Raw genomic sequence first — 72,089 nt, 5'->3', positions numbered from 1 at the left:
TCCACTTTGCAGTTACTGTAAAATGCTGCGATTTTTCCCACGGCATTTCCACCGCAGGCAAATCGCACTGTTTCTGGCCCGTGCGGCCCCGGCCTAAAGCTGCAATGGTAGCATAAAATGTTACTGGTTGCAGTCTTGTCAAGCACATGAAATGGTTAATGGTGTCAATTTTACCGTCTGCATTTGAAAGATAATACACCAAAATCTGCACAACTATGTAAATATGAAATAACGTATGTACATACATACATAAGCATGTGTACAAATAGTGAGAGTGTATGGACGTTTATCTTATGTGACAATGTGACAAATAATCACAGAAAGCTTACAGGTGCCTATTTATTAAACTGCCTAAAATACTCCTATAGGTGCTGACAGGGCACGGCTGGACAAGGGAGAATGTGTGGTCCTCTTCTATTTATCGCAGCCAAACATGTTTATTGGGCACAAAATGGATGATTTCCTAAGTGTTGGTCTTCTATAAGATCTTGAAAAAATAGTTGGTTTTGCTGGAGTAGGAAGTGTAAGGGGGTGATGTAGTAAACTATCAGAAACTAACTTTGGTCAGTAGGTGGCAGCAAATTGATAAATGCCCTTAGGGAAATAATGCAATTAATTCATGAGAATGTAAATATTGTTCTACATTGCAAAGTCTGATTAGAGGTAATTACTGGGACATTTTGGACTCCTACAAGCCTGGCAGTGTGCTGGGATTGCAGTTTTGATGCCTTGCACTGGAGATAGGCAATTACATCATAGGGTCATGTGCTGTGGCAGCCAGAGGTGTGCTGTGCAGAGAATGGAGGTCTGAGCTCTACTGAATGGAGGCATGAGCTGGATGAACTGCTGGAGAAGCTGACATGCTGGCTGTGGACTGAGTCTGGACATCCCTGGAGCTCAGAATGTAAAGAAGACCACATGAGAGAAAGGCCTGAAGGACTTGTAAGTACGGCTTGGCCGCGTCTACGTGTTCCACATGGTGATATATAAGATATAAGGGACTCTTACGCTAACACCTTATCATCAGAGAAATTGACCTGTCTGTTAAGTGGAGAGCTGGAGCAAAGGATATAACTGTACTCTTAAGTGAAGACAGCATTTTCCTGTGGATTACAAATAATATTGTGCAATACTTAGGGTACACCCCAACGAGGGACCGATCCAGGAGAACTGTGTTCTTAAAGGACATGTACCTGTTACCTGATAAGTAACTTGAGAGGAAAGAGTTAACCAAAGATGAAGAACTCAAGGAGAACATTTTTGTCTTATCTGCTTTTTGCTATAGAAGAAGGTCACCCACGTAGGGCAAGGACTGATTAATAGGTTTTTGGCTTTGAACCACCAAGTGCAGATGGCTCGTTACCTTGAATATATTTTTGTATAATCAATCACTTATTGCATATTTTAGATAACGCTTAAGAAACTGTGTATAAATAAAGCATGAACCTTTTCTTAGGCGCGCACACGCCATCTTATGTGCAGATACAGTTGTCTGTGTCTTCATTTTAAGTATATGGTGAGGGAGTAGGGATCCGGACCCTAGACTCCAACTAATTTGGAAACAGTCAACAACAGCTGGCCTTCTTTAGGAAAGCCAACTTATCATTACTGGCGCCCGAACAGGGACCTGCATAACGGGGACCGCTCTGAACCGACGTGGCGATCAACTGAGCCAGAGGGACTGCGGATACGGCAACACAAAACCTGGCCAGGTAAGGAGCTGAACTTACACTCTTCTGTGCTCCTTTCTGTCTTGCTGTCTCCTCTCTCTCGCTGTCTCAAGATCGGCGCGGAGGTAAGGACATAAGCGTGCCCCCCCGCAGGTCAATTTGAACTCTGTTTTTTTCTCTTGTTGACTGTTTTTTGTTTGTATGTCCTAACCTGAAAGGGATAGAGTACAGAGGCGAAGTATTGTTCGTTCGGGCTAAAACTGTTACCCAGAGCCTGGCCGTGGCTTCACAGACACGGAGCGTTGTGCAGTGGGAACAGTGCCAGTGCTAAAACCACTTTGGAACGAGCCTAGTAGCCTGCCTGTACAAGGACGCCGGACCGTAGTCTGGTTGTTTCCTAGGGAATAGCAGTGACATGCTAACCATCCTCTGTATTGCTGGTGTGATCTGTTTTGGAGCATATATAGCAGTTAGGATTTATCTTAACGTAAAGAAAGGAAGCCCTGAACCGTGGAGCATTCTCGGTCCCGATTTTTGGTAGTAATCCGTAGTTACAGGTTAAGGAACGCAGGAAAGGAGATCACAATTGATCCTCCGGGCGCTTCCGGGTAACTACGAAGTAAAAAATGGGACACACAGAATCAAAAGGGGTTACGGCAACACACATAGTAATCTGCCAATATGGCAAGGAACAAGGAAAAAGGGCTAAAGCAATGCTAAAATGCTTCAAGATCCAACATGAAGATGTTTTTGACCCCAGTACCTGGACAAAAGTCCAGGAAACAAGGGGAGGGATAGTTACAGACAATGGATGGGACGCAACAGTAACTAACATGAGAAATCTATCCCAAAAAGCAAAAGATCAAGGATGGACATACGATAGAAACAAAAAGATATGGGATATCACTGATACCCGACCAACACCTGGGGGCCAGATCCCGGTCCCAAGTGCGCCCCCTTCGTATGCTAAGACAGTTAGTGACCCTCAAGTATGGACTTGCTCCAACTGCGGTCAACAAAATCCAGGCTGGAGAAACAATTGCCTAGCCTGTGGCACTCCTAAGCCCCACACTGAGTCCTTGTACCCAGTGGTGGAGAGAAGAACTCTCATTAGACCACCACAAGACCCGGCTAACCCAAATGCCCCAAGAGAAGCGGTAACGAGGACATATGACGAATACAAGCCCTGGCAACCTGGGGATCAGATGTCCCTGCTACAAAACGCCCCAAATCCTGGGACGGCTCCTGTCAGTTTCTGTAGATACTTACAACAGATTCAAGGGACATACAGAGCCACCTGGATTGATATGATGGACCTTTGTAGAATGAAGATGAGCCCGGTGCAATTCTCTCAACTTCAAACTCATATTACTCCCCATTTACCTAATGGCGGGGAAATCAGATCCGTTGCATCAGGAGCTCAATTCATGGAGCATTTGGATACCTTCTGCCAAAACCAACAAAGGCAGAAGGGAGCCTCAGGACCAGTAATCCAGGGTTCCCAAGAGCCAGTGACAGATTACCACCACAGATTAACCCAATCGTACCAAGATGAAGGACTCGACTTAGGAGAACCAGCAGTCAGACGACTGCTAACCAGGGCATTCATGGATGGACTGAGATCACAGATCTCAGATAAACTAAAGCTATGTTGTCCTGATTGGAGACAGGCAGAGAATGTGGATGAGATGGTAACCAAAGCATGTGGAATACAGTTGGATTTACAAGAGGGGAAACAAAAGAAGGTCATGGTAGCAGTGGCTACTGAAAAGCCCAACCAGAGACCGCGAAAGGGTCCCACCTGCTACTATTGTGGAAAAATAGGACACGTTATCAAAGAGTGTCGGAAGAAAAAGAAAGAGGAAAAAGAGGGTGATAAAGAGATAGAAAAAAAAAGATTGACTATGCCCGGTTAGGAGCCAAGACGCCAGGGGTCCATTCATTCAGGTCCCCATACAAGTCTCTGGACTCCAAACCCAAGCTCTAGTGGATACCGGGGCTTCAAGATCTATGATACCCTCTGATCAATTGTCCCTCGAAGAAATATCAAGTGACAGAGTTAATGTATCAGGCTTCGATGGCCGCCTTCAACAAATCTCTCTTACCCATCCTCTTAAAACAAAGATAGGCCCACATATACTTGTATCCAGATTCCTAGTGGGAGGCTCAGGAACAATGGCCCTCCTGGGTGCGGATTTGCTATCCCGTTTACAGGGGAGCATACAGTATATGGAAGATGGTAGTGCCATCTTACGGGTCCCTTCGGATCTAGAACCAGAAGCTTTGTGTCAGATACTCAGCTTGGAGACAGAGGATGAGACAGTGCCTATCTCCCCCCTTTCTACTCTTCTTGACTCTCTGCCCACTCAACTCTGGGCAAAGGATAAAACTGATATAGGCAACATGTCAGTTGCCCCAGTGAAAGTACTATGGAAAAAGGACATTAAACTGCCTCAACTTCAACAGTATCCTCTTAACCCATCTCAGGAGAAATCCTTATCTGAACAAATCGACCCGCTACTGGAAAGAGGTGTACTTATTCGACTTAAGTCACCCGCGAACACCCCTTTATTCCCAGTCAAGAAGAAGACCGGTAAAGGACAACCGACAACGTATCGCATGGTTCATGATCTTCGAGCAATAAACTCGATATTAGAACCCCTTACTCCGGTTGTGCCGAATCCGCATACTCTATTGAACCAAGTACCACCAGAGACAGAGTTCTACACGGCTATAGATATAGCGAACGCATTTTTTTCTGTACCATTACACCCTGACTGTTATCACCTTTTTGCGTTCACGCACAAAGGTGTTCAATATGCGTGGACAAGACTGCCACAGGGAATGGTCCATTCTCCTACCCTGTATTCTTCAGCAATGGCGTCTGTCCTCTCAGCCTTTCAATTACCTCATGGGTGTGTACTTTTGCAATATGTTGATGACCTCCTTCTTTGTTGTCCGAACAAGGAAGTCTGCATACAAGCCAGCTTGGAGCTGTTACATTTTCTGGCCGCAGCACACTGTAAAGTTTCTAAAGACAAACTACAGTTTGTACAAAGAAAAGTTATCTTTCTGGGTCACTGCCTATCAGCTGGGCAAAAACACCTGAGCCCATCACGGATCCAAACCATTCAACAGGCAAAACTCCCAACTAACGTGAAACAACTCCGAGCCTTCTTGGGCCTTGTCTCCTATTGCAGACAATGGATCCCAAACGCAGCAAAACTGATGCAGCCACTCTATGATTGTACTAAGGAAATTCCTTTCTCCCTCTCATCAGAAGGCGTCGCTGCATTCCAAACTTTGAAACAGGAGTTGTTGAGGGCTCCTGCCCTCAGTTTGCCTAATTACCAACATCCTTTTTTTCTCTTCATTAGAGAACTGAATGGATTTGCTCTTGGCATACTCACTCAAAAATTTGATGGCAAGCACAGACCTCTAGGATATTATTCAGCGCAGCTGGACCCAGTTGTGAAAGCTGCCCCCACCTGTCTAAGAACTGTTGCTTCAGTTCAAGCCATCCTTGACAAAGCATCCGACGTGTCTCTGGATTATCCTACCACTATCTTGACTACCCATGATGTCTATGCCATACTGTCACAAGTACAGACCAAACATCTGTCTATGGCCAGACAGGTGCGCATGCAATGCGCGCTCCTCCTCCCTCCCAACCTCACTTTTCAAAAACTCACAAGTCTAAATCTAGCAGAACTCCTAATCTTCGCAGATTTAGAAGGGGGGAGTGATGTGGGAGACACTGAGACTGAGAGTGATGAGGCAACAGAATCACCTATGATTTTTGAGCATGACTGCACCGAACTGATAGAAGCAGAATCACAACCTTTTCATACCATCTCGAGGACCCCATTGCCCAATCCAGTACATGAATTTTTTATCGATGGCAGTAGATATGCTGATGAAAAAGGAAAATTCCATACTGGATATGCTGTGGTCACCCTGCATGAGACAGTGACATGTGGTCCTCTGCCACCAAGCCAGTCTGCCCAAGTTGCAGAACTAACGGCACTAAAAGAGGCCATAGAAAGAGCAGGTGATGCCACAACCAACATCTATACCGATTCAGCATATGCACATGGCGTTATACATGACTCAGGTCATATTTGGGCAGTAAGGGGATTCCTTACAGCAGCAGGAAATCCCATCAAGCATGGAGATTTGATTAAACAACTTGTGGAGGCGGCTGCAAAAAGCAAGGATCTTGCAGTGGTGAAAGTAGCCGCTCACACACGTGCAGGTACCAAGGAAGCAAGAGGAAATGACTTGGCTGACAAAGCAGCCAAAAGGGCTGCACTCCTCCCATTACCGCTTGACGAGGAGGTAAAAGCAGTCACAGACCTGTCTTCCAAGGAACTGTTAAAACAAGCCACTCAGGCTTTAACTGAGGAAGAACTTGATGAATGCACTAGAAAAGGGATCTTGATGGAAGAAACATGGCATGTTAATGGACTACCAGTCCTACCAAGAGTTTGGTTCCCAGCCATTTATTCTGCTTTACATCTTCCCAGTCATACTAGTGCAAATGTGATGGTGCAACAAGCTAAACAAACCTGGCATGCACCAGGATTCAGACAGTACACAAACGATCGGATCAGGGCCTGCCACATCTGTCAGGCCAATAATCCTGGACAGACTGTTAAAGTTCCACCAAAGCACTTACCTAAGGCCCACTATCCGTTCCAGAGGCTTCAGATTGATTATATACAGATGCCAAAAAGTGGCCAATACGAGTACGTGCTTGTCTGTGTGGACTTATTCTCGGGGTGGCCGGAAGGGTACCCCGTAAAAGCGGCTACCGCAAAGAGTACTGCGGCAAAAATTGCCACAGAACTAGTCCCGAGATTTGGTCTGCCCGAAGTCATTGAGTCAGACCGAGGAACTCATTTTACTGGTCAGGTGTTCCAAAACATATGCTTGGCCCTAGGCATTGACTCGGCTCTGCATACCCCTTACAGGCCACAAGCCTCAGGCAAGGTGGAAAGGCTAAATGGTACTCTCAAACTGAAAATCCAAAAGGCAATGCAAGAAACACGTAAACCTTGGACACAATGTTTACCAATTGCTTTATACTCTGTGAGAACCGCGCCCTCGGGCAGAACCAGGTTATCACCATATGAGATATTGTTTGGGAGGGCGCCACAGCTGGGATGTTACTTTCCACAACAGCTAGAACTAAATTGTGACAGCCTGACCGCATATGTCATAAGTCTGCAGAAATTGCTGAATGTTAACCATTCTCGAGTATTCTCTTCCCTCCCAGACTCTGAAGCTGATGCAGGAGCACATAAACTGCAGCCTGGTGACCTGGTCTACGTCAAGAAGCACACCCGAAAGAGTCTTGAACCAAGATTTGATGGTCCATTCCAAGTCCTTCTGACGACTCCCACATCTGTAAAGCTAGAAGGAAGAGAAACATGGATCCATGCCAGCCACTGCAAACTTGCCTCTTGATCCTGATCATGATCGGATCAAGCATATCCTTTTTGAAAGAATCTGATTCTAGAGAAAACATGTTACTAACACATCACAGAATACTAAACCAATATTTGAATGTGTCTGATTGTTGGATATGCACCCATTCCCCGGTAACTGCCTCCTCCATGGCATATCTAGCTATACCTGTCCCATTTGAAGAGTTTTTCAATTCAGGCTCATGTTGGGATCAAAGGGCTAACAGTAATGCACAATTTAGCAGCCAATGGAATGTTAGTGTACCAATCCCATTAGCAGGATGGACGTCCCCTCCATGGTGGGCGGGGGTCATGGCATCAACATCGAAAGATCACAACCAGTATCTAGCATTCAAGGGAGGCAATTGGGTGAGGAGGAACTATACACAAGTTGTACAGTTGGGGGATGTGCCCCTAGAAGAACTAAAAATAATGTTTAACAGAACTGTAAACAGTATAGGAACTCCCGATGCATGGAAACCTTCCCTGCTTGAAAGAAAGATCATAGACCCTAACTGGGAGTGGGCATTCCTATTTAAAAATGGTCCTAGCCGAACAAGACACCTGGTGGTCAGGAGTACTTTCTAGCCTTAACCCAGCCAATTGGTTTAAAGGCGTAGGCGGATGGTTGGTTGGGATACTCCAAGGTTTTTTGCAAATTATACTAATCCTCTTTGCTATATATGTAGTATGGAAATGTTTAAGATGTATCTGTCAGCAGGTGTGTAGAAGTCCAAGATCAACTCCTATCTAACTCTTTGTGTCTTATTCCCTCTAGTGTTGGCGCTCAAATGAAGAAGTCTCTTGGTGGGGGATATGCCTGTGTGTCCTCGGAGGATGGTTGTAGGACCCAGAAGCATCCACAGCCCTGGACAACCCGCGGTTCAGATAGTATCTGAGGTTCACATCGGCTGTCAATCCTTTGCCAGGATCCAGACTTCTCCATCAGCGCCAAAGGGGGGACTGAGAGGAAAGAGTTAACCAAAGATGAAGAACTCAAGGAGAACATTTTTGTCTTATCTGCTTTTTGCTATAGAAGAAGGTCACCCACGTAGGGCAAGGACTGATTAATAGGTTTTTGGCTTTGAACCACCAAGTGCAGATGGCTCGTTACCTTGAATATATTTTTGTATAATCAATCACTTATTGCATATTTTAGATAACGCTTAAGAAACTGTGTATAAATAAAGCATGAACCTTTTCTTAGGCGCGCACACGCCATCTTATGTGCAGATACAGTTGTCTGTGTCTTCATTTTAAGTATATGGTGAGGGAGTAGGGATCCGGACCCTAGACTCCAACTAATTTGGAAACAGTCAACAACAGCTGGCCTTCTTTAGGAAAGCCAACTTATCAAACTGTGGCTACTAGGAGTATAGCGTTAGTTTGCTGCAATACTCTAGTCTATTATTTTGTATTTCCGGCTCCTATAAAGTGTCTGGCCGAAGGGGCAATTTTTAGTCAACTGGTACGATTTGATGGTCAGAATAAGTCACTAGAAGACTGGGTTGCACATCTTAAAAGCACCCTCCGGTTGTATAAATTGGCTCCTGATCTACAATCAGATGTGGCACTGAGCTCCTTGGAGGGAGACGGCTGACCTACTGTAATGCTGCGGCCTGAGGTGGAAAGAAAGATATTGGAATCTATAATCTCGATCCTTAACTCCATTTATGGAAAAACTTTCAGTACCAGTAGCCTTAGATCCTGCTTCTTCACTCGCTTCCAGCATGAAGATGAGACTATTCCCCAATTTGCCAATGCCCTCCAGAAGATTTGGTCACATGTACGAAAGAGAGAGGCCAGGGGTGCTAATGACCTTGGAAATGGAGAAGAAATCCTCCGGGATCAGTTCATCCTTGGTTTGCGAAGCCCTCCTCTTCTCCAGGCCCTCAAGGACCATATCCGGGTGGATGCTACTTCACAATTCAAGAAGATACAAGCAGAAGCAGTGGCTCGAGATAAAGAAGAAGAGTATGGAGCGTACACCGTGAGAATGCAGTCTGCAGCAAATCAGAGGACTTCTTCCAATGAAGAAGATTTGCGAGAGGTGGTGAAGGTACTTAGCACATCGGTGGGAGAAATTCAGACAGTTGGCAAGGTTACAGGCCCCAGTTCCGCCTGAACACTGAGAAAGGGGTTCTTCTCTGATGGCTTCTGCACCAAGCTCCTCTGGAGGAGGGAACAAGAAACGTCACCATGCATTGCCCCAGTCTGTCCCCACTTACAGCTGGATAGACTTGGGGTTCTGCTAGTTATTTGAGGGCAAGGGGCCCCCTAGTGTTGGAATTGCCACGAAAGAGGACATATCAGCCGGCAATGCCCAAGAAAGAACACAAATCCAGGACATCTTCCGTTAAACGGGAACCCCCTGCAGCAGTGGGGCATGCCATGGGGGAATTAAGGTGCCAGGGTGCCCCTAATGACCCTCGGGACCTTGTGGCCGAAAGCCCTTACTTGGAAGTGCTGATTGAAGGACAATGGGTGAGATGTCTTTTAGACACAGGATTAGAAGTAACCATGATGCCCTTGAAAGTCTTTGAGATTAACTTCGGCCATCTGATGAAACCTGACAAAGGACATTTTGATTAAGTTGACGGCAGTGAACCAGACTGCTATACCTGTGTTCGGAGTGTCTTGGATGAGAATAGAGCTATGCGGACAAGACGTTGGAAAGAAGGGAGTGGTGTTGGTGGAGAAGCCATCTCGAGATGAAACCCCAGTTGTATTGGGAATGAATATCCTGCGAGAACTAGATCAACTCATGTTTTCAAAAGAGGGCCCCAGTTATTGGAAGAAAACAACTTCCCATAAGCCCACCCGGAGAGCATTCCAGTGCTTGATCCATATGTAACTATATTCTCCATATGGAACTACCTGCACATCTCTCTGCATTTTGTGGTGATGACTATTACTTATGTATTTACTGAAATGGTATGCAGAGCCCTGTATACTGCCAATATCATTCACTAAATAGTCATTGTATGGTGGTAATCTTGGGGGCCCCCTGGAATATGTTTGTCCTTTGTGTGCTAAGCCCCTAGCTACACCTCTGGTTGTGGCTTTTTCTCTCAGTGGTCTTTTGGTTGTCATGTATGGATACATATTAGGTCCAACCAGAGACAGGACAGGAACTAGTAAAATGTCCAGAATACTGCAATACAGAAGTATTGTGTATTCTGTATATTAATTCTGCCATAACAGTTTTTAAAAAATATGAAAAAATGTCAGATTTTCAAATTTGTGGTGCCAGATACCACAGGAGACCTTCAGAGGTCTTATAGAATTAATTCTCTTCTTACAAGAACATACACTATGTGATCAAAAGTATCCGGACACCTGGCTGAAAACGACTTACAAGTTTGTGGCGCCCTCCATTGGTAATGCTGGAATTCAGTATGGTGCTGGCCCACCCTTAGCCTTGATGACAGCTTCCATTCTCGCAGGCATATGTTCAATCAGGTGCTGGAAGGTTTCTTGGGGAATGGTAGCCCATTCTTCACGGAGTGCTGTACTGAGGAGAGGTATCGATGTAGGTCGGTGAGGCCTGGCACGAAGTCAGCGTTCCAAAACATCCCAAAGGTGTTCTATAGGAGTCAAGTCAGGACTCTGTGCAGGCCAGTCCATTACAGAGATGTTATTGTCGTGCAACCACTCCGCCACAGGCTGTGCAGTATGAACAGGTGCTTGATCGTGTTGAAAGATGCAATCGCCATCCCCGAATTGCTCTTCAACAGTGGGAAGCAAGAAGGTGTTTAAAACATCAATGTAGGCCTGTAATGTGATAGAGTGCCATGCAAAATAACAAGGGGTACAAGCCCCCTCCATGAAAAACATGACAACTCCATAACACCACCGCCTCCAAATTTTACTGTTGGCACTACACACGCTGACAGATGACGTTCACCGGGAATTTGCCATACCCACACCCTACCATCGGATCGCCACATTGTGTACTGTGATTCATCACTCCACACAACATTTTTCCACTGTTCAATCGTCCAATGTTTACGCTCCTTACACCAAGCGAGCCGTTGTTTGGCATTGACCTGCGTGATGTGTGGCACCCAATCACTTGACCACGTTCGAAGTCCATGGGTTCTGCGGAGCGCCCCAGTCTGCTCTCTCAAGATGTCTAATGTATACTGCGGTCGCTGATATGGAGTACCTGGCAGTAGGTGGCAGCACAATGCACCTAATATGAAAAACATATGTTTTTGGGGGTGTCTGGATACTTTTGATCACATAGTGTACATTCTATGTGGTAGATGAGTGTGAAACAAAAGGTAGAAGTGCATATACAGTGGACTTGCGATTTTTATGAAAAAAGTTACTATATTCATACAAATAAATAAAGTTGCATGACTCAGTCAGTGTCCTTTCATGAACAAATCCAAATGCCAGGGAATACAGTGTGTGGGAAACTAGCTCAGTAGCAGCAGCAGTGCGGACCCAAGCAGTCAGACATAGGGACACAATGCAACATCTCAGAGTGCTACTGCTTCAAGTTTGCGTCTATTGTGCCTCTGAGTTATGCTGGTATTTTCTGTCCTTCATGTTATATGTCATTATTTGCAGCTTTCCCTTCTTATTTTCCCCTTTCACTGTTCAAACCCTTGCCTTGGTTCAGGCCCTGGCCTATCACAGGCCACTGGGCGAAGTTATCAGAGACCTCTCTACATGGCAACCCTTAGTGCAGGATTCAGTTAGTTCCAGTTTAGACTTTGTGCAGTGCACAGTCTTCCTGCAACATGGCTACTGGACTGTGGACTAACGGTAGCATGGCAGCCCGAAGGAGGACCACTTTATGTCCCAGGCTCAATTTGAGACAGCCCTGAGAAAGGAATTGCTTCTATCTATTCTGCTAGACTTTATTGGTGCCATGCCAGGAGAAGTGGAGGACTCTGACAGGAGGAACTTAGTTAGGCCTAACCAGAAGGTAACCAGATCCCTGTCAGGACTCCCTGCTCGCTACTACCCCCAATATCCTCGATTGGGATTGAAACGAGAGGAGGAGTAGTTGTGAACTTTATCACAGAGCCTGTAACATCCTTGGGCAACCTCCTATGACCAAGGCAGGGGATTTAGACAGTGTACTGCAACCCCCATCTGCAAGTTGCTGTTTTCTTTGCTCCTGTTGAGTTAATAAACTGTTACCTGGTTTCACTGCTCATCTGGATTCCTGAGTTGTGTCTGCATTACCATCAGGGTCCTTCTAACTGACATCACACTGGCTCAGAGAGGAGAGTCCCCCTCTCCAACTGGAAGCACCCTGGGGAAACTACTACTACCACCACCATTTGGTAGAGCTTCAGGACCCCCCCTTTGACTGTGTCCGGCTCTAAAGTGGGACTGTAATGGTTGATGGAGTGTGCTCAGCCTAGCAGGTGGCACAGCATTGACCACTACAACTCCCATCCTCCGGTTTCCTTAATATGGGTTGCAGCACACAAAGCCTGGTGAAAACAGGTTTTTAGCCTGTTCTGTTTATTTAAAAAAAACGCAGCAAAATAAAAAAAAAACCTTCAGGTACAAAAGGCAAACAAAAATCCTGTTCAGCTGAGCTTCTAACTAAATAGAATTCCAGTCCTAACTATATGTGTGGCTTGCTTCAGCCATACATACAAACAAAACAAAATATCACACGTATCTCAACAGACTCTAGCACTCCAGGACAGACCCAGGCATCTCCTCTTACTCCCAATATCTGCCCAGAAGTGCAGGTTATCCACTCTTGAATAGCTCAGTGATGAGCTGACCTATCTCACCTGGGCTGAGGCATACTGAATACCTGCATCAGACTGAGTGATTGCCAAACATAGATGAGGAACCTGGGGGAAACATAGCAACATTCCAGCACCATGCCTATCATTTTCTCACTAGTGTTACACTCAGATAAAGGCATCATGTTCGGTGGGATAATGTGGAGATGATTGGGGCCATGAACATATAAAGTGTTTAGATTGGCAAATATGCTAGAACTTCCTGAAGAGATGTCTGTTTAGGATGCATTTGAAGCTGTATAAATTGGCAGTTTGCTCATGAGGCAGCGATGGAGCCAGCAATTTGGTAGCGTGACCGGGAGTTAGCAGGGTGGCATCAGTGGGAGGTCAGGAGCAAAACGTGCCCAGCGTAGACCACCTGCTATGCAGGAGCCTACCTGCCTGGAAAGCAGTGATGCAAAGGTTCATGGAGGCAGTGGTGGCAGCAATCAGTCAGTGACAGGTGGTGGGTGACAGAAGGATACAGTCTGTGGTGAGCTCCCTGCTGGAGAATAAATCCCACCCCATGTATGAGACATTGGCAGCACTTGACAGCACTGTCAGTGACCAACTGCTTCACCCCAAGTGTGAGAAGGAGCATTATTGGAGGTCCTTCCTCCCAACCGCAGTCAGGCTGTACAATCAACATCAGACTCAAAATCAAGCAAAGATCACTCTGCACAGAGAACTAAATGATCCTGAAGTCTATTCTTTTTAGTTGCTATGACTCTTAGTATCTTTTCTATCTGCTATTCTGCACTTGTATATGTTATTATTGTACTATTGTTGTATTATCCATGCTGCTGTACCACACTTAATTTCCAGATAGTGGTACTATTAAAGGATTATTGTATCTAATCTGACCAGAGAAGTGGTGCAATTTAGAAGAAATCTTGGAGACAAGAGTGGGAGGTTCTGATAATAGAGCATATTAGTCTTAGGTCATTGGCTTAACGGAAAGCACAGGTTGGATGGCAGATAGAGATAAGGGAGGAAATGTAGTGAGGTGCAGCATCATGGAGAGATTTGTGGTTAAGTGTGAAAAAATATATTTTATTTTATAGTGAATATTAGAGTGAGTGCATCGAAACTGATGAAGTGGAATTCAACATGAATTTTAGGAAAATTTTGATTTTCATCAAATCCAGATTTCCTTATGGTTCGTGTTAATGAATCAAATTTTTTCTCAAATGGTTGATGTACATGTTAGGACATGAGGCAAGGAACTCTGAGAACACGGGATTGCCCACAGTGCCATGCATGCAGCCAATCAGCAGCCATCAAGCCCTGTGATGTCACAGCTCTATATACACCCTCCGCCACTTGGATTCAGCTACTTAGAAGAGAAGACATGAGATTATAGACAGCAAAGAGACAAGCACTACAGTTCTGTAGTAATGCAGAGTTGATGTCATGACAGAAAGTATATAGTTGGTTGTCATCAGCATAAAGATGGTACACAAAGCCAAATCTGCTATTGAGGAGTTTGGAGATGGATCAGTATTTAGCAGCACATGACAGGTCAAGTTAGGGTTTATTTAGTAGTGGTGTAATAACAGCATGTTTGAAAGAGGAGAGAAAGATTCTTTAAGAAAGAGAAAAGTTTAATATTTTAGAAAGTTAAGTAGTGATAGCCAGAGACTGGAGAAGGTGTAAGTGGAAAGGGTCATTAATGCATGTAGTAGGGTGTGAAGAGAATGGAGCTGGAAGACTTCCTCCGCTGTAAGTGGATCCAAAGATAGGGTAGTCCATGGTTAACAGGGTAGTGCTAATGTGCTTGTGGGCTCATTTAAAAATCTTTAATATGAATTTTTGAATAAATACATTGCTCCCTAGAAAATGATTGTGTTATGTTTTAGTTGCCCTTGGTTCCATGTTACTGGACTTCCATGCTTCGACACATGCTTCCATTGCTTGTGAATGCACCCTCAAAGCTACACCATCCTATACTTTCTATCAGCACATACAAAAATTCACCTTTTACTATCGTCAAGCTCCCTAAGTGGCCCCAAATAGTACTATGTTCCACAGTGGCCCAACACACAGTACATCCTTCTTAGTGGTCCCCAGACACATAGTAATGCTTCCCACTGGCACCCAGACACCAAATAATGCTCTCAGTGGCTCACAGACAACTAATAATTCTCCCAATGCCCCCCAGACACTTAATAATACCCCCACTGGCCCCCAGACACTTAATAATGCTTCCCAGTGGTCCACAGACACCTAGTACTGCTCCCCACTGGCACCTGACACCAAATAATGTTCCCCAGTAGCTCCCAGGCAAGTAGTAATATTCTCCAGAAGCCCCCAGGCAAGTAATAATGTCTCTTTTGACCCTCAGACAAGTAATAATGTCCCCAGTGCAAACCAGACAAGTAATGTTCTCCAATGGTCCCCAGGAGGACAAGAATGTCCTCCAATGACCCTCATACAAGTAATAATGTCCGCCAGTGGCCTCTGAGCAAGGAATATTGCTCCTCACTGGCCCCCAGACAAGTAATAATGTCTCCTGTGACCCTCAAATAATACCTAGGGACCTTGAACCCTAGGGGCAGTGGCGTAACTAGGAACGGTAGGGCCCCGTGGCGAACTTTTGACATGGGGCCCCCCCGACCAACACTCACCGAAGACCCCGACCGAATCTTACCCCCACATTCCTGCACTCTCTAGTATGCCCCATAGTGGCCCCGTCACACAGTATTATGCCCCATAGTGGCCCCTGTACACACTATTATGCCCCATAGTGGCCCCTGTACACAGTATAATGCCCCATGGCGGCCCCTGCACACAGTATTATGCCCCATAGTGCCCCCTACACGCAGTATTATGCCCCATAGTGGCCCCTACACACACTATTATGCCCCACTGTGGACACCCATGAACAATTATTATACTCTGAGGTCTTTTCAGACCCCAGAGTATATCAGAGACCGAAGGGGGGGGATAACTACATATAAAACAATGTTACTTTCTTATCCCCAGCTCCCCTGCAGTCCTCGGTGTTGTTGGCCATCTTCAATGACGTCACATGACCCAGGACGTCACATGACCCTGGACGCAGGCGCAGGTCATGTGACCTCAGGGACAGAAGTAAGCCCAAACCTGCCCGGAGAGGTAAGTAACACGTTTTTATTATGTTACCTCACCTCCCCTGGACCTCCGATCATTATACTCAGAGGTCTGAAAAGACCCTTGAGTATAATAATGATGTTTGTGGGGCCTGTGGCGTCACTTACCGATCCCGGCCACTGCCAGGATTGGTAAGTAAATAGGGCCCGCTACTGGCTGGAGTAACTCCAGAACTGCAACATGAGCTTCCAGATGGACAACATGCTCACACCTGACACAGCAGTAATAATCCGAGAACTCATGCTCCAATTGTGCAGGCTGTGCAGCTTTAGGCTAAGACCCCATGGGACGTCCCACAGCAATAAAGCGCTGGGGGTAAAATTGCAGCGAGAACGCATCACGGTTCTTCATGCAGCACATTAAACAGAAAGTTTGCTGAGTTTTCCTCCGCGGACTTTCTGTTGCAATTTTACCTATGGGGAAACCGCCGGTGTTTCCATAGGTATAATTGACATACTGCGATTTCCAAAACCGCATCGGCTATGGAAATTACGATGTTTCCGCACGGCGGTTTTTACCGCAAAGTGGACTTGGCATTTGGTAGAATCCCATCCACTTTGCCTGTACTGTAAAATGCCTCGATTTTTCCCAGGGCATTTCCACCTCGGGCCAATGGCGGCGTTTTCCGTTCAGTGAGGCCCCAGCCTTAATCTTGCTAGCCATTATCCCAGGAACAACAAACAGTAATGTGGAAAAGTAAAGCGCTTACATGACCATTAACTCCTCTTATTCAGAAATTGTGTAGTGCAGCAAGCCCAACAAGTGAGCAAGAATAAATTTGCCAAAAAAACTTATGTTCAAAACTTATGTTCAGTGTTGGACTTGAGTGCCTAGAGTCCACAGTAAAATTAAGTACAGTTACATGATAATTTTATCTGGTAATCATAACTCCTAAAATGTTGCCACCATGAAATTATTTTCCAGTAGTAACTTGCAGCCTCTCCCTTGATTGTTTCTTTCCTGGGTTCTGGTAAGTAGCCTGCTGTCTGGCTCTTGCTTTGAACTAGCATTTTGAGCCAGGTACAGTCCTATGAAAAAGTTTGGGCACCCCTATTAATCTTAATCATTTTTAGTTCTAAATATTTTGGTGTTTGCAACAGCCATTTCAGTTTGATATATCTAATAACTGATGGACACAGTAATATTTCAGGATTGAAATGAGGTTTATTGTACTAACAGAAAATGCGCAATATGCATTAAACCAAAATTTGACTAGTGCAAAAGTATGGGCACCCTTATCATTTTATTGATTTGAATACTCCTAACTACTTTTTACTGACTTACTGAAGCACAAAATTGGTTTTGTAACCTCAGTGAGCTTTGAACTTCATAGCCAGGTGTATCCAATCATGAGAAAAGGTATTTAAGGTGGCCAATTGCAAGTTGTTCTACTATTTGAATCTCCTCTGAAGAGTGGCATCATGGGCTACTCAAAACAACTCTCAAATGATCTGAAAACAAAGATTTTTCAACATAGTTGTTCAGCGGAAGGATACAAAAAGCTGTCTCAGAGATTTAACCTGTCAGTTTCCACTGTGAGGAACATAGTAAGGAAATGGAAGACCACAGGGACAGTTCTTGTTAAGCCCAGAAGTGACAGGCCAAGAAAAATATCAGAAAGGCAGAGAAGAAGAATGGTGAGAACAGTCAAGGACAATCCACAGACCACCTCCAAAGAGCTGCAGCATCATCTTGCTGCAGATGGTGTCACTGTGCATCGGTCAACTATACAGCGCACTTTGCACAAATAGAAGCTGTATGGGAGAGTGATGAGAAAGAAGCCGTTTCTGCACGTACGCCACAAATAGAGTTGCCTGAGGTATGAAAAAGCACATTTGGACAAGGCAGCTTCATTTTGGAAACAAAAATTGAGTTGTTTGGTTATAAAAAAAGGCGTTATGCATGGCGTCCAAAAAGAAACAGCATTCCAAGAAAAACACTTGCTACCTACTGTAAAATTTGGTGGAGGTTCCATCATGCTTTGGGGCTGTGTGGCCAATGCCGGCATCGGGAATCTTGTTAAAGTTGAGGGTCGCATGGATTCCACTCAGTATCAGCAGATTCTTGAGAATAATGTTCAAGAATCAGTGACGAAGTTGAAGTTACGCCGGGGATGGATATTTCAGCAAGACAATGATCCAAAACACCGCTCCAAATCCTCAGGCATTCATGCAGAGGAACAATTACAATGTTCTGGAATGGCCATCCCAGTCCCCAGACCTGAATATCATTGACCATCTGTGGAATGATTGGAAGCGGGCTGTCCATGCTCGGCGACCATCTAACTTAACTGAACTTGAATTGTTTGTCCAAAATACCTTCATCCAGGATCCAGGAACTGATTAAAAGCTACAGGAAGCGACTAGAGACTGTTATCTTTGCAAAAGGAGGATGTACTAAATATTAATGTCACTTTTCTGTTGAGGTGCCCATACTTTTGCACCGGTCAAATTTTGGTTTAATGCATATTGCACATTTTCTGTTAGTACAATAAACCTCATTTCAATCCTGAAATATTACTGTGTCCATCAGTTATTAGATATATCAAACTGAAATGGCTGTTGCAAATACCAAAATATTTAGAACTAAAAATGATTAAGATTAATAGGGGTGCCCAAACTTTTTCATAGGACTGTATGTGTTCCTACACAGTAGCAGGCCTCGAGTAGCAGCAAGATTCTGCAGATGACTGGTTATTGGGTACTTGCAATGTGATTGAGAGGGTGGGAGTCTATGGAGGAAGGGTACCAATTGGCCTGACTCAAAAATAAACTCATAAATACTGGCTACATTTGGATCAGCATACATCAGTCCACTAAGCTAACCACTGTTATTCTCCCATTTATTTTTCATAAATGTACTACGTGGCAAAGAAATTTAAAAATATTTTCGCAAATAAGCCCAAAAAGTCTTGATAAAGCTTGATATGTTATGCCCCATAGTGTGCACCATAATATAGCGTAGTCACAAGGTGTCCTCTATAATGGCAAAATATCCAAATGATTTCCAAATAAAATGAGTCAGCAGAGCACCCTCAAAGTAGCATGGCTGTGTAACGGAATCATTTTACTTTACACAATTTCATTTCTTCCACATACAAGTCACTATTTTCTAATATTATGGTCTAGAAATCTGAAATTTAAAGACATTTTTAAGGATTGTTTAAATAATAGTTATTATACAGTATACCATTTTTCCAGTTTTATTCTCACTTTAGGCATAATTTCCATTTACTCTTCTTATTGCCTTTTACATTTGATAGACTATGCCTATAAAATTTGTTGGTAATTGTTTCATTTCCTACTGTGGCACGTGTAGTTAACCTTACTAGATTGATTGGAAATTGACTGCAGTGAACCCAACCTTTGCCAGTATAACAAAGGTCACAGAACTACTCTCAATTAATCCATGTCTTCAAATGAAAATGCTTTGTACTTATTGAGTAAAGCAGAACTTAACTATTTAGCACATTTTATTTGCATTAGTGCAGCAGGTTTAACTATTTGTTTTACTGAATATTCCCTCCTCTAAATAATAGAGCTCTGATTTGAGGACACAAGGACCATGTTTGAGTAAAATGATCTTAAACATTAAACTCTTATTAGGTGCTTTAAAAATATAATGCATGCACGTAAAAACTATTATTATTATTATTATTATTATTATTATTATTATTATTATTATTGTTATATTCTATATCAATATATCATTTATGCTGTTTTAGTCACAAGTCGAATTACAGTGCTAATAGATGTTACAAGATAGAGTAGGAAATAGTCTATATGGTGTAAATTTACAATCTACTATAATCCTACATACTGCAGTTTCATTTACTTTGACCAAGGTTGTAACATTTGCTTGCAGATTAAATATTAGAGCCCTAGTTAGAAGTTACTATTGTAGGTCAGTTTTTATTACGGATGTAGGACATGCCAATCTTATATTTGGCATATGCTATTATCTGACATGCATCATATTGCTTTATAAAGCAGATGATCAGCAGATGAGGCAGCATTGCCAATCTGCATTGTAACTTTTCAATGGAATTTAGGATAATCTGTACATTGTGGCAGCACCATACACATACAATAGTTAAACCTATTGGAATACAATCATATTACGATCACTTACAATATAACATTTAATTAGCAGCGTCAATAAGAGAATAAAGTGAATTATTCCTACACATTTTTTTTCATGCCATACAAGTGTTACAGCATACTTGGAATACGCATGATGATTCACAACTCCATTCATTAAAGAGGACCTTTCACCTCTTGGGGCACATGCAGTTTTATACACCGCTAGAATGCCGACAGTGCACTGAATTCAGCGCACTATCGGCTTTCCTGTTCTGTGCCCCCAGTGAAGAGCTCTCGGTGCCGGTACCCTAGCTCTTCACTGCCAGAAGGGTGTTTGTGACAGTCAGCCAGAAACACCCTTCCTCACGCTGTACTGTGAGAGTGGTGAGGAATGCCATAGACGAGTACTGAGGGGGGGGGGGGATAAGAGAAACAAAATGCAGCAGAAAAGCTGTGTTTTCAAGAACAGAACCATTTTTGAAAAATGCAGCAGGTAAATTTTAACATGAGTGGGAAATGTTGGGGAAGGAATGAATACAGCCCACTTACTTGAACTAGTCCAGATTAACGATATTAGTTGTGCAGCCAGGTATCCGGGACAGAGGTAGCACGTGAAACAACCCATCGGCTGTGGGGAATATCCATAGAAAAATAAAGAAAAAAATTCCAGCTCCACTCCTTGAGTCCCTTTTTGATAAAACGTAGCATTTATTTGTGCATTAGTAAAATTCCAGTATATGTTACAGGCATGGTTGCTATTAGATCAACTCCATGTTCCCAAAAGAAAAGCCAGCTGATGCGTTTCAAGGACAGGCACGTCCCCTTAGTCGTAGCCTAACTTACTTTTCCCTTTAGTTGCTATAAATACCCTTCCCATGATTGTGAACACATGAAGTGTCCCGGAAATACAAAGCCATGAGAAGGGAAATGGAACCCGTATCGTTTGAATCACATATCAAGAGTGACATTTAAAAACAAGTAAAACAACACAGAAATGGGAACATTGAACATGGTGTATACAAATACAAATCACCAAACTACATATAGCTCTCATATGAACCATGATGAATGGAATAACCATTAAGACAAGAACTGTACACACACAAAACCCTCTCAGATATTATGCAATAATATATGAATCAATATCCTGATTGTTACCCACCTATGCATTCTCTATACATCACCCATCGGGATATCTTGATTTGAAACGCTATACTCATATGTGGACAAAAGATAAACCTGATCTCCAGGATCTCCCCGCACACGGAGAATGGACGGAAGCCGATGATGGACAATTCAAATTCCGCAATCTCTATTTTATTATATCGCGAGATGAATAACCAATGTGCGATCCATCTCAACAAAACTGTAGATGAATGCCCATACTTTTCAAACACACTTTTACCTCCTATTGCGTGACAGATGTGCTTATGTAATTTATATTTAGCCGGCTACAATCGGAATGTTTTTCAACCAGGGATTCCTCCTCTGACTAAACAAGGTGAGTATCAATATAATAATTGATATCATGCCATACAAACCCACTAAAGCCAAAATTTTCCTTGCCACATGATATGTGGGATATAAAGGCATGAAGTTATTAAGGTCAAGATATTACTCAAAACACGAGAACAATCTCATCATCCACCATGTGTAATGTACTCGTGATTCTGAATATACCCCCCGGTGATACTAATATTGCTGGTGATATGTCACATGTTCAAACCAATGGCAATACACGATACTGAATCGTGTGTGTCCTGTCTGAATGTTAGTTGACATGACAAATGTAACAAAAGTGTAACTCTCTACTTTCCATGAATGTTTACACTTGCTTCTCGATGTTACTCAATATATGTATATGGATAAAATATCCATCCACCACAGGACAAAAGTATATATTTGTAACACACTCGAGAGGTGATATCATAATCCACTCTAATATACAGTCCTATGAAAAAGTTTGGGCACCCCTATTAATTTTAATCATTTTTAGTTCTAAATATTTTGGTGTTTGCAGCAGCCATTTCAGTTTGATATATCTAATAACTGATGGACACAGTAATATTTCAGGATTGAAATGAGGTTTATTGTACTAACAGAAAATGTGCAATATGCATTAAACCAAAATTTGACCGGTGCAAAAGTATGGGCACCTCAACAGAAAAGTGACTAATATTTAGTAGATCCTCCTTTTGCAGAGATAACAGCCTCTAGTCGCTTCCTGTAGCTTTTAATCAGTTCCTGGATCCTGGATGAAGGGATTTTGGACCATTCCTCTTTACAAAACAATTCAAGTTCAGTTAAGTTTGATGGTCACCGAGCATGGGCAGCCCGCTCTCAAATGATCTGAAAACAAAGATTGTTCAACATAGTTGTTCATGGGCAGAATACAAAAAGTTGTCTCAGAGATTTAACCTGTCAGTTTCAACTGTGAGGAACATAGTAAGGAAATGGAAGACCACAGGGACAGTTCTTGTTAAGCCCAGAAGTGGCAGGCCAAGAAAAATATCAGAAAGGCAGAGAAGAAGAATGGAGAGAACAGTCAAGGACAATCCACAGACCACCTCCAAAGAGCTGCAGCATCATCTTGCTGCAGATGGTGTCACTGTGCATCGGTCAACAATACAGCACACTTTGCACAAGGAGAAGCTGTATGGGAGATTGATGAGAAAGAAGCTGTTTCTGCAACCAAGCCACAAACAGAGCCCCCTTAGGTATGTAAAAGCACATTTGGACAAGCCTGTGGACTGTTGAAACAAAGATTGAGTTGTTTGGTCATACAAAAAGGCGTTATGCATGGCGTCCAAAAAAAAAAACAGCATTCCAAGAAAAACACTTGCTACCCACTGTAAAATTTGGTGGAAGTTCCATCATGCTTTGGGGCTGTGTGGCCAATGCCGGCACCGGGAATCTTGTTAAAGTTGAGGGCCGCATGGATTCCACTCAGTATCAGCAGATTCTTGAGAATAATGTTCAAGAATCAGTGATGAAGTTGAAGTTACGCCGGGGATGGATATTTCAGCAAGACAATGATCCAAAACACCGCTCCAAATCGACTCAGGCATTCATGCAGAGGAACAAGTACAATGTTCTGGAATGGCCATCCCAGTCCCCAGACCTGAATATCATTGAACATCTGTGGGATGATTTGAAGCGGGCTGTCCATGCTCGGCGACCATCAAACTTAACTGAACTTGAATTGTTTTGTAAAGAGGAATGGTCCAAAATCCCTTCATCCAGGATCCAGGAACTGATTAAAAGCTACAGGAAGCGACTAGAGGCTGTTATCTCTGCAAAAGGAGGATCTACTAAATATTAATGTCACTTTTCTGTTGAGGTGCCCATACTTTTGCACTGGTCAAATTTTGGTTTAATGCATATTGCACATTTTCTGTTAGTACAATAAACCTCATTTCAATCCTGAAATATTACTGTGTCCATCAGTTATTAGATATATAAAACTGAAATGGCTGCTGCAAACACCAAAATATTTAGAACTAAAAATGATTAAGATTAATAGGGGTGCCCAAACTTTTTCATAGGACTGTATGTATGCAAGATCGTTTCTGCGATTCAATCCAGTCGGGTGTCGAACCCCCAAGTTCAGGATCCAAAAGGCCTCTCTTATTTTGACCTTATGGTCCCAATTACCACCTCTCGGGGGTCTCTCCACTTTCTCTATGATTTTATACGTAAAGGAGGATAAATCCCCTCCATGTTCCATAAGGAAGTGTTTTGACACTCCTGTGGTCTTAGATGAATTCGGGTTCCGAATACTTTGGAGGTGTTCTGAAATCCTAATTTTAACCTGTCTGGTTGTGCACCCGACATAATTAAGCCTGCAAATGTTGCAACTAATCATGTAAATCACATGATCAGTTGAACAGTTGCAAAAACTTTTAATATTATATCTCTGTGTTCCTCCCGCGTTCATGAAAAAAGTGCTCTTACTAGCATACTTGCAAACCTGACACCTGTTCAGACCACACCTGAAGAATCCATTCAAGTGTAGCCAAGTGTCACTCTTCCTTCTATCTGTGGCTACATACATACTGGGTGATAGATAATTTCCCAGGGTCTGCCCACGTTTGGCTACAAAATTGCAACCTTCAGATATTATAGAGTGCAATTTATCATCCTGGCTTAAGAGAGGTAAGTTGTTGCGTATTATTTTAATTACTTCTTGATAATTGTCACTATATTTGGTTGTGAAATAAACCCCTTTCTTATTGACTGGTTGTTTTTGCTCATATAATAAGCTTTTCCTATCTTTGTTAGTTACATCTCGCGATATAATAAAATAGAGATTGCGGAATTTGAATTGTCCATCATCGGCTTCCGTCCATTCTCCGTGTGCGGGGAGATCCTGGAGATCAGGTTTATCTTTTGTCCACATATGAGTATAGCGTTTCAAATCAAGATATCCCGATGGGTGATGTATAGAGAATGCATAGGTGGGTAACAATCAGGATATTGATTCATATATTATTGCATAATATCTGAGAGGGTTTTGTGTGTGTACAGTTCTTGTCTTAATGGTTATTCCATTCATCATGGTTCATATGAGAGCTATATGTAGTTTGGTGATTTGTATTTGTATACACCATGTTCAATGTTCCCATTTCTGTGTTGTTTTACTTGTTTTTAAATGTCACTCTTGATATGTGTTTCAAACGATACGGGTTCCATTTCCCTTCTCATGGCTTTGTATTTCCGGGACACTTCATGTGTTCACAATCATGGGAAGGGTATTTATAGCAACTAAAGGGAAAAGTAAGTTAGGCTACGACTAAGGGGACGTGCCTGTCCTTGAAACGCATCAGCTGGCTTTTCTTTTGGGAACATGGAGTTGATCTAATAGCAACCATGCCTGTAACATATACTGGAATTTTACTAATGCACAAATAAACGCTACGTTTTATCAAAAAGGGACTCAAGGAGTGGAGCTGGAATTTTTTTCTTTATTTTTCGGTAAATTTTAACTTCGGAAATGCATTGTATTGCATTTTCCCCATAAATGTAAAAAGGAATGAAAAACCACAGAGAAAAATGCAGCAAAAATACAATGCAGCAAAAAAGCTGTGGAAAAAAACGTGATGCTTTTCCACTTTTTTTTTCCGCAGCATTTTTTAGCTGTGTTCTGAAATGTGGGGTCTTAGCCTTAAGCTACATGCACATGATAGTGAAGAAATGGACAATAAATGGAAATGGACAGATAAAACTGTCTGGTTTTATTCAGAAAACAGTTTTTGTAATTGTCTTTGCAGAGACGTATTAAGAATACATTGAATTCAATGTGTCTTTTCACCTATTTGATTTTTTTGTCTGACCATTTTAAAGAGGATCTTTCATGTCCTTGGCATACGCGGTTTTATATACCGCTAGAAAGCCGACAGTGTGCTCAATTCAGTGTACTGTCGACTTTCCCGTTATGTGCCACGGTGCAAGAGATATCCATGCTCTTACCAATATCTCTTCACCGTCAGAAGGGCATTCCTGACAGTCTAGCTGGGCTGTGAGGAGAGCCCGTCCTACCAGTTTTGTCCATAGCGCTGTACTGTCAGTGAGGGGGTTCCTGAGGGCCCCCCAGTACTAGTCTATAGGCGAGTACTGTCAGGAACACAGTATTGTCAGGAGAGGGACGTTCCTCACAGCCCAGCTAGAGTGTCAGGAACGCCCTTCTGACGGTGAAGAGATATCAATAAGGGCACTGATATCTCTTGCACCATGCCTACTTTACAGTTAAAAACCACTGTGCGGACATGCCGTGATTTCCAAAACTGTCGCGGTTTTGGAAATCACAGCATGTCAATTATACCTACGGAAACACTGGCAGTTTCCCCCATAGGTACAATTGTAACAGAGAGTCCACAGAAGAAAACTCAGAGAACTTTCTGTTTAAAGCACTGCGGGAAGAACCACGATGCATCGCCGCTATGTTTTTTTGCAGTGATTTTTATCTGTGGGACGTCACATGGGGCTTTATCCTAAAAAAAACTTCTGAGATTTTTCTATTCATGATGTTGAGACTTGAAGAAATCTATGTTATTGCACAAAAAAACTCTGCTGACTTCCTGTGAAAATTGCTGTGGACAAAAGAAAACTGGTGTTCCGCAGCATTTTTTAGCAGCAATTTGCTGCTTAGACTAAATCACATAAAATTATGGAACAAATCTTCCACATGTGAATATACTTGAAAATTAGCTAAATGTCAACCACAATTGTATATAGTGGACTAGAACACATTAGCACAAACTCATGTTAAAGGGGCTCTATCAGCAAATTCATGCTGATAGAGCCCCACATATGCGTGAATAGCCTTTAAAAAGGCTATTCAGGCACCGTAAATGTTATATTAAACTACCCCCCCGTTTAAAAATAATAACCTAAAAAAGAATGTGATCTACTTGCGGATCGTGCACGCTGGGTGGGCATTCAAGGTGTGTCTTCATCTTCATCCCCGCCTCTTCTTCCTCCGACGTCCTCCGGCCCCGTCCTCCTCCGGCGCTCGCTCGCGGACACTGATATAAAAAAATGGCCTGGGCGCCTGCGCAGTAGCCGTAGTAGAAGCCGCATGCTACTGCGCATGCGCCCAGGCCATTTTTTTATATCAGTGTCCACTCGCGAGCGCCGGAGGAGGACGGGACCCGAAGACATCAGAGGAAGAAGAGGCGGGGAAGAAGATGAAGACACACCCTGAATGCCTGCCCAGCGTGCACGATCCGTAAGTAGATCACATTCTTTTTTAGGGTTTTATTTTTAAACTGCGGGGTAGTTTAATATAACTTTTATGGTGCCTGAATAGCCTCACGCATATATGGGGCTCTATCAGCATGATTTTGCTGATAGAGCCCCTTTAAGTAAAAGTGACACTATCACCAGAATCTTACTATTTCTATCAGGTAACTATAGTGCTACATAGCAAAACTTGGAATAGTATTAAATACCAGCACTACCAACTTTAAAAGAGTAATTGGATGGAAGTGGACCATTGTGGCTTGACATAAGTAAACTGACGTAAGCAACATCTGATACCTATAGATGTGCCCATACTCAACTGTTCTCCAATTTGGGTATTCATATTTAAGATGCCAGTCTTGATGAATCCTCCTATATGGCTAATAAATTGTTAAAATTCCATCATTTCATGATTTCCGTCTATTACATCATCTTTATATACTGTAGTGTCAGTATACTGCTGTTCCACACTCATATCAATCAAAATATATGATTGACATCTCAAAATGCTCTGTATGCTATTACATTAATATGAAATATGCTCTTAGTTATAAACATAGTGGCATGCGTTATAAAAAGTTTATATAGCATATTAAGGTATAAAGACAAATATACTCTCTGGAAATATAATAAATTAGACTTCCTCACTAAATCAGAAGTGTACCACCCTGCAGCAATGAAATGATCGTCAGCATTCAGCAATTCCCAAGTTAACTTTCATAAAGTATGAGATGTCATTATTTGCCAAAGGGAGAAATGTTGCAGAAATAAACATAATGCATAAAGTGGTTAGAGCAGTTAATATTCTAGTAACAAATGGAATGACTTGTTAATTATTAATTTACAATTCTTAACATGTATCTGCAAAACAATTAAATAGAATTCAAAAGTCATAACTATCCAAGGTTTTATGTATAAAGTTATTAAGACCATAAGGGTATCATAGAAACCTGATACCCGTTATTGTAATTGCGCACAACGATAAGGTCTTATTCACACAACAATAAAAAAAGAGAAGAAACAGAATAGGGCTAGACTCAGAAGACCAAGGTTCAAAACGGCTGTGAAAAATGTCCATTTTTCATGGCCATCTTGCACCCTAGGGACATCCGTTTCACCAATTCCCCATATATTTCAGTGTATTGAGGAATCCATGAACATGAAATGACCTATGATGTCTGTGGTGTGAAAATATGAATTGAATTGAACAACAGAGCAGGTATTTTGGCGCTAAATTAAAATTGCCCTAGTGTCATAGTGGGGCCAACACCAGCAATAGCTATAATTGTTTTATTACTTTTTCACCCATTGCCGCCAATTTTATTTTTTTCAGTACCTGCAATGTGAATGGGATTTTGACTAATCCCATCCACACATTGCAGAAAATTGTAGCATGGGAATTATACCTGGCATTTTCCATACTGGTATATTAAGGGCAAAAATCCCGCAGAGGAAAAATCCGCAAAAATGCCATGAAAAATGTTGCAGGAAAAAAGTGATGCCTCGTTTTTTTTCAACAGTGTTTTTTTCTGTGTTTTGGCATGTGGGCCATAGCCTTACCCTTGGTTAATATCTGCATTCGGTAATCCGTTTGGGGGGTCCCCATGCGGACTCCCCCCAACGGATTACCAACACAGATGTGTAGAGCTGATGTAAATTGTTTAACACCAGCTATATGAGCTATTTTCAAGTGGTGTGCAGTAAATGCACACAGACCTCATAGACTATAAAAGGGTCTGTGTGCTTGCCGCAAGATCTCCGCACGAGTCACGAGGACAGGAAAGTAGATTGTGAAGTACTTTCCTGTCTGCATGTTCCCTGTGGAAATCTCGTGTCAAGCACATGGATACCATAATAGTATATGGGGTCCGTGTGCTTTCACTGGCACACCGCTTGCCAGTACGTTTGGTGTTCCATTCGTGGGGGTCCCCATGTGAACTCCCCCCAACAGATTACCAATGCAGATGTGTAGAGCTGATGGAAATTGTTTAACACAAGCTATCTGAACTATCTGTCAAAACAGTCTGGGACAATGGGTTAAAATAAAATATAGAGTGCATTGATGTACCGTCAATAAAAAAATATACATGTATCCTTTGTTTCTCTTAAGAGGACCAAGATGGAAAGACTAACCCCTACTCTATAGATTTTGCTAACACATTTTAATGTAATTAATGTAAAAGCTATATTTTATTGTATCCATTTTCCTATGTTCCGTTTCTCCACTTGATACAATTCACTCAGGTGGTATACAGAGGATGCAAACATAGATTGTTGACTTATTATAATAGATTATTGTCTTAGTACTTGGATATTATTTATTTAGAAAATCATATATTCTCTCTCTGGGAAAAACACTAGGATGTAAAATTAAGTTATTGTCAGGATTTGGGGATGCCATGGCTTTCCTACTATGTGGCGCATGCCCCGGAGGCGTGTCAGAGACTCCTCTGGCTGTGTTTAGTACACTAATGGGTTAAGTTGACTCCTTGGTGTCGGTTTGACTGACAGTCTGTCTGGCCAGTCATTCCTATCTGTGATGGGTGGGCTTGTATCTCTGTTGCTATTTAGCTCTGCTTCCCCATCTTCATTCGCCTGCTATAGGTTCAAAATAGTTTGTTACTTCCAGGTTCTGTATACTTTATGTGTACACTTGCTACAACACTTAAGCTTTGTTTTCCCTTCCTGTTCCTTGCCTGTTTAGTTTCCTTGTTTATTTCAGTATTCTATTGCTTACCTATATCCACCTCTGGTCTAGCCTGACTACTCTAAACAAGCTATTGTTCTCTGTTACTTGCCACTACTAGTAATACTCTGTTAGTTTCTTTTTACATCTCTGCCCACTGTTAGGTAACTATAGGGAATCTATTTTAGGTTCCTGTGAGGGGCATCCTTGTAAGGGGGCATTCACACGGAGTAACGACGGGCGTGTATCACAGCCATACATGCCGGCGTTACGGCAGACTGCTGAACACTTCCCATTCACTTCAATGGGAGCGCTCGTAAACGCCGCTGTTACGAGCGCTCCCATTGAAATGAATGGGAAGTGTTCGGCAGACTGCCGTAACGCCGGCGTGTATGGCTGTGATACACGCCCCGTGTTACTCCGTGTGAATGCCCCCTAAGGATGTTACTCTGAGGTTAGGCAGGTTCACTCAGGGGTTCTGTTAGGGAAAGTTGCCCAATCTGTTTCCTCCCACGTTCCTGGATTTGCACCCAGCCGTAACCAATCCAGGTCAGTGTCTTACAGTTGTGTTCTAGTTGGTAAAACAAATAGTTAGAAATACAATTTTTCAAACTAAAACTTCAAATGAAGATTAAACTTAATATTCCTTGTTGAGTATCTTGTTGATAAATGCCATAAGAATTCATGTAATACTTTACAGATGATACATATGTCTGCTATTATATACATTTCCTACACAAATGACTATCTACTGTGTCTTGTAATGGTGTACATAAAATAAAAATGCTCCATAGCAAATATCAAAGAATATGGTACCAAGAATGTCTGAGTATAAGTCCCATTGCAGTGTCATGGTCTGAGTCTAAGGTATTTATCCCATTGGGGTTTATGACATATATATGCCCTTGGGGTATGAATGTATTAGATTGAAATTTTAATCTAAACATCAATCAGTATTTACTTACAATTACCTCCCGTAAATACTTACACATACACTATATTATTGCCAACATTAATGTCATACAATAAGAATCACTTTCAAAATATGACTTTTGTCTTATGGATAAAGAATGTTATGACAGTTTGGTTTGACATATATCTAATGATGACTCAGAAGTTAAGGAAGCAACTATTCCTATTATGCTGTGAGAAGGAAGCTGCAGACATGGTGCAAGTTGTACTGTCAGAAAATAGTTCTCAAGGTGAAAAAAAATATTGGCTAATAGAGAATCCGGTGCTTGAATTTGGTATCCTGTATATTTTTATCGATATATTGTGTGTGTTATATTTTTGGAATGGTTGATAGTACAAAAGTCAAAAATCAGTCAGTTATAGGTAAGGTATTGCAAAGCTATGCTATATTCTTATCAGCCAAAGCTTTAACAATAGGCGTATATATAGAAATGTTGCTGATATTCTATATTAAAGGGTTTTGTCGTGATTTGTCCAGTTTTAGACCAATATTGAGAGGTAAATTATTTCTTGTGTAATGAAAAGTTCTACAGTTTTCCAATATACTTTCTATATATATATATATATATTACTCATGGGTATCTAGAGCTCTGCTTGCTGTCATTCATTCTGCTTACTCCCAGTGGATAATAATCAGCCCATGGTCATGTGATGTACACACAGATGCACAGCTCGTTACAGTCACAGCGCAGCCTAGTAACGAGTTGTGCACCTGTGTTCATCACATGACCATGGACTGTACATCACATGACCATGGACTGTACATCACATGACCATGGACTGTATATCACATGGCCATGGACTGATTTTTATCCACTGGAAGTAAGAAAAATGAATTACAGTAGAAAATCACAAAGAGCTGATACAGAAATTATATTGGAAATTTGCCTCTTAATATTAGTTTGGAACTGAACAACTCCTTTAATTAGTGGGTCCTGTTAATACAATGGCATCTGAAGTGAGAAAACAATAAAATACTGTAAAAGCTGATCACATTATCAAATGTAGACTTATCACTTGTTTCTCCAACATATTTATTTAAGTACTTATAGTAAGGCCCGGTTCACATCTGCGTTCAGCAAATCCATTTGAAATCAGTATTTGACATCTTCAGAAACTGATTTCAAACGCTCCAGATTAAAACTGTGTCAGGGAATGTTCACACTTGTGCTCGTGTCTGCCTGCTGGGTCTCTATCCTATTCCCCAGAGAAACTGTATAGGGGACGGCTTCCCGGCAGTCAGGTTTAAAACCCATTCATTTTAATCGGTTTTAAAAGCAAACCGCCGGTGTCCGTATGCAGCCTCTCTGTGGGGAAACCGTTTTTTTTTTTTGACCAGACACAAAGTCCTACAGACACCTGCGGTTTGCTTTTAAAACTCATTTAAATGAATGGGTTTTAAACCTGACTGCCGGGAAGCCGTCCCCTATACAGTTTCTCTGGGGAATAGGACGGAGACCAAGCGGTCGGAGACGGGCGCAAGTGCAAATGCCTTCTAAGTTTGTAATCAGTTTGTGTCCGTTTTTGAGCAGTTTTTTTCTTCCCTCTTCTTAATTCTCAGTATGCGCAAAACAGTCACAAGCTGATTGCTATCAGTATTTAATCAGTTTGTAATACGTTTTCCATAGACCTCAATGTTAAAGCAAAAAGGAATGGTTGCTGTCCATCTGGAATCCTTATTTTTAGTACAGAGACAAATTCCTGCAAGTTTGGGGGCGTCACACTTGCGCCCCTGTCCATCCGTCCTGTTTTTTTTTCTTGACGGACAGAAAAACAGTCAGTTAAAAAAATGGACATCTATATTTGTCTATTTTCAGTGATACGTGGACCCAGTATAAACCAATGGGCCCATTTTTAATGGATGTAAAAACAGATTGATGTCCAAGTCACATCTGTTAAAAAATGGATCAGTAAGTTAGGTAAAACAAAAATCCAATGAAATGTTTACTTTCTTTTTCAACAGTCCTTTTAACAAAGAGATACAATATGGATTAGACTTGGGCATTGAAAATAGACTGACTCATCCATGTTTAACAGCTGAGAAATAGACACCATAGTATAAATATAGCATATGTCATATAAGGATTCACAGGCAATGAATGTCATAAGGTAGCTCTGATAACTGTATGGCCACTGGCATCTGAGTAAATGGGTGGCCGCCACATAACCAGGGCAGAAGTCTAGTACCAGAAATTAATCATACGGTATTTATTAACAGCAACAAGAGATTTTGAAAACCAGAAGGTATTAATTCAGAATTATTGAGTTTTTCATTATATAACTAAACACTTAATATTGAGCTATAGGATGGACTCTTACTCCATCTCACCATAGTAAATGCAGCAAAATGTCCATAGCTGTATTGAAACTCCAGGACTAAAACAATCACAGGTAATGTAGTTGACTTGACCTGAGCCTACAGATAATCCTAACTCCAGTTTACAGATAAATTAACTGGTAATAAAATCATTGGATTTGAACTGAATGTTTCAAAAAATTCAAATTTGAAAAAAATCCTGTTTGCAGTCTTTTCACACAATCCAGCTAAAATGGCGTCAGTCACGTGAAAGCATAGAGAAAGCAGAGAAGAAGGATCCAGTAACCTTAGGGTTCAGGCAGGCTTTGTCTTGGGCTTATGATCTTAATAATTGTGACATGTCTGACATGACCAGACTACATTAATATCAGCATATAAAAGGGATGAATGAATGTCACCCAGTGAGTACACTCACCGGCCACTTTATTAGGTACACCATGCTAGTAACGGGTTGGACCCCCTTTTGCCTTCAGAACTGCCTCAATTCTTCGTGGCATAGATTCAACAAGGTGCTGGAAGCATTCCTCAGAGATTTTGGTCCATATTGACATGATGGCATCACACAGTTGCCGCAGATTTGTCGGCTGCACATCCATGATGCGAATCTCCCGTTCCACCACATCCCAAAGATGCTCTATTGGATTGAGATCTGGTGACTGTGGAGGCCATTGGAGTACAGTGAACTCATTGTCATGTTCAAGAAACCAGTCTGAGATGATTCCAGCTTTATGACATGGCGCATTATCCTGCTGAAAGTAGCCATCAGATGTTGGGTACATTGTGCTCATAAAGGGATGGACATGGTCAGCAACAATACTCAGGTAGGCTTTGGCGTTGCAACGATGCTCAATTGGTACCAAGGGGCCCAAAGAGTGCCAAGAAAATATTCCCCACACCATGACACCACCACCACCAGCCTGAACCGTTGATACAAGGCAGGATGGATCCATGCTTTCATGTTGTTGACGCCAAATTCTGACCCTACCATCCGAATGTCGCAGCAGAAATCGAGACTCATCAGACCAGGCAACGTTTTTCCAATCTTCAATTGTCCAATTTCGATGAGCTTGTGCAAATTGTAGCCTCAGTTTCCTGTTCTTAGCTGAAAGGAGTGGTCTTCTGCTGCTGTAGCCCATCTGCCTCAAAGTTCGACGTACTGTGCGTTCAGAGATGCTCTTCTGGCTACCTTGGTTGTAACGGGTGGCTATTTGAGTCACTGTTGCCTTTCTATCAGCTCGAACCAGTCTGGCCATTCTCCTCTGACCTCTGGCATCAACAACGCATTTCCGCCCACAGAACTGCCGCTCACTGGATGTTTTTTCTTTTTCGGACCATTCTCTGTAAACCCTAGAGATGGTTATGCGTGAAAATCCCAGTAGATCAGCAGTTTCTGAAATACTCAGACCAGCCCTTCTGGCACCAACAACCATGCCACGTTCAAAGGCACTCAAATCACCTTTCTTCCCCATACTGATGCTCGGTTTGAACTGCAGGAGATTGTCTTGACCATGTCTACATGCCTAAATGCACTGAGTTGCCGCCATGTGATTGGCTGATTAGAAATTAAGTGTTAACGAGCAGTTGGACAGGTGTACCTAATAAAGTGGCCGGTGAGTGTATATCAGATAAATAATAGATACAATAATGCAGGCATTATTATACGGGTAAGATGGCTTTCACACCACGATTTTTCACAGGGAATCATTTTTTTTTGGATGCAACAAAGACTGATCTGTTGATCCATTTATACCAACCTGTGTGTGTTTTTGACACAGAAATACACCTTTATCTTAAAGGAATACTACCATTGCTTAAATCAAATGTATCTAGACTGCTGATGACAACTCAGCAGCCTTCCCTACTCTCGCCTCCCCCTTCTTTACACATATCACACAGGCAGTGCTCAGGGAACATCACAGCGCTCAGTATATCAATAAAAGCGGGCTTATAAAAAATGGCTGGGAGGATTAATGAATATAAGGTATGTGTGGAATAGCCTTTCTAAAGGCTATGCAAATATATGCTTAGTTAAAAATTGATAGAGTCAATGATAGACTTTAACAAGGTAGTGGTTATAACAGTGTGTAAAAGCCCTACAGCATTATGCCTGTAGTTTAGTACCGCCTGAGAAATAGAGACGCATCCTTTAAGGCTAAGGCCCCACAGGCCGGAAATGCCACAGTAAAGCACTGAGGGAACAACCATGGTGTGAATGCATTGCGGTTCTTCCCACAGCGCTTTGAACAGAAAGTTCATAGAGTTTTCCTCCACGGACTTTCTGTTACCATTGTATCTACGGGAAAGCCACCGGCGTTTCTATAGTTACACTCACCAGCCACTTTATTAGGTACACCTGTCCAACTGCTCGTTAACACTTAATTTCTAATCAGCCAATCACATGGCGGCAACTCAGTGCATTTCGGCATGTAGACATGGTCAAGACAATCTCCTGCAGTTCAAACCGAGCATCAGTATGGGGAAGAAAGGTGATTTGAGTGCCTTTGAACGTGGCATGGTTGTTGGTGCCAGAAGGGCTGGTCTGAGTATTTCAGAAACTGCTGATCTGCTGGGATTTTCACGCACAACCATCTCTAGGGTTTACAGAGAATGGTCCGAAAAAGAAAAAACATCCAGTGAGCGGCAGTTCTGTGGGCGGAAATGCGTTGTTGATGCCAGAGGAGAATGGCCAGACTGGTTCGAGCTGATAGAAAGGCAACAGTGACTCAAATAGCCACCCGTTACAACCAAGGTAGCCAGAAGAGCATCTCTGAACGCACAGTACGTCGAACTTTGAGGCAGATGGGCTACAGCAGCAGAAGACCACACCGGGTGCCACTCCTTTCAGCTAAGAACAGGAAACTGAGGCTACAATTTGCACAAGCTCATCGAAATTGGACAATTGAAGATTGGAAAAACGTTGCCTGGTCTGATGAGTCTCGATTTCTGCTGCGACATTCAGATGGTAGGGTCAGAATTTGGCGTCAACAACATGAAAGCATGGATCCATCCTGCCTTGTATCAACGGTTCAGGCTGGTGGTGGTGGTGTCATGGTGTGGGGAATATTTTCTTGGCACTCTTTGGGCCCCTTGGTACCAATTGAGCATCGTTGCAACGCCAAAGCCTACCTGAGTATTGTTGCTGACCATGTCCATCTCTTTATGACCACAATGTACCCAACATCTGATGGCTACTTTCAGCAGGATAATGCGCCATGTCATAAAACTGGAATCATCTCAGACTGGTTTCTTGAACATGACAATGAGTTCACTGTACTCCAATGGCCTCCACAGTCACCAGATCTCAATCCAATAGAGCATCTTTGGGATGTGGTGGAACGGGAGATTCGCATCATGGATGTGCAGCCGACAAATCTGCGGCAACTGTGTGATGCCATCATGTCAATATGGACCAAAATCTCTGAGGAATGCTTCCAGCACCTTGTTGAATCTATGCCACGAAGAATTGAGGCAGTTCTGAAGGCAAAAGGGGGTCCAACCCGTTACTAGCATGGTGTACCTAATAAAGTGGCCGGTGAGTGTATACTTGTGTTACATTCGTGCCTATGCCCAGACCCAGAATCTGGACTGCAGACTACACCGCTAAGGGAACAGGGGAAGGAAACTATGCCTGACGCTACGGCGGCTAGTTAGGCCCTGCCTGCAGGTGGTGGTCATCTGTTCCCAAGCTAGCCTTGGCCCCGACAACTCCTGGCTCTCTAACACAAAGACCTAGCCGACAGATAGGGCGAGAGCTAGGGGCTGGGGATACTAAGGTGGTCACCCCTACAGAATCCAAGGTACAGCTGCTGACAAAACAAACAGGATGGGATGTGCTGGACAACAGACACACAGCACAATGCATGAGAATGAGAAGAAAAGTGGAGAGGTGAGGAAAGGGTTAACACAGGACTGGGGCAAAACAAACTGGAACCCAAACCTCACAAATAACCAAATAGTACCAGGCAAACAGAACTGAAGGACAGGGTAGAGTAGAACTGTGGAGCGACAAACCAGACTCACACACAAGGCAACACTCACACCACTTCCTAGTCAGTTGTAATACAAAACAATACTCCTCCCAGAGCCACGAGTTCCAATGAAAACCGGCAACTAGTGAAGCCAGCCCTCCTCCTAATAAAGGCCCCAGAATCGTCCCATAGGATAATGGTAACAACCAACACCTGAGGTTCAATCCAAAGAACCTCAAGTAAATTCTGAAGGCCAATACTTAACGCCCAAACAGATGGCCCAATGGCAAGGAAACCACCAGAAGACTTCAGACCACTGGATCAAAACCCCGACCAAACCCCACCAGAAAAACACACAACTTTTATACAAGTCTTCAGGTCGTGACAACTTGACATGCTACGATTTTAAAAAACGCGCTGTTTTCGGAAAACGCAAAGTGGGCGTGGGATTCACATGAATCCCATACACTTTGCAAGTACTGTAAAACGCCGCGGTTCTTCCCGCAGCTAAAAAATCACAGCGTTTTTGGCCCGTGGGGCCCCGGCCTAAAGGTGTTTTCTGAAATCAAGTACTGTAAATTTTCTTTTCCTTTTATGTATTTTGTTCACTTTCTGGATGTAGGTGATTACAATTTATAGACTGGTTAATAACATTAGTTAGCCCAATACACAATACAGATAGGGAGGGAAGGGAGTTTTGGCAAATTGTCCATAATGTCTCACTGAACGACTACAGTGGAGAAAATGTCTATTGATTCATACTGTATATATGAATACATGATACATATTTAATGTCTTTTAAATATTTTGATGGTGATTGGATCCTACTTATATAGATGCGTGTGGATGTTTGTACTTTGCTGCCATTTGATCGTGTCTTTACCGCCAATAGTCACATTGAAATTGCAAAAGCCATCCCACAATTGTCTATACATTTGTTTAATAATTAAAACACAGAGAAAATGCTAAATACTAAATTTAATTCTGAATTCAGATTTATTATATTTTCTCTACATGAATATGGAATCTGACATCTTCACTGAGATTCCTCATTATGGGGCAGATTCACATCTGTGCCCGTGCGCACTTTAGCCAATCCTGCTGGGTTTCCGTCTTCTACCCCGAGAAACTGGACAGGGGATAGAAACCCGGCAGTCAGTCTTCAAACCCATTCAAGTGAATGGGTTTAAAAAGTGAGTGCCCGAGAGAGTTTTGTACCTGTCCGCGGCAAAACCGTTTTTTTTAATAGGACACAAAGTCGGACATGCAGGACTTTGTCCGGTAAAAAAAACCCGGTTTTGCCGCGGAGAGGTACAAAATGCTCACGGGCGCTCACTTTTTAAACCCTGACTGACTGCTGGGTTTCTGTACCCTGTCCTCTTTCTCGTGGCAGAAGACGGAAACCCAGCTGGATTGGCTAAAGCACGCACGGGCGCAGATGTGAACCTGCCCTTAGAGATATACTCTACAGCAGCCACTAGGACCATCAACACAATGGTCTGGAAATGTACAGAGCAGGCAGTAGGGTTGTTTTATAATATAGATATGGGCATGGGAAGTATAAACAACACCACTAATTCTTAAAATATAAGTTTAACATAAAAACTGGAGTGAATAAAAGATGACATGTTGGAAACAATATCATCCAGTCAATAGAAACAGTCTTTAATTTGCAATATATAACTTACTGCATTATGATATCTTGCCACAAATGCCATTTAAAAGCTGAGTAGAAGTTTCTGGCAACTGTATACTTAACTCATTAGCTATCATATTAAGGATTCTTACAACTTTAGCTGCCAAATAAATTAAGGTGATAGAAAAGTTAAAAAGGGATGATATATTTTGGACATAGTTAATGTTTAAGAACTGCTTAGCAAGATGTCTTCTTCCCCTGGCAAAATTTGTCAAGTTCAGGAATCAACTAATACAACAGCTTGACTGTTCTTTGATACGAGGCCTAAGATTCCTACCTTTCACAGATTTCTACAGATGACATTATTATATCTTATTTTAGACAATATTGGCAGAAATATTAAAGTATTTAATGAGGCATTAAAATGTACACTATGTGTTCAGTCTATTATTAGGCAATAGACAGTCATTAGGCAGTATAGGCAGTAGGCAGTATGCTAAGGTAATTGTAGATTTACTGATCAGTCCGCTAAACAAGGCTCAATGTTAATGTAGTTATTATTTATTAATTTTTCTTACTTGTATATTGACAACATACTCTTCAGCATTTTACAGACATTGTCAATCACTGTTCCATTTAGGACTCACAATCTAAATTCTCTATCAGTAACCCATGCAAATATGGGAAGATATACAAATAATTAAAAGGAGATTTTCAAGCAAAACAGTAAAATCCTATTAATATTATAAATGTGAGTTTGTGGGTTTGTGTGTTTGGATGTTTGGATGTTTGTTCCTCAATCACGCAAAACCCGCTCGACCGATTTGGCTGAAAGTTTCCACAAACATAGTTAATACACCCAATTGCGCAATAGGCTACTTTTCGTCACAATAGCACACATACGTTTGTGCCAGGACCCCCACAAAACCCAAACTCACACCACCATCTCTGCAATCTCACACACTTTGGACCATAGCAAGCCCCAAAATTCATATTGCCCTCTACAGCCTAGCCCCTAACCCCACACAACCACATATACATATACTTTACCACTTTGCCCCTCACCTTAACGATACTCCAGGAGGCTCTCTTTAATGCTTCGTAGCAGCCATGTTTGCCGACCCCCACCACTCTGACAATCCGCGACACCGCCCACCCATGTCAATACCCCTAGGAGGTCTAATAAATGCAAAAACAAAAACAAAAGGGAAAAAAATAAAATAAAAAATAAAAAGTATTACAAATTCAAATCCCCCCATTTCCCTACAACACATATAAAAGTAGTTAAATACTGTGAAACACATACATGTTAGGTATCCCTGTGTCCAAAATCGCCCGCTCTACAAAGCTATACAAATATTTTGCCTGGACGCTTAACGTCGTAGCGGCAAACATACTGAAAAGTCCAAAACCGCTGTTTTTTCACTATTTTCATTATCATGCAAATATTGATCAAAAGTGATCAAACCAATAGCATTTCCCGAAAATGCAACAACTAATAACTACACCCGGCCCCGCAAAAAAAGACATCCGCCAACACAGACAAATAAAAAAGTGACTGCTGTCAGAATATGGCAACTTTTAAAAACAAAAAAATGTCAACGCACTACTGGCAGAAAATAACAAAGCATACAATGTTGTATATCGAGGTATATTAACTTGAAATACCTCTGTCCCAAAGACACTATGTACAGTTTCTCACAACACCGTATAGCAGCTGAAATACTAATTAACTTCAACACAAAAGTCTCACGTATTCTCTGAATCACAGTAACAACAAGATACAAAGTTATATTTCATATCCCATACCTTATACACAGTACGAAAACCTTACCCGCGCCTGTATATACCCACTTTTACAATCACCGCAGACGAAGTCGCGGGTACCAGCTAGTGGAGTATATATGGTTAATTTGGAACTTAGAGTAGCAAGTAAAATTTCCTAACAGAGCACAAATGTGCATTTTATTCCAGGAACACTCTATTTGACGCAAACTTATGTGAACAAATCCAAAATCTTGGGGGTTTTGTTAAAATGAACCAGCTAAAGCGTGGCTGCCATGTGAAATCATAGACATATCAGAGGAAAAGGATCACATAATCTTGATGACAGTGGCATAACTAAAGTATTATGGGCCCCAGTGATATTTTTCCATGGCCCCCAACCTCATCCTTACATCGAATTCTTGATAGTGATGGTTACAGGTGCTAAGCAGTTTAATCTTAGTGGACAAGATGAAAGCTGCAAACTCAATACTGATGCCAGTGCTTATGGACTCATTAAGGCTCCTGGACCCCAGTGTGACTACACCCTCTGCATCCCCTCAAGTTATGCTCATGCTTGAAAATCAGGTGGGCTTCTATAACTGCAGACTATAAGTGCACATATAAGTGCAGACTAGATGGACCATGTGTTTTTTTCTGCTGTCAGTCTATGTTTCTATTTATTTGTAGAAATTAGTAAAGCCAAGAAATATTTCAACTTTCTTTTCATTTTTGTAGGCAATCAATAGCAGCCTTTATTTTCCCAAGGTCCATACTCATTGTATCGGAAGATATGGAAGAAAAAAAGTAGAAAAAATTGGAAGTATATTAGAGTACTCCTGATTGAAGGAGAAACACTTGCAATGTGATATACACACTTTAATGGTTCCATTAAAACATACAAAGACATAAAAGATCACACGTTTCAACGAGGAACTGGCGTCTTCATCGGGCCACACCGTGTTATACTAAGGTCTTCCCCATACAACACGGTGTGGCCCAAAGAAGACGCCAGTTTGCATCGAAATGTGTTGCCTTTTATCCTTTTATCCTGTAGGACCCAGCAGCTCTTGCAAGACTCTGCTCCCGGCGGATCACGTGACCGCCGGGTCAGAGGGCAGCCGAATCATGGCAGCGTCCATAGCTGTGTATACAGCGCTCATTGAGCTTTGTATACACAGCGATCGAGAAGGCAGGGGAGGTAATAAATCTTCCCTGCCATCTCTCTGGGAGCTCCGGCTGAAGTTACATTCGGCTCCCAGCTTCAGTAGCTGCACGATCTCCGTGCAACTACTGTGTTCTGACTGGACGTACCGGTACGTCCTGTCAGAACAAGGCAACCACTTCCCGGACATTTATAGTCTATGTCCGGTCCGGAAGTGGTTAACTTTCATTCAAATATTCCCTTCAAACCTTTAGAAAGAAAGTATATATGACCTAACAGTATTTTAGTTTCAGGTAATAGTTCTGGTAGACAATTTTTTGGATGATGTGTAGCTTACTCCCATTCTATATTGTGTAGGTAATATTGTAAGTCTTTAGCAAACAGTTATAACATTTTCTTACGGGTCTTGCTTTTACGGCATTTACTATGTGGTAAAAATGACACATTGGACTGATTCTTCAAGGCAGTCATATTATACAATCGTCTTTATGATACCTGTGATGGCGGAGAATTCACCTGACTTATGTTGAGCTAAAGACACCATTATTATTAGTCCACTGGGCCATGTGCTTTGACAGAATTCTATGCCAGTTCATAGCTGCCATGAGTTGCATAAATAACATTGACCCACCAGTTATATTCCGCCCACTTTTGAAAAACTGATAAAGGTAGGCACTTTTGCAATTGCCATTAAGAAGTCATAATCTGCAGATTTAAAGCTTTTAAAAAAATTCTTCTCACTACCATATTATGACACACATAACATACTATACTTGTATAGTTCTACTAATACTTCTTCTAATTAAAAAATAAACTAAACTTTTTAATCTCTACTTTTAACTTGAGGGTTTGAATATGCCATTGTTAGATTTGTTATACCATCGATAGCAATACAATAATGTTGAAGTCTATGGTAAAATCACTATGCAACTAATAAGCCCTGCCACAGGCTGAGCTTAATAGTAGCTTAGCATTGGAACCATGTAATCCGATTGGTTGATTGTCCGTGATTTCTGATTATGGATATTGCCAGTGGATTTCTGCTGAATAAACCAACAGTTTTGCTGCCCTCTGTGCTCATGAGAACAAACAACAGCTTGTTCCAAGTTACATTTTTTCCTTTACAGCAATTGTCCTATGTTTGGTAAATCAAGACTGCCTGGAATCCATGAGAAAAAGGACAAAAATAAGCTGACCGGACAAAAAATTTGTCACCCCTAATGAAATCATGAAATTCATCATTTAATATCATGTAACTCCGCCTCTGGCCTTGATAACCGACTGGATTCCAGGATGTGAGTCCACATGGTTTTGTAGGTGCGTCGCATCCATTTTAAGCCACTCATTAAAGAGCTGATATCGCAAGTCCATCAAATTTCAGGGATGCTGATGTCGGCGTTTTACATCACAGACCCACTTCCGGCTTGAACCGGACCTTGCACACAATCAGGATGAAATGATTCATTTGGCCTTCAATGCACTCAACGACGTGCCTCATTGGAATAAATGCAAAAATGTGATTTGTCAGACCACGTTACAATCCGCCAGTCGACTACTGTCCACGTTCAGTGATTTTTAGCCCATTGAAGACGTGCAGCTTTATGTGTCTGTGTAAGCAATGGCCTCTTGAGAGGTGAACAACCCCAAATGTTCATAGCATGCAGTTGCTGTCGCAATGTTCGCACACTCACAGGTTGGGAAGGACCTTCATTCACTGACTACAGTAATTCCTCTCAAGTTTGGAAGTGTTTTTGATCCATAAGCAGTGAAACTCATCTACGGTCTTTCTCAATTAGGATCCTTTTCCGACCACAATTCTGACATTGTGTTTCATGGCCACATGTATTACACCACTGCTTGCTTGAACAGTTCGCTGCGAAACACGAACAATTCCAGCAACTTCACTCACTGTATGGCCATGGGCACAGCCAAACATGATTGCCCCTTTTTTCACTCTGTCACATCCTTACATTTACCCATGTTTACGTACACTTATACGTACTTGAAACAAACTGTAACAGATCGCTACTGCGTTATGATCATGTAGGGGCAGTGCACACGCAGGTGAGCACGTGACTCAACCGCTGCCCCATCTGTACAGGCTTACCGATTCATCTGTGCTTGTGCACTTGGGTGACTAATTTTTATGTCTCGTGAGCTTATTTTGGATGTAGTCTTTTTTTTTTTTTGCTTTAATAAAGGGTCTCTAAATGACATCAAGCTGCATAAATTTTGAGAAATATTCAATATTTTGGTGGGTCTTTAGTCTCCACTGACTGAAAGAGAACTTAGGACTATTGAAAAATCATCTGGAATTTCCACTACATTAAGTGCAGCACAACTGTGGCACAATAATTAGATCATCAAAAAATATATTCATACGATATTAAAATGATTTAAATAATGCCAAATAATTAATCTCCACATATGGAGAGTCCATACTAAAACTTCATCTGTTGAAAGGCAATTGACACAGGTTGTATTTCAGAATACATGTGAAATTCACTAAGGAAACCAGTATAACGTTGAAGAAAACCACTAAACTTTAACGCCAGGAGCCCATGTGATGTAAACACTGCGGTTTGGTGCAGCGTTTTACACTCCTTGTGAATCCCGTCCACACAATGAAGTAAAATATCAGCAATGGAAATCTGGCAATTTTGAAAAAAATTGTTTTTGGTAATCACATTATGTCAATTATACCTGTGAAAACATCAATGGTTTCCTTATAGGTGTAACTGAAGCAGAAAAGCTCTGCAGGAAAAAACGCAATGTATTTCCACTGCCGTTTTTTCCCGCAGCGATTTTTCACTACAGCCTACTACATGGAGCTTTAGCCTGACGGTACTAGCATTCATGAACCTGCAGCACCATTGAAATACAGAAGTTGGCTTTGCAATTCAATGTGATCGCACTGCTCATTTTGCATTAAGTTTTTTTTTTTTTTTTTTTTTTTTTATGTATATTGTGAGTCCCATATACGACTCACAATGTACATTTTTCCCTATCAGTATGTCTTTGGAGTATGGGAGGAAATCCACACAAACACGGGGAGAACATACAAACTCCTTGCAGATGTTGCTCCTGGCAGTATTCGAACCCAGGACTCCAGTGCTGCAATGCTAACCACTGAGCCACCGTGTTGCCCCCTTTGCATTAAGTTTTGCAACTGAGAAAAGTTTTCTCAATTGGTGGAACAAAACTTTGTCACAACGAACTTCATATTTTGTCAAGATTTGTGGTCTAGAGTAAGAAAGTATCAGCATTGTGTTTGTAAAGGAAAGCATAGTCGGTTAATAGTGTAAGTCAAAAACACATCCTGAAGTAGTCCAAACTCAGTACACAAATAAGCAGCAACAGCTTATACACCTAGCAATAAGTATTTGGACACCTGTGGTAGAATAGAAAAACAACATTTAATCCTATCCAATAGTTGGTAGAACCCAGCAGATGCTTCCTTACAGATGGTATTGATTGACACAATACTCCCAGATGCCTGTTGAAACTCCTGGTATATGTGAGCCATCGGTTGGGTGCGGTTTCTCTGGCCAGCACCCATCGGTCTCTAATATCTCCCAGTTTTGGGGATCTGCTGACTTGGGGGAACATTCCGACAATCGCCATTCACCTTCCACTTCATAATCACATAGGCCACTTTGGGTAATTCAGTTCACTTGCTATGTCCCTTAAGGATTGGCCATTTCTGTAGTACCCCACAATTGCCCCTTTCTCGAAATCAGACAACTCTGCACTTTGTGGCATCTTGCATGCAACTAATGCCACTGCACTAATGCCAATGCTGTTTCCTATTTAACGGTGAAAGGCGTGACGAACATCACAACCACAGATATCTTCATTTGCATGGGTGTCCAAATACTTATTGGTAGACAGTGTATTGTGCGGCAATATAGGAGCAATATAGGAGCAATGAGTTAGATAAGCTAGGAAGAACAACAATCTGGCAGGAAGAATGTCCAGGGCCAGGCTAATGTAGAAAGAACAAGGAAAGGAATTATGTGTATGGATGAGTAAAATTTGGCACCAATCAAATTTATGTGAAATTTCACAAAAGTTTCTGATTCCGGTAGATCCAAAACTTTTTAGATTCATTTCTGATGAATCCCTCAAAATTCCAGTTGACTATTTAACTAGTAAGTTAGTAACTGCAAGATAGGTATCTCCCTCTTTATCAGGCATTTATTATCTATCTGGCACATGCATAATCTAAGGTGTCATAATTATTGTAATCTGTCCATTGGTTGGCTTAATATGGTCCAGCCATGAGCTTCCTTTTAGGAGCACCATTTTCTGGTGCACAGATCATCCAATCAGCCAAGATGCCCCAGAATTATTAATATTTTAGGTGCACCTTGGGTGATTCAGAAAATTGAGGTTTGCTGCATCACCAGCAGCTAGTGCAAGAATTCTTTTAGCTAGTAGAAGTCTCTGCACTGAACTGGTCCAGTGCTGGTTCCTCGCAGTCATTGACTCAATATATGAAGAAAGCCAATTGGAGCAGATCTCATCCAAAAAACTTCTGAGACAAAGGATGTCAAGAAGCCAGCAATTAGACAAAAAAGCTCAACAAAAGAGTGGTTAAGTGAAAAGGGCTACTTGCTGTGGCACAGGAGATTCTGGGTTTCAATTCAGATACCTAAGTTTAGAGAAATATTTAATATACTCTTGTAATAATATAAGCAAAACATACTGGGGGAATGTTATTAAAACTGGCATTAATTATGCCAGTCTTAATTGAATCTGCACCAGATGCATGACTTGCTAGAATTATTAAGAGGCTCCGGCCTCTCAGTAATTTTAGTACCTGGTCGCAGATCTATGCTATACAGTGACTGTCAGAGATTTGTGGTATAAATCAATATCGTCATAAGAAATATCGGTTTCAGTTTGCAAAACAGTACAAAAAGTGGACAGTAGAAGACTGGAAATGGATTTTAAGCGATGAGACAAAAGTCAATAGACTGGGCTCTGATGGATGCAAATGGGTATGGAAGAAACAAGGTAAAAGGGGGATAACAGATCGAGAAATGAAAGGAACTGTGAAGTTTGGTGGAGGAAGCCTGGTGATATGGGTTTTTTTCAGAGCCAAAGTTGTTGGATACTTGACCAGGATCAATGCTAAGCTATATGTGAGTATCCTACAAGATGAATTACTTCATACACTTCAATATTGTGAGCATGAAAAGGATGACTTAGTGTTCCAGCAGAACAACAACCTGTTGAGATTAGCGAAAAAATGGTTTAATGACAAAGAAGTGAATTTTCTGGATTAGTCTCCAGACCTCAACCCAATATAACAATTGTGGGTAGAATTGAAGAAAAAACTGTATTCATACCCAAGTGAGTCGACAATATGCAGCAACATTGGGAAAATGTAGAAGAGCCCTGGGATCAGATTTCAGTTGAGACTTGCTTGAACTCGATCAAGGGCAGGTTCTAAAGGATTCAAGCAATGTTGAAAGCCAATGGAAGATTTACAAATTAATACAAATTCCAATTTGCATTTTTTAGGAGAAAAATAATAATAATGCAGGGGCCACACGGTGGCTCAGTGGTTAGCACTGCAGCCTTGCAGTGCTGGAGTCCTGGTGTTCAAATCCCACCAAGGGCATAAAACCATCTGCAAGGAGTTTGTATGTTCTCCCCGTGTTTGCATGGATTTCCATCCCATATTCCAAAGACATACTGATAGGGAAAAATGTACATTGTGAGCTCTATATGGGGCTCACAATCTACATTTAAAAAAATAAATTAATAATAATAATAATAATAATAATAATGCAGTTACATGACAAGAATCTGCATAACTAATCATGCTAAATAGTTGAAAGTCCAATGTAAGTATGAGATAGCCAAGGTGATTGTCCATAAAATGATGGTAGTCTCCCATTCGAAGCTATAGTGGATAGTGAGATATGGAGCCTGAAAGTCAAAAGTTCAAAACATTGTTACCCTTTTGCTTGTCAGTGTAATACTTCAACTTACAATGGTTGTCCTGGAAACAATAAATGTTTTAACTTACTACCGTCTTCACATATTGTGAATGAGATGGGAACTGTCAGTAGCACAGCTGATCTGGGTCTGCCAAGAGCAAGCAATTTTGCTATATTCAGTAAATAGAGCTCCTTGAGAGTTATGTGGGCTGTAAAATAGAAGTAGTATGAACTGGTGGGAAACCAAAAGAATGGCAGAAGCATTTTTTGTGTTTTTCATGCAATACACTGTGCAGTATACAGATGTGTTCTTCCTTACTTTTCCTCTATGCCCAGCATATTCTGTGATGTATGCTGTGAGATATGGTACACTAACCTACTGAAAGGGGTTAAAGATAATGTTAATTGATTGTGGACTTGTATATGGGAGCCAATAGATTCCTGTAGTCCCAATTAGAGATGAGCGAACAGTGTTCTATCGAACTCATGTTCGATCGGATATTAGGCTGTTCGGCATGTTCGAATCGAATCGAACACCGCGTGGTAAAGTGCGCCATTACTCGATTCCCCTCCCACCTTCCCTGGCGCCTTTTTTGCTCCAATAACAGCGCAGGGTAGGTGGGACAGGAACTACGACACCGGTGACGTTGAAAAAAGTAGGCAAAACCCATTGGCTGCCGAAAACATGTGACCTCTAATTTAAAAGAACAGCGACGCCCAGCTTCGCGTCATTCTGAGCTTGCAATTCACCGGGGACGGAGGTTTCCGTCCAGTTAGCTAGGGCTTAGATTCTGGGTAGGCAGGGACAGGCTAGGATAGGAAGGAGAAGACAACCACAACAGCTCTTGTAAGAGCTAAATTCCAGGGAGAAGCTTGTCAGTGTAACGTGGCACTGACGGGCTCAATCACCGCAACCCAGCTTTCCCAGGATCCTGAATGGAATACACTGACAGTGTATTCCCGTATACCCCATATATACACCCCAAATCCCCGTTCCAACAGTGTGCCCCCCCCCCACCTTCACCTCAGAAATACCCTGCAAGTCCCCTAGCAATAGGATTGGGGCTATATACACCCACTATTTTTGCTACTGCCATATAGTGCCAGTTTCTGACTGGGAATTCAAAGAATATATTGGGGTTACATGCACCCACAATTTTTGCTACTGCTATATAGTGCCATTGTCTGACTGGGAATTCAAAGAATATATTGGGGTTACAAATACCCTCATTTCTTGCTACTGCCATATAGTGCCATTGTCTGACTGGGAATTCAAAGAATATATTGGGGTTACGTGCACCCACAATTTTTGCTACTGGTATACAGTGCCATTGTCTGACTGGGAATTCAAAGAATATATTGGGGTTATGTGCACCCACAATTTTTGCTACTGGTATATAGTGCCAGTTTCTGACTGGGAATTCAAAGAATATATTGGGGTTACGTGCACCCACAATTTTTGCTACTGCTATATAGTGCCATTGTCTGACTGAGAATTCAAAGAATATGTTGGGGTTAAAAATACCCTCATTTCTTGCTACTGCTATATAGTGCCATTGTCTGACTGGGAATTCAAAGAATATATTGGGGTTACGTGCACCCACAATTTTTGCTACTGGTATATAGTGCCATTGTCTGACTGGGAATTCAAAGAATATATTGGGGTTACGTGCACCCACAATTTTTGCTACTGCTATATAGTGCCATTGTCTGACTGGGAATTCAAAGAATATATTGGGTTTACAAATACCCTCATTTCTTGCTACTGCCATATAGTGCCAGTTTCTGACTGGGAATTCAAAGAATATATTGGGGTTACAAATACCCTCATTTCTTGCTACTGCCATATAGTGCCATTGTCTGACTGGGAATTCAAAGAATATATTGGGTTTACAAATACCCTCATTTCTTGCTACTGCCATATAGTGCCAGTTTCTGACTGGGAATTCAAAGAATATATTGGGGTTACGTGCACCCACAATTTTTGCTACTGCTATATAGTGCCATTGTCTGACTGGGAATTCAAAGAATATATTGGGGTTACGTGCACCCACAAATTTTGCTACTGCTATATAGTGCCATTGTCTGACTGGGAATTCAAAGAATATATTGGGGTTACGTGCACCCACAATTTTTGCTACTGCTATATAGTGCCATTGTCTGACTGGGAATTCAAAGAATATATTGGGTTTACAAATACCCTCATTTCTTGCTACTGCCATATAGTGCCAGTTTCTGACTGGGAATTCAAAGAATATATTGGGGTTACAAATACCCTCATTTCTTGCTACTGCCATATAGTGCCATTGTCTGACTGGGAATTCAAAGAATATATTGGGGTTACAAATACCCTCATTTCTTGCTAGTGCTATATAGTGCCAGTTTCTGACTGGGAATTCAAAATGCGCAAGGCTCCCGGAAAGGGACGTGGATGAGGCCGTGGGCGAGGTCGGGGGAATGGTTCTGGGGAGCAAGGTAGCAGTGAAGCCACAGGGCGTCCCATGCCTGCTCCTGTGGGGCAGCAAGCATTGCGCCACTCCACAGTGCCAGGGTTGCTTGCCACATTAACTAAACTGCAGGGTACAAACCTTAGTAGGCCCGAGAACCAGGAACAGGTCTTGCAATGGCTGTCGGATAACGCTTACAGCACATTGTCCAGCAGCCAGTCAGACTCTGCCTCCTCTCCTCCTATTACCCAACAGTCTTGTCCTCCTTCCTCCCAAAATTCCCAAGCTTCACAGAACAATAACCCCAACTGTCCCTGCTCCCCAGAGCTGTTCTCCGCTCCTTTCATTGTCCCTCAACCTGCCCCTCCACGTCGCGATTCCACGAACCTAACAGAGGAGCATCTGTGTCCAGATTCTCAAACACTAGAGTCTCCTCCATCTCCGTTCGATTTGGTGGTGGATGACCAGCAACCCACCCTCATCGACGATGATGTGACGCAGTTGCCGTCAGGGCATCCAGTTGACCTGCGCATTGTGCGGGAGGAGGAGATGAGACAGGAGTTGGAAGAGGAAGTGGTGGATGATGAGGACACTGACCCGACCTGGACAGGGGGGATGTCAAGCGGGGAAAGTAGTGTGGATGTTGAGGCAGGTGCAGCACCAAAAAGGGTAGCTAGAGGCAGAGGTCAGCAGCTTAGGCGAAGCCAGGCCACACCCGGAATCTCCCAAGATGTTCCAGTTCGTACCCAGCCCCGAAAAACTCCCACCTCGAGGGCACGTTTCTCGAAGGTGTGGAGTTTTTTCAAGGAATGCGCCGAGGACAGATATAGTGTTGTCTGCACAATTTGCCTCTCGAAATTGATTAGGGGCTCTGAGAAGAGCAACCTGTCCACCACTTCAATGCGCCGTCATTTGGAATCCAAGCACTGGAATCAGTGGCAGGCAGCAACGGCAGGACAAAGGCCGCCTGCCGTTCACGCCACTGCCACTGCCTCTGCCTCTGCCACTGCCACTGCTGACTGTGCTGGCGATGCACTCCAGAGGACGAGCCAGGACACCACTTCATCTGCCTCCGCCACTTTGTTGACTTCTTCCTCATCCTCCCCTGTTCCTGTCTTATCTCCTTCTCCTGCACCATCAAAGGCACCATCAGGCGCTTCTTTACAACAACCCACCATCTCTCAGACATTGGAGCGGCGGCAGAAATACACTGCTAACCACCCACACGCGCAAGCCTTGAACGCCAACATCGCTAAACTGCTGGCCCAGGAGATGTTGGCGTTCCGGCTTGTTGAAACTCCCGCCTTCCTGGACCTGATGGCAACTGCGGCACCTCGCTATGCCGTCCCTAGCCGTCACTACTTCTCCCGGTGTGCCGTCCCCGCTTTGCACCAGCACGTGTCACTCAACATCAGACGGGCCCTTAGTTCCGCGCTTTGCACAAAGGTCCACTTGTCCACCGATGCGTGGACAAGTGCATGCGGACAGGGACGCTACATTTCACTGACGGCACACTGGGTGAATGTAGTTGAGGCTGGGACTGCTTCCCAAACTGGCCCGGTGTACCTCGTCTCCCTGCCTAACATTCCTGGCAGGGACACGAGAAGAACACCCCCCTCCTCCTCCTCCTCCACCGCCTCCTCCTCCGCCACCGCCTCCTCCTCCGCTGTTAGATTGACCCCAGCTACGAGTTGGAAACGTTGCAGCACTGGCGTTGGTAGACATCAGCAGGCCGTGCTGAAGCTGATCAGCTTGGGGGACAGACAGCACACTGCCTCCGAGGTGAGGGATGCCCTCCTCGATGAGACGGCAATATGGTTTGAGCCGCTGCACCTGGGCCCAGGCATGGTCGTTTGTGATAACGGCCGGAACCTGGTAGCAGCTCTGGAGCTTGCCGGACTCCAACATGTTCCATGCCTGGCCCACGTCTTCAACCTAGTGGTGCAACGTTTCCTAAAGAGCTACCCCAATGTTCCAGAGCTACTGGTGAAAGTGCGGCGCATGTGCGCCCACTTTCGCAAGTCGACAGTAGCCGCTGCTAGCTTAAAATCTCTCCAGCAATGCCTGCATGTGCCACAACACTGGCTTTTGTGCGACGTCCCCACACGCTGGAACTCAACGTTTCAGATGTTGAATAGAGTGGTTGAGCAGCAGAGACCTTTGATGGAATACCAGCTACAAAACCCTAGGGTGCCACAAAGTCAGCTGCCTCAGTTTCTCATCCATGAGTGGCCATGGATGAGAGACCTTTGTGACATCCTACGGGTGTTTGAGGAGTCCACAAGGAGGGTGAGCTCTGAGGATGCGATGGTGAGCCTTACAATCCCGCTCTTGTGTGTTCTGAGAGAATCCCTGATTGACATCAGGGATAACTCAGATCACACAGAGGAGTCAGGGATAGCATCCGATCCGTCACAGCTGGAGAGTAGGTCCACACATCTGTCCGCTTCATCGCGTTTAATGGAGGAGGAGGAGGAGGAGGAGGAAGAAGAGTTGTCCGATGATGTGATGGTGATACAGGAGGCTTCCGGGCAACTTCGAATCGTCCCATTGTTGCAGCGCGGATGGGTAGACATGGAGGATGAGGAGGAAATGGAGATTGAGCTTTCCGGTGGGGCCAGAGGAGTCATGCCAACTAACACTGTGGCAGACATGGCTGAATTCATGTTGGGGTGCTTTACAACCGACAAGCGTATTGTCAAAATCATGGAGGACAACCAGTACTGGATCTTTGCTATCCTTGACCCCCGGTATAAAAACAACATCTCCTCTTTTATTCCGGTAGAGGGGAGGGCCAATCGCATCAATGCTTGCCACAAGCAATTGGTGCAGAATATGATGGAGATGTTTCCAGCATGTGACGTTGGCGGCAGGGAGGGCAGTTCCTCCAGTAGGCGACCAAGTTCTCACCGGTCCACACAAACAAGGGGCACACTGTCTAAGGTCTGGGACACCTTGATGGCACCCCCTCGCCAAAGTGCCGCCACGGAGGGTCCTAGTGTCACCAGGCGTGAGAAGTATAGGCGCATGTTGCGGGAATACCTTTCCGACCACAGCCCTGTCCTCTCCGACCCCTCTGCGCCCTACATGTATTGGGTGTCGAAGTTGGACCTGTGGCTTGAACTTACCCTATATGCCTTGGAGGTGCTGTCCTGTCCTGCCGCCAGCGTCCTATCTGAGAGGGTGTTCAGTGCAGTCGGTGGCATCATCACTGACAAGCGCACCCGTCTGTCAGCTGAGAGTGCCGACCGGCTCACTTTGATAAAAATGAACCACCACTGGATAGAGCCTTCATTTTTGTGCCCACCTGTGTAAAGCACCCCAACATGAAACTCCATGTCTGTGCTCAACCTCTCCAATTCCTCCGCATCCTCATACTCATCCACCATAAGCGTTGCACAATTCTGCTAATACTAGGCTCCCTCCACCATGATTTCCCCCAACTCTGCTGGTTAGAGGCTCCCTCCACCCTGATTTCCCCCAACTCTGCTGGTTAGAGGCTCCCTCCACCCTGCTTTCCCACAACTCTGCTGGTTAGAGTCTCCCTCCACCCTGATTTCCCACAACTCTGCTGGTTAGAGGCTCCCTCCACCCTGATTTCCCCCAACTCTGCTGGTTAGAGGCTACCTCCACCCTGATTTCCCCCAACTCTGCTGGTTAGAGGCTCCCTCCACCATGAATTGGTCCAAACTGGGGTTTTTAGAGGCTCCCTCCACCATGAATTGGTCCAAACTGGGGTTTTTAGAGGCTTCCTCCACCATGAATTGGTCCAAACTGGGGTTTTTAGAGGCTCCCTCCACCATGAATTTGCCCAAATTGGGCTGGTTAGAGGCTCCCTCCACCATGAATTGGTCCAAACTGGGGTTTTTAGAGGCTCCCTCCACCATGAATTGGTCCAAACTGGGGTTTTTAGAGGCTCCCTCCACCATGAATTTGCCCAAACTGGGTTTTTTAGAGGCTCCCTCCACCATGAATTGGTCCAAACTGGGGTTTTTAGAGGCTCCCTCCACCATGAATTGGTCCAAACTGGGGTTTTTAGAGGCTCCCTCCACCATAAATTGGTCCAAACTGGGTTTTTTAGAGGCTCCCTCCACCATGAATTGGTCCAAACTGGGGTTTTTAGAGGCTCCCTCCACCATGAATTGGTCCAAACTGGGGTTTTTAGAGGCTCCCTCTACCATGAATTGGTCCAAACTGGGTTTTTAGAGGCTCCCTCCACCATGAATTGGTCCAAACTGGGGTTTTTAGAGGCTCCCGCCACCATGAATTTGCCCAAACTGGGCTGTTTAGAGGCTCCCTCCACCATGAATTGGTCCAAACTGGGATTTTTAGAGGCTCCCTCCACCATGAATTGGTCCAAACTGGGGTTTTTAGAGGCTCCCTCCACCATGAATTGGTCCAAACTGGGCTGTTTAGAGGCTCCCTCCACCATGAATTGGTCCAAACTGGGTTTTTTAGAGGCTCCCTCCACCATGAATTGGTCCAAACTGGGGTTTTTAGAGGCTCCCTCCACCATGAATTGGTCCAAACTGGGGTTTTTAGAGGCTCCCTCCACCATGAATTTGCCCAAACTGGGTTTTTTAGAGGCTCCCTCCACCATGAATTGGTCCAAACTGGGGTTTTTAGAGGCTCCCTCCACCATGAATTGGCCCAAACTGGGGATTTTAGAGGCTCCCTCCACCATGAATTGGTCCAAACTGGGGTTTTTAGAGGCTCCCTCCACCATGAATTTGCCCAAACTGGGCTGTTTAGAGGCTTCCTCCACCATGAATTGGTCCAAACTGGGGTTTTTAGAGGCTCCCTCCACCATGAATTGGTCCAAACTGGGGTTTTTAGAGGCTCCCTCCACCATGAATTGGTCCAAACTGGGGTTTTTGGAGGCTCCCTCCACCATGAACTGGTCCAAACTGGGGTTTTTAGAGACTCCCTCCACCATGAATTGGTCCAAACTGGGGTTTTTAGAGGCTCCCTCCACCATGAATTTGCCCAAACTGGGCTGGTTAGAGGCTCCCTCCACCATGAATTGGTCCAAACTGGGGTTTTTAGAGGCTCCCTCCACCATGAATTGGTCCAAACTGGGTTTTTTAGAGGCTCCCTCCACCATGAATTGGTCCAAACTGGGGTTTTTAGAGGCTCCCTCCACCATGAATTGGTCCAAACTGGGGTTTTTAGAGGCTCCCTCCACCATGAATTGGTCCAAACTGGGGTTTTTAGAGGCTCCCTCCACCATGAATTTGCCCCAACTCTGCTGGTTAGAGGCTCAATCCACCCTGATTTTCAAAACAAATGTTGGTGCCAACCTCAACTTACTACAAGGTCTCCTCACTGCAAGTGCCAAATACACATGTTTCAAGGTGTTTTCCTACTGTCAGAGAGGTGGTATTGAGTGTGTAAAGTGTGTAGTTGTTAGGCTGTGATGTTGGGGTAATAGAGGGTCTTTGGTGTGTTAGATGCCCCCAGACATGCTTCCCCTGCTGTCCCAGTGTCATTCCAGAGGTGTTGGCATCATTTCCTGTGGTGTCATAGTGGACTTGGTGACCCTCCAGACACGGATTTGGGTTTCCCCCTTAACGAGTATATGTTCCCCATAGACTATAATGGGGTTCGAAACCCGTTCGAACACACGAACAGTGAGCGGCTGTTCGATTCGAATTTCGAACCTCGAACATTTTAGTGTTCGCTCATCTCTAGTCCCAATAGGTTAGGGTTCCAAAAGACATATAGTGGTTTTACAAGGGATAGTTTATGCTTCATTTATAAAGGCATAAGCATTACCCTTTCCCACCACCTTTGAGTCAAAGGGCATTGAGTGTCTACTCCATACTTTCTAAAACTTCTGGTTTCTAAAACTTCTGGATGACTGTGTATATGGGAATCAATCTAGACATTTTTTTACATTGAACACATTAATACAATGGAGATTTATCTGAATTTATTCCAAATATACAGTAGATTTTATACTGAAGAACCTGTAAATGGATGTAAATCCATGCCCTTGTATCTTGTATTATGTATTGTTTTGAGAGTTCTGCAGGACAGTTTGTGCCTCAATACAAATTCTCCCTCATCACTCGAAATTATTATCCAGCAGGTCAAAGAAAAGACATGAAAATAAGGTTTAATAGCAAAGTCTAAGGTTCATTATTGCTATTGTGTGCAAAATGATATTTTTAAGGGAAATAGTGACACATAATAAAACCCTTGTCCCTGTCATGACAGCTCAAGAATATGCAATCGTTACCACCTATGTCACACTGCGTGTGTGCCTGCTACATGGGTGACAGCGGCTGACTTCTCTGATCAACACATAATTATCTCTGAATATAAATGCACACTGAAGTAAGCTGGACATGATGGATTGAAGACCCAGGGCTAAATCATTTTTAGTGCATCATGTAGCACCACCTGGGGGTAGGAGAGGGTTAAGGAGATGTATCGAAGCTTAGAAAGCCAAGGATGCATGCTGTGATTAGGTTGCTGTGAGGTTATCATGTTTATCCTTTCTGTCGTCTTGTGGATAGAAGAGGTCACTTGGTTAATGGTGGGACGTCCCTGCTGAAAACGGTTCCACTGATCACTGCTATTTCCTCCTGACCTACCCATATATTTCTCTCACTACATCTATGTAGTTTCTGTTTGCAGAAATCCCTTCCCCCGTACAATAATAAATAGGATATCAGGAAGATGGCAATACTCCTTCATGGAACAGTGACTGTTTATTAGAGGCAAAAGACTTTAAGAGAAATGCTAACAATGTTCATTAATAGCCTGCACCCAGGTTTAATGAGGCATATCAATATGCGGACTGGGCAACATCAATGCTATAATGGTAGTGGTAAATGGGAGTAATTGTGTCCAATTGTACGGCACAGCTTCCAGGAATGAGCCCGAACTGCCAACTGACAATGACAGAGCAATTATGGGAAGCCAAGCGAGCTGTGTCAAATTAGCACTTGCTGAGAACTCATTTTTCAGAGATGTGCTTGCTCTACAACACCACAAGTGATAGCTACTTTATTGTGAGTGATAGGAAGACCAGTACTTAGAGTGATATTCTGATTTGTCAATAGCTGTATTTGAAAGCTTAGTGTCACAAATATATAGAGATATTCAGCGAGAGAAGCACACTGTTCATGATCCAGAGGATAAGAATGTTGCTGAGAAGGTCATCTGTCAGTGTGAGCTGTCAAAGAGAGATCACACTCTATGAAAAGGGAACATTCAGCCGACTTAAGTAATTACCTTTGACTGAGATCTGAAGATGTCTTCTTTTGTTGGCCTACATTGACTGCATAATTTATAATTTACTGCAATCAGTGAAGAGTCTGAAATTGTAACGAAGAAAATTCTTATTTTATTTCTTATAATTACATTTTACTATCTCAGCATTTTACAATATAAAAAGCCAAATTCAAGTTATGTTTTTATTAAATTCAAATGGCTATCTCTGTTGCATAATCAAATGTTAAATAAATGCAGATTTTTTTGCCTTTTACATTATTCTACCATATAATGTAATATTAAAAGGTAATCTTAAACACTAAAGTACCAGATTTATGTTTTTGCCCTTTCTACAATCTGTGTAAATCTTATCAAGTTTCAATTTACTGAACAAATATATATATATATATGTATATATATATATATATATATATATATATATATATATATATATATACAGTATATATACTGTATATATATATATATATATATATATATATATATATATATATATATATATATATATATTACATACCTTTGATCCTATATAAAAAGTTGCTTCAAGAGGTCAGTTGTTGCAGGAATTTCTGCAACTCCACAATACCTCGGAATGGATCTTTCAGAAATCCTTACACATGCTGCAATATAAAAAATATGTAGAAGATTTTCTGTCGCTGAACATCACCCACATGTGAACATATACAAAGGCCAAGAGCCCTAACAAATATGTATCTTCCAATCTCCTAACAATATTATTTTCAGATATATGACTATTTTTTTTATTTAATGCTATCACAATAATGCACATCCTTCAAAATCAGCCATAAAAGCAAAGAATTTACAGTATGTAATTATACAAAATGTGGAAGTCTATCTCATGCAGTACATTAATAAAGTGCAATGTTGTGCTGTTTCCATAATCCTATTAAAGTGTGGGACAATAAACCATGAACCATAGTGCCTGGCCTGGTGTGATGGAGCAAATCATTCAAATATCATGTTGTGTGCTCTTAAGCCGGGTTCAGATGGGGGGTTTTGGGCTGGATTTTGACGTGGAATCCACCTCAGAATCCGGCTCAAAAAACTGCTTCCCATTTAATTAAATGGGTTCTTTTTTCTGCAAGCGATTTGTTCCCACTCACAGAAAAAAGCCCTTTCTTCAGGCAGATTACGTGGCTGATTCAGCCGTAGACGTCTGTGGCGCAACAATCCCTCCCGACTAGGCCCATTCATTTGGGCCTAATACAGAACGGAATGTGGCGACTGATGCCGGTGCACTGTACGTACTGCATCGACATCCATTCGCGGCTAACCATTTTTTGGACCGGAATCTAAAGCGGCCACCATCTCAAAATCCGGTCCAAAAAACCCTCATGACAACAGGGAGAGAGTAGGATCTGCGCTCAGAGGTCGTGCAAAAAGGGTTGGAGATAGATCATGTAGATGAGAGAAACTTTATTGTGCTGTACTGTGTTTATTACAATAAAGTTTCTCTCATCTACATGATCTATCTCCGACCCTTTTTGCATGACCTCTTAGCGCGGATCCTACTCTCTCCCTGTTGTCATGTCTATTTCCCGGTTCTCCGGTATATGTTGAAGGAGCCGCTGCCACTCTCGCCTGTACCACCTATTAGACAACCCAGACTTTGGGTAGTGATGAAACACAACACCCAATCAAGTGAGAGGCCAATTGGTCGTTTTTATCTAAGTCAAGACTTGATCCATCTCGACAGTGTAATACTGCACTTAGTGCGCTCGGTGCCTCTCTCTTTTTCTCTTTTACAAAAAACCCTCATGTGAACCCAGCTTAAAGGTCGTACAATAGTGTTGATCTCTGCAGGAGAGAACCATTGCAAAATAAAAGTTTTCCACTTTTTGAAAAAGGGTGTGGCTCTCACCTCCTTTCTCATTAGAGTTTCCAATCATTCCAACTCCAGGATTGTTTTGAGCTGTAAGGTTAACTCCCCAATTGCAGGAAGGGAAGATTGTAGCCAATGTTGCAGGAGCATATGCGTCACCACTAGTTGTGATAACAATCATTGAAAGTGTACCTGTAGGTGGGTCAACATATAATATTGGAGTGGGTTTGAGGAGTATCAAAGAATTCCAAGCATCCACTATATAGGTTAAGACTGATTGCCAGTATCTCTGAACTTCCCCACAACTGCTAATGCAATGGTTTAACTCCACTTTCTCTAGCTGACAAGATGTTAGCAGGGAAGGTGCATTTGGGTGTTGAGGGACAAAAAAGTATAAATGGCTTTGTAAAATAAATGGGAAGTGAGTTTCCCTCCACCTCTTAATTACTGCTCTTTTTACTGGCAACATTCCCACTTTGACCTACGAGGAGGTGTCAGTGATCGGAAAGGCTAATGAGCAGTTGGAAAAAATAGATTTCAGATTACTTGAATGATTCCCCTATACATGGTGAATGATGCCGCTTATCCCTCTGCTAGTTGTAGATAACTATCAAAGACATTTAGTGTGATTTCACTCAGTCTGCTCTGGCTGAATGATTTAAATATGGAAATATGGTAAAAAGGCTTCCTCAAACCAAACTTTCCCTATATCTTGGGCAGACCATAGATCTCCTAACCTAGTAATTCCTTTTTCCTTTATGGAACAACTTACTGGTGTCTCCCTGGTGAAGCCTGGGTGGCTCCAATAGGACAGGACTGAAAAAAGGAGGAGGAGGAGGAAATGCTTGTGCAATAAGAATAAGAATATGGAAGGCAACAACAACACTACTTCGGGTCTTGTCAACCATGCCAGTAACTACAGTTTTGTTGTACTTCCTGAGAATAAAAACTTTTTTGAAGGCAGTAAACCACAAACATTGAGTGAGAGTTCTGTGTGTTTCTCCTCAACATGTAATTTATCATTCCTTCTTTCTGTACTGTCAAATGTGTCTTCTAATTTATCTTCACGGATTCAGATTCCAACCTCTACTAGTCATGTGACATCTGCTGATATTCCTCTTATCCCAAGACTTCTTTTTTTTTCTTTCTCTTTTTGATGACAATCAAAGGCCTCAACGGTAAACAAGGCTGATGACATCACAGCAGATCACTTGACGACACCAGGAAAGTGCCGGATGCTACGAGGATGTCCAAAAGAGGCAAGGGAAGGTGAGTTTGAATGTTTGTTTTATTTTTTTTCCACTCTCCTGGTCCTCCACTTATTATACTCTGAGGTCTGAAGAGACCACAATGTAGATGTGACATTTGCGTACATACTGGAGTAAACAGCATGATCATCCAGGTTATTTTCTGCCTCCCTAGTGATGTTCTCAGGGTCATAGAATCATTTCCATTTCAAAATATATTCTAGCTTCTTCAACTGCTAGGCCAGATATGTATCTTCTTATCATTTTTCATTTACTGTACTGCTGCTGATGTTGGTTGCCACCAAACAGTCAGACATATCCTGCAACCTGGTCCATCATATTATGCCCTGCTGCACTGCCGCAGGTGTTACCACAGATACCTAGTGCCTACCAACACTGCCACCACTCATGCCCTGCCACCTGATTCATCATGTTGCCATAGCTGTCTAGTGTCTACCACCACTCCCACCACAGCCTAGTCCACACTGTAGGTTCCACAGTGTCAGTATAAAAAAAGTTGAATTCACATGTTCTCCCATCACTTTTCAAATTGGCTTACAGCCACACATTTGTCTCCCAAATAACAATAAGCCTGTAGCAGTTTAAGCCATCAACATGAGCTAATTTTTCTACAAAACCATTGTTTTTTGCAATATTATCTTCCTGTTTGTCTAAAAACCATGTTATAAATGTTAAAATGCATAAAAGCAAGTGGCAGTGCAATGTGGTTAAAGTTAGTTTTTGTTTCCTTTGCTTACTATTCATTTTTCCATTGACATACTATACATGTCACTTTAAAGAGGACCTTTCATGTCCTCGGGTACATGCGGTTTTATATACTGCTAGAACGCCAACAGTGCACCAAATTCAGCGCACTGTTGCCTTTCCCATTATGTGCCCCGGGGGAACAGATATCGTTGCAATTACCGATAGCTCTTCATCATCAGAAAGGCATTCCTGACAGTCTAGCTGGAAACACCCCTCCTGACAGTACTGTGCGAAGTGCTATACTGTCAGAGGGGGCATTCCTTACCATGATGCTGAGCGGTGAAGAACTCCCCCCCTCCCCCACCTCCTGACAGTTCCTCACCATTTCCATGTGCCACCCGTGCATGCACCATGCTTTCGTGGCTCCTTTCATTAAATGAATAGGAGCCACAGAAGCACTGGACACTAAATAGGAAAGGAATAGCACCTGTTCTATTTTATATGGCCCAGACTGTTGGCCCGCACAGCCCATGTGTACGGGCCCATAGAAAAGAATGGGTCAGTGTGCTATCCGTGAAATACAAGGATAGTACACTGACCCACACCACAGTCATCTGCATGGGGCCTAAAGACAGACATTGCTGTGACATCAGTACAATATAACTAAGCCAAGAAAAAGAGAAACATTATTGTGACACTTTAACAATAGAACAATGCTTATAAACTAAAACACAGGTAATGGTGCCATCATAATAAAGAAGAGGCTAGTAATATAAACAAGCACTTTTGTGACATGTTCACTGAATATATTAAAAAAATACTGAAAACCAAAAACTAGAACCCAGCAGAATAGAACAAACTGGCCTCAAAACAAATACAGAATATAATTCAAACTACTTGAGACACAAAACATAAAAAATATATAATTTTATTAATAAATATCACATAAGACAATACAATACATAAACAAACAGGGGAGACACATGGGGAAAAAGGGTAAATTTCCCCATTAAATCGCAGAGGAGTACCATAACCCTCCCACCGGCAAACACACAGAGTATACCCCCAACTATAGAAGATAATAGAAGGATACTAAGAAAAAAGTCACAAGAATCATAAAAAGGGAATATATTCCCTAATATAGACTGAATACCTAATATTACACACCAAACCTAGGTGAGAGGACTAGATATCACATGTCCACTAACCATATAGTACAATCAATAAAAATAGAAGGTGGTAAATAGGTAAAAAAGTGTACCCCAATAAGGTCACCCTTAATACATACCCGTAGGTACCGACATGTTTCCTATGATCCAAAGTAACAAATGAAGGTAGCAATAGGGGGAGCTCGGTCTGAGGCCGGTGGGACTGTAAGAAACGCCTGACGCGCGTTTCGCCCGCACTCGGCTTCGTCAGCCTCCTGACGAAGCCGAGTGCGGGCGAAACGCGCGTCAGGCGTTTCTTACAGTCCCACCGGCCTCAGACCGAGCTCCCCCTATTGCTACCTTCATTTGTTACTTTGGATCATAGGAAACATGTCGGTACCTACGGGTATGTATTAAGGGTGACCTTATTGGGGTACACTTTTTTACCTATTTACCACCTTCTATTTTTATTGATTGTACTATATGGTTAGTGGACATGTGATATCTAGTCCTCTCACCTAGGTTTGGTGTGTAATATTAGGTATTCAGTCTATATTAGGGAATATATTCCCTTTTTGTGATTCTTGTGACTTTTTTCTTAGTATCCTTCTATTATCTTCTATAGTTGGGGGTATACTCTGTGTGTTTGCCGGTGGGAGGGTTATGGTACTCCTCTGCGATTTAATGGGGAAATTTACCCTTTTTCCCCATGTGTCTCCCCTGTTTGTTTATGTATTGTATTGTCTTATGTGATATTTATTAATAAAATTATATATTTTTTATGTTTTGTGTCTCAAGTAGTTTGAATTATATTAAAAAAATACTGTTCAACGAAATTCTAAGCACAACCTAGAAATATTGATGCAATGTTTTTGACATTTTTATAAAGGACACTATACAATATAATTCTACCAATTTAAGATAATAAACATTATTGTTATCATCACAAAAGAGCATGTCATGAAATAAAGAGATTTGTAACATCAGCACAGCAGAAAAATATACATGCTATTGTATACTGCATCATTATTTTATAGACTGTCTATAAAGCCATTTATTGTGACAATTTTCAACTAAAACTTGGCTTCTTAAAGACTATGTGTTAGGGAATAGCCAGATGATAATTCCCCAGAAGCTGCAGGCGAACCCTGGAGAAGGGGCACAAGGGACAGTGAGCCCTAAGCTGAAGCCCCCAACTGTCCCTTCCTATTGCCAGGCCCTATCCTACGTAATAGGCGGCAACCACGAAGACGTTCCCTTCCTGTATATGTGATACACAAAACGCAGACAAGACGAACAACAACAATGGGAGGTCAGCTAGCCAGGGTTCGGTAACAATAGAGCAATGCAGTGCCAAATTGGAGTCCAAAAGAATAGTCAGTAGGGAAAGCCAGAGGTCAAGGATTAGAATACAAGTAAATAAACAGCAAGGGAAGCCAGCAAGCACGAGGCAATAACAGGTACTAGTGTGAATGCGAGCAAAGACTAAATAGGTGAGGAAGAACCCACCCTGGACCGGACAGGAAGGCACAGTGCAATTGAAAACTTTAAGCAAATTATCAAACTGCACACAAGCAGAGGGTGGCGCAGAGACCCGAACAGGCAGAGATGTTACTCTATGTTTTTGTGACATAATCAAAGTAAATGCATTCAAGGAATAAGGACAATCTTAACTGTTACATTGTAACAATAGAACACACACAATAAAGACAAACAATAAAACATAAATGCAGATAAAGGATATTGTGACTTCATCACTATAGAAAACAGAACTTCTGATTTTTAAGAATTAAATACAACAAGCCATTATATTTATAGAAACAATACTTAGCTGCTATGGATTCATCCTATTATCATCATGACTGTTATGTCACTAGGCCCAAGCCCAACTGAACTGAATGCTGAACAATCCTTAGGATAGGCATTAATTTCTGATTGGTGGGGTTGTCTGACACCCAGGGTGAGTGCTGTGGCCTCTTTACTATATGCCAAGCTGAGTTGTATTTCAACTCAACCCCATTCACTTGAATGATTCAACTTTTTAGCCATGTGGAAACTAAAAAGGGTGCATGGCTTAAATATGCTATGCTGTGCCAAAATGCACAAGTTTTTGTTATAAAATTCTGACACAATGTAATCTCTAAAAAAAAATTGCACAAAATAATTGTGCAATTTTCAAGTCTTAAACTTTATTATTAAGCTGGTTACATTAGAGTGGGAATCTATTAAATGCTTAGTAAGAGGCCCCATGGTTATTTGTTGAACCCTGGAATAGTGTACTCATTTCCCTGCTGTCCATCCTCATGTCTGGTTCTGATCACTGTCTTGAATTTTAGATTTTCTCCAATTTTCGTTCCTTGGTGCAATGTTATCTATCCCATAATGTGTCAGCACTGTATCACATGGTTAGATAGTGTCAACAGCATATCTCTGCTCCTTAATAACCAAGAGAATCTACATTGTGATGATAGTGAGTATATGTACCAATCTGTCATGTCTGACCAGTCTTCTTGGCTGGACATGTTCAGATACATGTATCACTGCTTTTCGCAACACAACATGGTTTTTTGACAGGTTATCACAAAATGATATACTATTTTATTCAAGTCTATGTATGACCTATCCGGGGGAGGGGAGTGATCTACAGCCTCTCAATGCTTTTCTTAGAATGTTGCGATATTGAGTTGAAATGGTTTCAAGACAAATTGGAATATTTTATCAAATTCATATTACAACACTTTATATGGATCACAGTTTCACAAATGTTGAATATAAATAATCGTGACTACAATTTGGTTAAGGCGGGGAGCAATTCCACCAATATGGAAGAAGGTACTATTTGTAGATATACACTCACCGGCCACTTTATTAGGTACACCTGTCCAACTGCTCGTTAACACTTAATTTCTAATCAGCCAATCACATGGCGGCAACTCAGTGCATTTAGGCATGTAGACATGGTCAAGACAATCTCCTGCAGTTCAAACCGAGCATCAGTATGGGGAAGAAAGGTGATTTGAGTGCCTTTGAACGTGGCATGGTTGTTGGTGCCAGAAGGGCTGGTCTGAGTATTTCAGAAACTGCTGATCTACTGGGATTTTCACGCACAACCATCTCTAGGGTTTACAGAGAATGGTCCGAAAAAGAAAAAACATCCAGTGAGCGTCAGTTCTGTGGGCAGAAATGCGTTGTTGATGCCAGAGGTCAGAGGAGAATGGCCAGACTGGTTCGAGCTGATAGAAAGGCAACAGTGACTCAAATAGCCACCCGTTACAACCAAGGTAGCCAGAAGAGCATCTCTGAACGCACAGTACGTCGAACTTTGAGGCAGATGGGCTACAGCAGCAGAAGACCACACCGGGTGCCACTCCTTTCAGCTAAGAACAGGAAACTGAGGCTACAATTTGCACAAGCTCATCGAAATTGGACAATTGAAGATTGGAAAAACGTTGCCTGGTCTGATGAGTCTCGATTTCTGCTGCGACATTCGGATGGTAGGGTCAGAATTTGGCGTCAACAACATGAAAGCATGGATCCATCCTGCCTTGTATCAACGGTTCAGGCTGGTGGTGGTGGTGTCATGGTGCGGGGAATATTTTCTTGGCACTCTTTGGGCCCCTTGGTACCAATTGAGCATCGTTGCAACGCCAAAGCCTACTTGAGTATTGTTGCTGACCATGTCCATCCCTTTATGACCACAATGTACCCAACATCTGATGGCTACTTTCAGCAGGATAATGCGCCATGTCATAAAGCTGGAATCATCTCAGACTGGTTTCTTGAACATGACAATGAGTTCACTGTACTCCAATGGCCTCCACAGTCACCAGATCTCAATCCAATAGAGCATCTTTGGGATGTGGTGGAACGGGAGATTCGCATCATGGATGTGCAGCCGACAAATCTGCGGCAACTGTGTGATGCCATCATGTCAATATGGACCAAAATCTCTGAGGAATGCTTCCAGCACCTTGTTGAATCTATGCCACGAAGAATTGAGGCAGTTCTGAAGGCAAAAGGGGGTCCAACCCGTTACTAGCATGGTGTACCTAATAAAGTGGCCGGTGAGTGTATATCAGCACACTTTAGAAAGCCTAGGATACATTTTTTACCTTGAAGGGGCTCTACCATTGACAAAATGTGTTTTGAACTAATCATATGCTTGGATAGCTTTTAAAAAGGCTATTCCGCTGCTGCCCCCAGTTTTTCCAAAGACCCCGCACCCCGTTTTTCTTAAAAATTGGTAAAAAACGATATGCTAATGATGCTCATCAAGCACCCTGGGTGTTCCCCATGGCCAGCGAGCACCCCCCTGCGTCACACCTCTTTCACATCCCTTATGCTCCGTTATGCCTTCCTCCACACTTGCTTTAACTGCCTCCATGCTCCGTACTGTGCATGCCGTAGCACCATTTTTTTGTAGCTACCTCTAGAACTCAGCATACTTCTCAGTATGAAGTCAAAGTATTTGTAGAGATGTATAACTGTTAAACACAAGTTAAGAATCTAAAATTTTGATACTTTAATTTTGTAATTGGAAACTTTGCTAGAATTCTGAATGATTTCTATCACTGCAGCAAGGGATACCTCAGAATTAGATAGCACTCTTTTAATCCCCATAATCCATTATGTACTCCACAAACAGTTCCTTAACCATAGTGAAAGGCATCCCAGTGGTAACTATGAATGATCCAGTCATCACTGCCGAAACATAGTTACCATCAAATCCAAATACAGATTTTATAAACTCCCAGAAAGGAGAATGAAGAATGAAGACATTTGACAGTAATCAGCTAGAACTATTCTCATAAATTGGCTAGCGCCATCTAATGTCTACCTGCCGCTTTTGATAAAACCCACTTGGTCACCTTTGACTAATATAGTAGAAACTTATGAGCATTTTGATATAGATCTTCATATTGGTATTGAAAAGTGATATTGTACAGAAGATTAATGGGATGTCTAGCCTTTTACTCTCTTTATCAGTTGTAGGATCAATATGTTCAGTAGAAGCTTTTTTTACTGTTTATATATTTGAGCATTTTGGTTTTCATTTCATTTCTTAATTCTTTATTTATATAAACATACAAATGGCATGCTCTAGATGTAGTTTCATATACAATGCCAAATCTGAAAAGAAAGGTAGCAATAAACTCACAAATGCAGCAAACTTTAATAATATTCATTTCCAGATATGGTAAATATAGCTAACAAACATAAGAAAATGAGAAAACAAAGAGAGTAAGGATTCCAATAAATCCTTCCCTTACATCTGGTTGGTACTCAAAATTAGTTTGTCTTGGGGTCTTCAGGTTTCTTCCTGAAGGCTGTTATACATTTTGGATTTCAGAAAAACTATCCATGGTTGCAAAGTCCCATTGAACCTATCATGATTATCCAGAATACTAGAAGTCAATCCATATTATTGACAATAGACATAGAAATCCACATAAAGAGTGGAGGAGGTGAGTGTTTCTTCCAATAAAGTAGCGTCCTTGCCGCTATATCTAAAAAAGTCAACAGCAAGAGCCTATATAATTTAATTGGGGTGGCACAATGATGAAACAAAAATGATGAGGCAGAAACATTTCCAGAGAGTAATAGAGGTGTCAATAATACCAACAAATTAGTTCCCTAATTGTACCACAAATGACATAAGTCAAGGGCATCACCAAAATATGTTGTGCAGTGAAACCTCTCCAGAAGACAACTACTTTAACAGGAGTCTATTATGGCCCCCATCTAAGTATTACAAGTATTTGTGAGATGAGCCACTTGGATGCATTATGGTCATTGAGCCAAGGTACTCAAGTTATGAGAAAGGATTTGTGCCTTCTGTTCAACCAACTCTCCATCGCCTCAAAACATGGTGTTTAGTTCACCTTGTCAGTCCAAGCCTGGTTGCTTGATGGTGATGTCTGGAGCCAGTAAAGAGCTATCAATAACTTTACTAAAAACAAAAATGCTGTGAACGCAACTGCTTGGAGTTCCCTCGGCCCTACCTGAAATCCACTTATAGAGATGTATTGTTGGGCTGCTTGGTATAAAGTTTACAGAGTTAGAATAAATAAGGTAGGGGAGAGGGGGCCGCTCCATCTTTATTGAAAGTATTATAAAAGTCTTGGAAAGTGTTCCATTTATCACTGGTTTGGCATGTGGATATGAATAAAGTCAGAATATGGCTGTAACAAAGGTCTCTGGAATATTTTATCTGAGAAGGACTGCCCTCATAACAGAATAGTCTACCTTGTCAAATGTCTTTTCCGCGTCAATACCGAGAAGGATCAGGGGGCTTTTTTGTTTTTCTGCCAAAGAAATGGCATGAATTAGTCTTGGTGTATTGTCCTTTCCCCCCTGCTCTTTGACAATCACTCAGAATTAATCAAAGTTGGTAATAAATGTTTACACCATATTGCAAGAATTTTGGCTCAGAAATTCAATGATCAGTAAGGCTCCATTCACACAGAGTAACGCCAGGCGTCATTTGTGTGTAATTTGTGTGTCTTTTACGGCCGTCATAAAAGGTTTACATAGAGTTCTATAGGAAAAGACGTCCGTAATTTACGGCCGTCATTTACGGCCGTCATTACAATGACGGTTACAATGACGGCCGTAAATGACGGCCGTAAATTACGGACGTCTTTTCCTATAGAACTCTATGTAAACGTTTTATGACGGCCGTAAAAGACACACAAATTACACACAAATGACGCCTGGCGTTACTCTGTGTGAATAGAGCCTTAGGGTGGTAGCTGCCGCACTGCTGAGAATCTTTACCTTCTTTGGGTACCAGTGTAACATAGGCTTCTCGGGTTTGTTTTGGTAGTACTCACCTGTAACCAGTAGAAATGAGTGAGTAGTATTTGATCGAATAGTAGTACTCGATTGAATACCTCCCTTTGCATAGTTATTGATGTACTCGGTCGAATACCACACAGTATTTGTATTCGATTCCCCTCCCACCTTCCCTGGCACTTTTTTTTTACACCAAAAACTATGCAGGGGAGGTATTCAATCGAATATACTCACTCATCTCTAGTCCCCAGTGCTCTACTGTCTTCCCAGCGTGATTCAGTCCTCTATGGCTGTGATGTCACGGCTACCCTCTCTCTGAAGCAGCTGGTTGGCCTCAGCAGTCACACGGGACTTCTGTCGGAAGAAAACTACAGAGCAGCAGGACTAGACCATGCAGAAAGGCACTGGATCACCGAGGACAGGTGAGTATATATTTTTTTTTACCTCCCCCAGCTTAATTAAAAATAAAATTATAGCCTGGACAATCTATTTAATGGTGCTGTATTTAAAGACATGTTAGACAAATGTACAGTATGGTTTCAAACTGGAGACATTAGTTTCCTTTTACTACACAAATGCGATTCTATGCTAAAAAAGCAAAATCCATAAAAACATGATTTGGTGAGTATGAAGTTAAAAATCTCAAGTGGCCTGCACACTTCAACTCCAAGGAACACCTTATGGGATTACAATAATAGTTGTGAGCCAGACATACTCATCCAATGTCTCTGCCTGACCTCATATGTGCTCTTTTGACTAAATGGACACACATTCCCATAGCTTTCACATAAAGTGAGAACTATTTAGTTACAAATAATGTCTGGTGGTCAAGTGTCCACATAATTGTGGCCATATAGTGTGTATACTAGTATATGTTAATAATCTACCTATCCAGATCACCCCCATATTAATGTAGTGCTTAAATTTCACGTCTTTTATTTTCTTCTTTTTATTATTAACAAACTGTTGCGATTACAGTGTCTCACGTTAAGTCCTTTATCTATTCTACAGTGACTATATCACTTAATAATGAAATAGTACATCAAAGTGCCACTTAGGTCTGAAATTGTTATGTATAGCTGTCAAAATGAGAAAAAAAGAAAAAAAAAAACTTGATTTGTCTTTAGTACTTAAACATGAATTGTCAGTCAGGTTTTGAAATCACGATGGTATTACATGCTTCCCCTGTGAGCAGCAAGATGTTGAGAACTTGACAGGTACATATTTTTTCTACTACAAGCATTTCTATAATGAAAATAAATAACACAAATCTTTTTTTCCTCGAGACAGATATTTGTTGCCAATGGGATTTGATGTTCTGGCTTCAGTTGTCAAGAAAAATAACCAGTAAGCAAAGTAAACATTTCATATACAGATACTCGAGAAGAAATGCTGTGGATGTGAATACATGAAAGTATTATTAACTAACAATGGTTCCAGAGGTACTTAATGTTTCTTGAATAGCAGATTTACCGCATCACAACCTCCCACCACTGAGTAATTTGTACTTATTCCTTGAGCACTGGGTCTTTGAAAGTTATTTTGGAAATTTATCTTATGATGTTGGATTTAAATTTTATTTCTTATTTTACTTATTAAATTTTTTTTGTGCTTTTGTCCTTTTTTTTTTTATACACCCAGTAATAGTAAATAATTGTGCACACCCCACAACCAATGGATTTGCATTTTGGTCTTGTTTACTATTAATTTAGGTAGGATTGTTCTTGACACAGTTCCACTGTTGTCTTATACAACCATGGCACAGCCAATATGGATTAACATTTGACATTTAACAGATCCATTCGCTCTTATAAGATGAATTCAAACATGAACTAAAAGTGTAGATCAGTGTTTGGTTCGTCCATGTATATTGACTTCCATGTAATAATATATACTAAATACATACCTTCATTAATTGGCAATGTGGGATAGTAGCCGACTACATTATTTGCTAGCATTCAAAAACCTATATTCAGGAAAAAAAATCTGTCTTTTGTTCCATATCAACATAAGAGTACATTATACAATATGCTTACCGTATATACTTGAGTATAAGCCAAATTTTTCAGCACAGTTTTTGTGCTGAAAAAGCCCCCCTCGGCTTATACTCGAGTCAGCAAAAAAAAAAAAAATTTTTTTTTTTTAGGAGGGGGGGAGGGGAAGGTCTATGACCAGCGGTAATATCAATGTATAGGATGCCCATAAAATAGTGAGGAAAAAAAAGAAGCTTTAAAAAAAAAAAAGTTCTAAATCCCTCCTTTCCCTAAAATACATACAAAGGAAAATTACTGTGAAACACAAACACATTAGGTATCCCTGTGTCTGAAAGTGCCCAGTCTACTGAATATAGGGTATTTACAGTGCTCCTCTTCCGTCGGAAAGGGGATAATAGGAGCACTGCAGATACCCTATATTCAGCCAGACTGAATTCCAAGTGGGGAAAAAAAAACCCAATCCTCAAGCCCAGGGAAGGGGCAGACAGACAACCAAAACACCCCCTCCCCAGCAACTACTGCATCCAAAAACTCCGACTATTTTAATTTTTGAAATTTTCCAGTAGCTGCTGCATTTCCCCCCTCGGCTTCTACTTGAGTTTTCCCAGTTTTTTGTGGTAAAATTAAGGGCCTCAGCTTATATTCGGGTCGGCTTATACTCGAGGATACATACGGTATATGCTTATATATAATCCTATATATATGCTTAACTGGTTTTTCTATGTTATAAAAATGTACTGTATACTTAAGGCTTTGGAAATGCATCAATTTTTGTTGCATATTTTCCAGCAGTTTTTTGAGCCAAAGCCAGCTGTCAGTTAGAAGGTAGAAGTATAAGAAGCTTCTTATATGCCCCATTGCTTTTGTAGCTATGCTTGGCTTTGGCTCAAAAAACGCACCAAAATCAGAAAAAAAAATGTGTTTCAGAAATAAACGCAGCATTTTACTAGCTAGTGAATCCTATCCACCCACTGTGAATAAATATGTGCAACGGATGCTCCACACTTTCTAAACCCGTTGCAGGTCTGGAAATATGCATGTCAGTTATAGGTACAGAAATGTTGGTGGTTTCCCTATGGGTTTAATGTAAGCAGAAAGGCCACAGAGGAAATCTCTGTGGACTTTTTGTGAAAAGCACTGCAGGAAAAACAGTGATGTGTTGCCACAGCGCTTTTTTATCTGCAGCCTGCTAAGTGGGGACTTAGCTTCAGGCTGAGGCCCCTATTTCAGAATAGCTGCTTTTTTTTGTTGCAGATTTTGTTGCGGATTTTGAACCAAAGTCAGGAGCAGAAAGTAGAAGTATAGGTACTTCCTATATTCCTTTTCAAGCCACTCCTGACTTTGGATCAAAAAA

The sequence above is a fragment of the Leptodactylus fuscus genome, chromosome 5, assembly GCF_031893055.1.
Source record: "Leptodactylus fuscus isolate aLepFus1 chromosome 5, aLepFus1.hap2, whole genome shotgun sequence".
NCBI lineage: Eukaryota > Metazoa > Chordata > Amphibia > Anura > Leptodactylidae > Leptodactylus > Leptodactylus fuscus.
The sequence above is the reverse complement of the archived record's forward strand: the minus strand, read 5'-3'. Positions refer to the sequence as shown.